The 71,577-nt window shown below is 41.4% G+C and overlaps 1 protein-coding gene and 2 long non-coding RNA genes across 4 annotated transcripts in view; 2 read left to right on the forward strand and 1 right to left on the reverse strand.

Moving 5' to 3' along the window:
- The first annotated feature begins 672 nt into the window (after positions 1-672).
- Positions 673-8,154, forward strand: LOC137467428 (uncharacterized protein FLJ37310-like). Its single transcript, XM_068178932.1, has 2 exons — positions 673-726; positions 7,690-8,154. Exons 1-2 carry the CDS (start codon positions 673-675, stop codon positions 8,152-8,154), a joined length of 519 nt encoding a protein of 172 aa, XP_068035033.1.
- Positions 8,155-8,346: 192 nt separating this feature from the next.
- LOC137468213 (uncharacterized) lies at positions 8,347-44,679 on the forward strand. 2 transcript variants are annotated; one of them, XR_010995802.1, is made up of 3 exons: positions 8,347-8,463; positions 9,955-10,060; positions 44,387-44,679. It is a non-coding gene; the product is annotated as an uncharacterized lncRNA (long non-coding RNA). The 2 variants fall into 2 exon arrangements; XR_010995801.1 differs by lacking the exon at positions 44,387-44,679 and adding an exon at positions 26,103-26,802.
- Positions 44,680-69,806: 25,127 nt separating this feature from the next.
- Positions 69,807-71,577, reverse strand: part of LOC137468212 (uncharacterized) — an 8,673-nt gene continuing 6,902 nt past the window's right edge. The window contains exon 4 of the long non-coding RNA XR_010995800.1: positions 69,807-70,171. This is a non-coding gene — a long non-coding RNA (uncharacterized lncRNA). The remainder of the gene's footprint in view (positions 70,172-71,577) is intronic.

The following is a 71,577-nucleotide window of genomic DNA, read 5'->3' on the forward strand; positions in this document are numbered from 1 at the left end:
AAATAGTAATTGATTTTTCACTTTCTGCTGGAGATTGTAAATAGCCATAGTGCCTTTTTTTTCCTGCAAGTTTTTTTTCATTAGTATGGCACTAATAAGCTACAACAGAACTACTTCTGATCAAATTTTAATTTCTTCATTTTATCGTTAAATGTAATAATTTATATTTGGCACATTCAATCAAATTTGTTCTCAGATAAGTTATTTTAATGAAATATAAAATAAATGACAAAGAAGATTGGAGGATTTCTTGAGTACTACTGAGTAGTAAAACCGAAGCAAATTGGTCAATGAGTATTCGATTCCTTTATTTAAATGCCTACAGAGAAACAGGTAAACAAAAATATATTTGACAGTGAGTATGTCCAGTGGAAGCATTTCCTTGTATTTTACTTTATAGTGGCTAAACATTAAGTCAAGCCTTTAAGTTGAATTTAATGTATTAAAGCAATAACAATCAAGGCACAAGGCATTTCCAGGGAATTAATGACTGACTGGGAGAGTTGATGGGCCAATGTGAAGCTGAGGGCCATTAACCTTGGCTAGTCATTAATTTCCCTGAAAATTCCCTGTGCTGAAGTTGCTAGTGCTTTTCATAATCTTCTTATCTGCTAAGTGTAAATAGAAACATTTTCTCTCATGTCCAAGAAATTTTTAAAAATAATCCATAGGATGGAGCTAAGCAGCAGTGTGGCTCCAGATGTCCCTTCCGAACCCAGCCACTCCGTGAGTCTGGGAAAACCAGAGAGTTTCGACAACAGAAAAGATTCTTTCAGGAAATTCTTATGAGGAAATGCTGAATTTCCAACATTTTCTAAAGGCCCTGCATGGCAGCAGGCTCATGACATCGGATCCTGAACTGTCTCATGGAGTATAAAACCAAAAAGGGCGGTTGTGATCCTTTATTCTGATTAAATTAAGTTCCTCTGTACATATCCCTTACCAGGTCATCTTTGTGCATTATTAGTTGTTATTAATAAAGTTCACTGCAGTAATAGCACAGGGGCTTTGGGGAATGGCTTCCTTTTGTGTCAAGGGAACAGAACAGACCCCCAGACATTCCCATGCCATCCACAATCTCACTTCTCCTTCACTGCTTGGGACAATAAATAGATGATCCACAGCAACTCTGAGGAACAGAAATGGTGATGGCATTCGTTGTCTGGCTTTTATTTTTTCCCTTGATGGTATTGATTTAACCTTTAAGAAAATTAATCTCAGGAGAGGGACAGAGCCTGAAGATTTTATTTTTAAGACTTGCAATTTGCAAGAGCAATTGCAAGTTCTTGCTCTTCCTGTTTTGGTTTTGTTTTGTTTCTTTTCAGTTTTTTTTTTTTTTTTTGTGCTTTGTTTGGGGTTTTTTTTTTTTTTTTTTTTTGTGGGAGCTTTTTTGAGTTTGTTTGTTTGGGGTTTTTTTTGCTGGCTTTTTTTTTTTTTTTTTTTTTTGTGGATTCATTTTCTTATGCAATGAAAAGGTTATTAGTTAGTGCCTCCTAACTTTGCCAGCCTGCTTTGAGGAATCATTCATTCATCTTATAATTGGCAATAAAATGTTCCATCTCACACTGTAGCATGCTTAAAAATCAGTCATTGCTAACAACAAATGAAAACTCAGCATGTGGAAGTGTTGAAAAAAGATGCTGAACCATGTGTAGGGAATTTTATTCATCCTGATATTTTTGTGCACCTGTGAAGTAAATTGGGGCATATGAGCCCATGATTAAATGTAGGTAGGAAAGTAACTCCAACCCTGTATTAGACCTAGGGAAGAAATTACTCACATGAAGAATAACCTCTGTTTTAGGAGATTTGCGATACACCCCTTCAGCATGGAGAAGTAAAGAAAAAAAATCCATGACTGGCAAAGGGCCACTCCTCTTAAATCTGAAGTCCAGCTTCTGTTTAGGTAGCATTGCTATACAATTTTCCATAGCTCTGTCAATTTTCTTCACGGATGCAGCTCTCAAAGTAATCAGGGAATTGGAATGCAACCCTGGCTCAACCTGATCAGAAGCATAACAGGAGATATCACTTCCCTCTGTGCCTTGTCCTGACTGTGAATAGGAGAAAGGAAGTCTAAAGAGGATCCTAAACCAAAGGTACTTAATTCAGCAGACTCTGGGGAAACTGTGACCCAAGTGACAATCTGAACTTCGTGGCTGACTCTTCCTTCTTGAATGGGCTACATTAAAACTTAAAACCCAGTAAATGAGGTTGAATTGACAGAGGGGAAAAGACAATTCAGATATATACTGTGTTGCCTCAAACAGTGGCAAATTACCCAGTAGGAAACTATAGAAAGCCGTATCAGTGCCTTTTATTTTTGGCAAAACTGTTTACACTACCTGAAACAATTGCCAGTGAGGAGACTGTATTTCATCATTTGAAATGCAGCCCCAGCTGCAAGAGTTCTATTAGATTGTCTAGCTCAATGTTTTATATTTATTCTTATAATTTAGGAGCATCAGATACTCATATATTGAAAGGTGTCTCTTCAGTAAGTGTTTAGTACTCACACAAGTGATAACACTGCATTGGAGTTAACTCAATTTCACAACCTGTGAGTTCGGAGTATTATCATGGAAAGGTCTTGGAGTTTATTTACATCAAATTGACCCATAATTAAGTTTGGCACTTGCATATATAAAATTTGTGATTTCTCTAGTGCTTTCTCCCAAGATGTTCTACAATTCTTCCTTAGGCAGTCAGTCATCTGATTATCTTATTCATTGCTGTTATAAACCCCTCACTTAAGAAATGTATATATTGCATGGGTAGTTAAGAGACAGAGCCCTTACAAATAAATATTAAGAATATATTCTGAAGAGATCCAAACTACTGGAAAAGGAACAGTCCACATGTTGCAGCGTTATGAGCTGAAATGACTGTAGAGAGCAGAAAAAGGGGCACTGGAACTTTTCCTCCTGTGCAGCTGTGTAGTGGTTGAAGAAGTGTAATCAGGCAGAAAGAGAAGTTTGCAGTGAATTGCAGTTACTCTGCTAGTTGAGGTGTTAAGGCTGGATTGGACTTGATGATCTTGAATGTCTCTCCCAACCCAGTGATTGTGTGTGATTCTCTGTGATTCTGTCTGACTCATTAGCGTGGCAGCTATTTGGTTAACCAGTTAAGAAATTATATTGATTTACACAGCAGTTCTTAGAAATGCATGTCAGTTTTATTGCAAATGCTTTTAATAACCAGTGGTGTCTCTAAATAGGTTTGGTCCAGGGAAATGGTTGCGTTAGAAAACAGATTAATGAATGGCTTCAATAGTTGATGTAGACAAAAAGGGATAAATTTCCCAGGGAGTTATGTGGTCATGGACATCTAATTTGTAGGCCCATATTAGCTACAATCCATTTAAAAGCAGATAAAAATTTGTAATGATTTCCCAGTCTGTTGGAACAGAGCTCTTCTATTTTAGAAAAATACAGGGGTTTTTTAAACCTGTATTGGAATCTAAATGTAAACTGTATTGCTTTTTGGCCTCTTCTTGAAGAGGGTTTCAGCAAACCAATGTATTCTTTAGGGGAAAGAAGAATAAAAAAGGGGGAAAAAGGGACAAGACCTACTGAAATCCATTTGGAGAAGAACATAGTAAGGGTTTGGGCAGACCTGTGGTGAAGACCATCCTAAGAAATAAGACAGATTCTACTAAATGTGTTTAGTTAACAAGCAGCACTGATCATGAACCTGTTACAGAGATGGCAAGGGAAATACTTTGAAGCACAGTAGATGAAGTAGGAGACTTTCATTAAATGATTGTGTTTCCATGGAATTGACACTCAAGCCTTACTTTGCTCGAGCTAGATGGTTGCTGGCATTATCATATTCATTGAGTAGAGACCAGAAATAGTTGGTAACGAATAAATTGATGTGAAGGAAAAATCTCATTTTCTTGTCCTGATGGTTGGAGATTTTGTAACTCCAAAACAAGGAGTTTGGAATGATTGTAATACCATCCAATTGAAACAGCCTATTACCTTAAAATGCTGTCCAGGTTTTGTTAACATTTTATCACTGAACATAACTCTCAGCTATTCTTTTCCAAAGAAGGAGAAAAAGGCTCTTGATAGTCCTATTATTAGAAGGATGATAATTTAACAGGGGAGGAAAGATGTAACATGAGGAAATTGGTTGTTGTTATAGGCAACTGTTATTCATTCCCAATGATTTCAGCTAAAGCAGATTCTTTGAGGGAGAACTTGTTCTAGGGGAGCTGATCAGCTGCCTCCTGGATTTTCTGGCTTGGCTGGAGAGAGAGCCTTTGTAGTTCTGTTTGCTTAGATGTAATGTGCAAGATTATAACATTTCCTTACCCTTGCAGAGGTCTGGCCACACATCTCCCACTACCACCATGAGCAATTCCTTCCCACTGCCAGCTCATTTCCTTTGCTCTTCTGAATCCCATGTCAGGGCATTTAATCTCCTCTCCAACTCTGAAGTTCTCTGGTGTAAATTTCAGTGCTCACTGGCTAATGAGTGTCTCTAAGCAGATGTTAAAATTAAATTAATAGTTTTAACTAGAACTGTTTTTTTACTCCATAGCTCTGCATGTTTTTGTCTCTGATGTCCATTGGGGAATGTTGCAGAGCTTTGACAGGAGTTGAAGATATTAAAATACCCTCATTGCTCCATGCTGATGTTCAGTGTACATAGCAAATTGAGGCAAGAGGACTCCCTGAAATTAGGATAACTTTCCAGCTGCTTGCACTACATTTTGCGCAGTTCATAAGGACTGTTTAACACACATTTCTCATTAGCACAATATTCTTGTATGCTAAATGTTTTATAGGGTATTTTTTTTTGCTGCTATTACAGGCAATGGATGGTTTTCCTATAAGAAAATTGGTTCTTGATAGATGGGCTTATGAAACGGTTTTAACTCCTTACTACTACTCAGAAACATCATGTGCTATCCTCTGTCTTTGATTGTTTGCGTTCATCTGTGAACATCAAAGAGCCCACACTCTTATTCTTCCTCAACCAGCTGTTGGCTTTATTATGCCAAATTCTGGTTTCCTTATAGTAGACTGAAGTCATTCTTTTGATTATAAATGGATCAAAATTTGCTTAATCACCTCACTGATTAATCAAATTTTGCTTAATCACCTCACTGACTCTTAGAAGGGATTGTGCATGTAGAGAACAATCTATATTTTCCCCAAAGTAGTTTCTATAAACTCCCTTGACACAAAGTGAAAGATCTCTGTGCCCAACTATTCAGATTTCCCTATACAATAAACAAGGGAGTAGTCCAGCCTGGAAAGCTTTAAGATTATGACCTGCATGTTCTTAGAGCTGTAAGCACACTTGGTAGCAACTGAAACAAGGAGCTAGACCAGAAAAATACTGGAGTAGAAGAGCTTTCCCCTGATCTGGTCTCAGATGGACAGGGCAGGACATGGTGTGGCAGATTAGACCTGCAGACACAGGAGGGTTCTTAGTAAGTTCTGGTGGAAGGAAAGGGAGAGATGATTTATCAGCACATAAAATAAATGGATGGTGCATTGAGATGTATCAGTAGGAGTACTGAGTCACGGCTCATCATCTGGAAAACTGGAAATTTTCAGTACTACAGCAACGCATTAGTTGATGTATATATTTTGGGAATGAGGGGACAGTGATAAGTAATGCTTTCTGGAGCATATTATAAGAGAACTGGGTGTTATCTTCTGGATGTTTCCATCCTATAAGTTCTCCTGTCAGATTTGGGAGAACAATATTTCACTTGGCTTTCAGTTTGTCTCTGAATCATTGTTACAATGGAATTTATTCTTCCAAGCCATAATTGCTGAAGAAAAAACAGCAGAGCTGTTTGGGAGGTGGGTGGTATAGAGGAGAGGAGGTGAAAGAAAGGGTCTGTGCATGACTGATCTAATTTTCTTCATCTCACACACTCAAGGCAAGTATGATAGTGTCTGATTAATAGTCATTATTAAGTGACCAAATGCTTATTTTCTTGGTTTGAAAATAAGAAAATAAGAATTGAGAGAGCGTTTCTCCTGTGATGGGCTAGATTTAGCAGCAGTGTTGTGTAAGACCTGAAAGGAACAATGACTTCTTTTGCAGAGGGAACAGTCTGCACTGGCCATGCTTCAGCGAAAAAGACAAGAACTTGCTACTAGCATTTAATACATTTGTAACAGTTATAGGAAAGACACCTGTTGACGAAACATTATGGAAAATGAATTCTGCACTGGAGGCATATCAATGTGGTTTCTATTGCTGAGGTAGTGTTTGAAGAGACACGGTCCTTGAAGACACGGGCATGCCTTACTGTAGATAAATATGGAATTTAATATGATATTAATCAGTTGGTAAATCTTAGTATATTGATAGTTGCATTTAATTGAAATTTAGGTGAGGAGGTAAACCTGAAAAACTTAACAATTTTGTCTCATGTACCATAAGCTCAAAAGAAAGAGGATAAACATACAGTCTAGAGATAAAATAAAATCTACAGTGTATTAGCTGTAAAAGCTTGTTCTGTATGTTTAACAAATGCCTTTTTAAGCAGAGCTATGGCACAACCATTTTAAATATTCACACTGTTTTCTAAATTATTGCACCAGTGTGCCACTAGGTTGTTAGGTTTTGAAGGGAAAGACCAGGAGTGTTTTCTTGGATGGGGTAGATTAAAAAAAACAATTTCTACATGCCTGTATCAATTCTTATCTTCATCTTTATTGGATTAATTTATACTTTTTTTTAGTGTAAGCTTTGTTTGATTTTGATATTTTCACATTTGGAGTGGCTGCAGATATGATTAGATAAAATTGCTGTTTATTAATCTAGTGGAATTAAATTGTACAAACTTTTCTCAGATGAGTACCTGTCTATGTTGCTATCAAAGTATGTGTGTTATATTAGCTACTTTTACAGATTTCTGGTTTACTACTCATTAACTATTCAGGTAGTCTGGCGTCTCATTTATGAGATGTAAGAAGAGGAACTGAAAATAGCCTTAATTCTGCAGAAGGCTAGATGAAGAAAAGTTATTTTATTTTTGTAGCTTACTTCTTAATATGTCTAGACTACAGGGTAATATCACAGTTTGTAACATGACTGTATGGATTTCTGGCTTACCTTGAAAAGGTTTGGTCCCCAAATATTAGGGTTAGAATAAAATACTTGGGAAAGGTAAAGGTTGTCTTAAACAAAGTGGAATCTATTGCTGTGGGAAGAATGAATGTAGTATATTTTTATTACACAAATTTGAAAATGGTATCAGTTGGTGTGACGCTGCATCAATGCACTCAACTCCTCCCAACGCTCCTCTACTGGGTTGTGTTCGGGCACACTTCTAATGCCAGCTTCACCCATTTGAACAAAAAGATACAAACTCAAGAATTTAAATACATCATATGTTTCCAAGATGCAAATACACCAGGCAAAGGACAGAGAATGAGAGAAGTGTTCATAAGGATGAGCTGTTCTTCCACCAGCGCGAGAGCTCAGACAGCATGTGCACAACCTCAAGTTGAGCTGCAGTTTTAGTTACAACCCAGACATTTTCCTAACACTTTTCTGTATTTACCTGCTGCTTTTCTCGAATTTTTAAAGCATCGCAACTCAAATTTTTAAGAGCCTACCACCTCCCTCTAGGTTATCTCTTAACGCCAGCTGTCAAAGACCCATCAACAACTGGGCTTCCAGCACGTTCCTGAACACGTATATTATTTGTAGCGGCCGAGACTCCTCGTTTGTTTGGGCGGCAGAGCGGGGAGGCACTCGGAGCTCCTCCAGCGCCTGGAAAACGCCTCCCCGCCGCGGGGGCGGCGAACATCCCGGAGCTCGGGGGCTGCGGGCACAGGTGGGACGCGGCCCCGCTGTAGCGGCGCGGCCACCGCGGGAGCGTCACCGCCACCTCCTCCCTTCCTCCGCAGAGCCCCAGCCCGAGCCCGAGCCCGCGGGCGGCTCCGGCGAGAGCCGCAGAGCCCCGCGCTGGCGGAGGCCGCTGCGGTGAGCGGGGCCGGAGCGGGGGCGGCTCCGGCGGGGCCGGGGCGCGCACAGGTGGGTGGCGGGCGGTGCGAGCGCGGCGGCGGGGGCGGGGGCGGACCGGCCGTGCGCAGGCGGCGGCGCGGATGCCGAGCCCCCCGCGCGGCGGCGGCGGCGGCGGCGGCGGCGGCGGGAGCCCCGGCCCCGCGATAAAAAGGGAAGGGGCCGGAGGTGCGCGCTGCGGGTCCGCCCGGGCGCCGTGCGGCGGAACGTGCCTGGAGGGGATAGAGGCAGGCTGAGCCGGCGGGGGAGCGGGAGGCTGTGCCCAGCGATGAGCCGCCTCCCTCGCTCACTCGCTCGCTCCCGCCCGCCCTCCCGCAGGAATCCCGGGCGGCGCGGCGGCACCCGGGACGCGCGGCTCCCCTGGGCTGCGCGGCGGCCGCGGCTCGGAGCGAGCGGGGGAGCCGCGCTGGCGAGGAGGAGCCGCCGCCTCATCCTGCGGCACCGGCCCGGCCAGCGCAGGTGGGTGGGCAGCGCCCGCTCCCCGCCGCGGCTGTGGCGGCGACCCCTTGTCCCGGCGGAGCCACCGGCGCCCGTGTGCGGCTGGGGCGGGGGGCGGCTCGGGGGGCGCGGGTGCGAGCGGTCCGTGGGGCTGGGGCATTCCCGGGGGTGCCGGGGAGGCGGCGGCGGGGACCGCGGGCAGCGGGGCGGTGCCCGGCGCACCTGAGCGGCCGCAGCCGGGCTGGGATGGTGGCCGGGTCCCGGGGGGCTCCCGCGGCCGGCGGAGCCTCTCCCGTCCGGGAGTGGCCGGCGCTGGTGGGAAGGCGAGACGGTTACCTGGACGTGTGCGTCGGGACGTGGCGCCTCGCCGGCGCTTGGGAATTTTATTTCTTTATTATATCATTCTCGTTTTTTTTTTTTTTTTTTTTTTTTTTTCCTAAGACCAACTTGTTCTTGGAAATCGCGCTTGATTTCGGTTTCTATTCTATTCAGTGTGAGGTTTCTGGTGGCGGCTGCGGGTGTCGCCGCCGTAGGGCAGCGCAGGGTGCGGGTGCCCGGAGCCTCCCGTGGTGCGGGGACACGAGTTTGTTTCTGCCCGCTCCTGACTCCGGAGCGTTTTCCCAGGGGGACGCGGAGTGGGAGCATTCGGGCGCCCGCTTCCAGGGATGGTGAGCAGTTCTTAGCTGGAAGAAAGGAGAAGGCATGTGCGTGCAAAAGCCAGGTTTCCCCCCGGAGCTTGTACTCCGAAACTTCGCTATTCGGTGAAACCCGTTTTCTGAACACCAGGAAGCTTTGGTTTTTCTAGGAAGGCATGAATTTTCTGTTTTTTTCACATTTTCAGGGAAGGATTAACGTGAGAGCTCCTGGTATACTGTGTTTAGGTCTTATTTTGTTGTAAATTGTTAATTTGGCAGGATCGGTGGCATATTGCTCAAAATGCAGTAAGCCTGGAATAAATGGAATGGTTTTCATTGCATAAAAAAGTTCAAGATCACTGCTAATTCTATGAGATAATCTTTCAATTACTGGCAATTTTTATTTGCATACATTTCCTTATAACCTATAAAAGGTAACTAAACAGAGCACGGATATTATGTTTCTGTAAAACTATGTTCATTTTTTCAGATGGAAGAACAAATCCAATTTTTTTTTTGTATTTACCAAGTAATTAGGCACACATGTTTTTAGAGCTGCCACTTCAGAAGTCATCTTGCTCTGTCAAGGTTATGATGTGTCCACCAAGCAACGAGGATAAAATAAAAATCTGCAAAGATTCTGGGAGTTTTAAATGTCCTCTTGGTTTAAAATGAATTGGGATTGTTTGGTGGTAATTCTTTTTTCTTCAAATGTATTAAAGAGAAAAATGTGAATAACTTGGTTTGAATATTGAAATGCACCTTTTACAAAAGGGGACGCTTCAGAGTGTTTGTCTAGAAAAACAAGTGAGCTGAAACATTGTGCTAATAGGATTTGCAGCATAAAATATTGCTAATTTCTCTTGTGTGACTACAGGTGGCAGTGTAGAAGCCAAGAACAAAAATTGGCAGAAATTGTGTTCTGTGTACAAGAATATGAAGAGTGTACTCATGACTAAGCACAGGAACCTGGAAAACCACAGGTATGTGAAGTGATTCATGCAGCTGCTATGGTGCTCCTGGTATTTACTGTATTCTGATATTCCTGGCTCAATAAGTATTTTTGGACCAATTATCACTTAATGTGTTCACAGTAAGAGCCTAATCAAAATGTCATGGAAAAATCTATATTCGACTACTAAAAGGAGCAAAAATACTTTGAAGTCACTGTGGAAGGAGAGGTGGGATTTTCCTACTTCTTATGGTTTATTGTAACTATTGAGAATTGGAACACTAAGTAGCCTGAAGTTGGGGATTTTTTATCCCTTTAAATAAATAGATTTTATATTGGTAAACCTAGCAGCAGTTACAGGCCTGGATATCCTTGAAAAGGAGAAAATTTAGCTGAAAGAGACAAGTTTGCATGTCTGGATGTTTTAGGTATCTTATCAGTAAAGTTTTTTAATGAGCACTGAAGGATTGAAAGTGTGAGGAAAATTGCAGAATTGAGAAGATGTAATTAAGAATTACATGTAATTTCAAATAAGTGTCCAGTGGACTTATATATACCTTGTTAAGGGTTAAATCTTATAAAATTCAAAAAAAGACAACACTGTTTTCAATTAAGAAATAAAAGTAAAAATAAGCAGTATGTAATAAGAGCTCAAGATTAGGTCTCCTGTTTCAAAGCACAGGGGAATACTCGATTATTTTAATAATTATTTGGTCATTAATTAGCAACATTAGAGTTAGGCAAAGCTTTTCCTGCATGTTTACCTTGGTGTGCACAGCCTGTGGAATTTAGTCCATGGACCTGCATTCCTGGATTCCTGGGAAGCCATGGAGGATGTGACAAGCTCAAAGCTGGGGCTTGAGGATTTTTTAGAACTGATGAGTGGGAAGTTATCCTGGTAAGAAGCGTCAAAGTGGAATTATCACTGTGATCATGGATATATTTATAGTCTTGCACTTCCTTTTCTGGTCTAGGAGAGCAGTTTGTCTAAACCTTTCAGCTGCTCCTGAGAGAATGTGGTTCTACTGCAAATTCCCATGGATGACCAAGTCACCATGTGTCAGCCCCTCTGCAGGAACTGGCCTTGGGCATGGCTTGAGCTATGCCCAGTTGCAAAGGAAGCTGCAGAGAGAACGGTTTATTTTGCTGTTAAAATGGGCTAAGACTGTGCACCCCATAGGTACAACCAACCAGCTGTCACCACTAAACTGTTAAACTATAGTCACTTGGCATCTTGAGATTATGGAATCCAAGTAGAAATGATTAATTATTTCCACCCAGTGCTTAAAGTACCTGCCAGGAAACCATAGTTCAGGTTTGGCTTTGTGGGCACTCAAGCCCTGAAATTGTAAGGTCTCTGTAGAAAAGCTGAGTCTCTGTTGAGGAATAGTAAGACCCTGGTCGCTGGCTTTGGGTACATCATAATGCTTTCAAAATGCTGTGTGCCTTGTGCAAAGCTTTCAGAGTTCTTCGATTACAAATGAAAAGGTGGCTAAATCTAGGTGTTCAGGCTGGTGTGCAGAAGAGAGCTCTTCTAAGCATCTGGCTGTCAAGTTTTTCTTGTCAGCTGTTACTTCTGAGTGAGCATCAGCACTAAGTTCCATATAGGCCAGTAGTTCTTTTATTATTATATGTTATTGAGCAACAGGGTTTAAATATCCATCGAAAACGCACATTACTATCCCTGATAAAGACAGATGAACTGTTTATGTAGTACAGGTCAGCATATGCTTATGGATTTGTTGAACATTGTTGAGTTCATTAGCTTGTGCTAACACATTTAGAAGAGAAAATGAAAATGTTATTTGTAATTGGCACAAAATTTTAATGGGGTCTTCCATTACATCAAGTGCTGAAAATATTTAAAAAAATGGCAACTAAGCAGTGTGATGCTCAAGAGTTCAATTTACAGACACTTCTCCATGCTAATTATGAAGTATTGACATAAATGAATGAAATCACTTGTTAAAGCGCCTTTTTCAGTGTATAGCAGTTATGTGTTCACAAGATGATTCATACATTCAGCAATTTGTGATGAATTTCCCTGCCATTACAGGAGATTACTAAGTATCTGATGTATTTGCACTACAGTGGGTTACTTTAAATTAGATTTGATGGTGGAAAGGGAACTAGAACCATTTTCTATCAACTGAAAAATCAGGCCTGTTTTTGTGAAACAGTATTGAATTTTTCTGTACAGTATGGCACAATTTACCCCTTACAATAAAATGCAAATGTTTGAGCATCTTGCCTATAAATACAGCAGTGACAGTGTGCGTGTGGAAGCTCTCAAGACTTCTTTTGTGTCGAAAGCTGTGTACATCAGAGCCAACAAAATGCAGCAGACTTGATGTAATTGAAAGTAGAATTCATAGTAAGAAATCTAAATTTGGAATCTAAATGCGTGAGGTCCTACTTTGAATCAGCAAGTCTTGGTTATGTAGAATAATCTTTGATTTGGTGAAGGGTGTGTTTGTTAGTACAGCTCCCCTCAACCATGCAGAAGAGGCTGCATCTTAAAAAACAGTTCTGTGCTTCTGTTTTGGACTAAAAGTTGTGGCTGGTTATGTGTTCTGTTGTCTTAGGGAAGCAGAGTTTAAGGGCTTGCACAATCAGTCCTTTCATGCTATCATAAAGTGGCTGTGATCTGTTAGATTATAAAGCATGATTGCCCAGCAGTTATGGGAAGTGTCTGTTAATGATACCAGAGTGTTACACACGAAAAATTAAACTTTCTTACTCCTCCTTACTTTCATAGGATTGTCTTGAAAATGATTTGTGGGAACCTGGAGAATGGCTTAAAGATGCTGAATGGAAGGTAGAGAAGTTATTAACATTTCACAAAATAAATAAATACTTTACACTTTCACAAGCACCAACCAGTCCAGTTTTAAAGATGGATTTTTAGGAAACCACTAGAATGGTTTTAGGTTTTTAGAAAACCAATGTCTTCCAGGAGGATGAGGACAGTCTGAACCAAAGTCTCTGGAGAGAAAGACACAAAATGAAAATTTCAATGGAATACAATGAGAATAAGCCTAAAACACAACAAGTGTGTCTGAGGCCATTTAGCCTAGACCCTTTGGCTTCTCAGGCTTTAGGTTGATATCAGATCTCCAGTTAGAAAAAAAAAATAAAAACAAGCCTTTACTTGCCCTCAACAGTATAAATGCAGCTGTTAAACCAAAGGGATAGTTATGATACTGCAAGATGCTCATTGCAGATTAATGCAACTGAACTCTTGTGACAGTCATAACATGCGAAGTGTAAGGAAAATACTCTCAATCAGCAAATGTGTAAAGCAAACCTCCAGGCAGGTATTCCCACCTCTCTCTCCAGGGAGGCTGCCACTGGGGTTCCATGAGAAGCTGTAATCCAGTGGGACATCAATCCTTCCAAGGAGAAATGACCCTGAAATTGCGTCCAAAAAATCTCATCCTGTAGATGAGACCTTGCTGTCAGGTGATGGCCAAGTATCCTTTTGCTCTAAGAATTCCATTGCATGGTGCTGGCTCCAGGTGATGGAGAGACATCTCCTGCTGTGGAGTGTAACCAGTGCTGGAAGGGAGCATTTGGAAGCCTTCCAAGCACGTGCCAAAGTGGCTTACAGCAAAAGGGGTCTAGGCTGTCTTCTCATGGTGGAGAAGTACTGGAGACATGAAGACTACCAAAAGAGTGCTGGAAGCAACACATGAGTTGCTGGATAAAAGGTGAAGAATAAAGAGCTGTGCAGCATCAGTCTGCAGTGTAATCCCAATGTTCTGCATGAGGGCAAGCAGGAAAGACACACAGGTCAAGGTGACACTGGCTGTGGCTGAAGTATGTGGGGCAGAAGTTGATGAAGGTCATCTAGAGAACAGTCAGGGACTGCTGGAAAAGTTAGGTCCTATTTAGACAAGGAGCACTGAAGGACAGACCAAAATGGAAGTGTTTCTCTGCAAATGTTGGAAGACTGGAATTTAAAATGGAGGGATTGATGGATTAGTTCTGCAGTGAGTTATTGACAGTCCTCATCTGCCATAGAGAAGGTATCAAGCAGGACACTGATTAGGGTTCCTGCTAAGAGGAACTGTCAGGAGAATAAAATGCTCGCAGCCACTGTGGAGAGACTCAGGAAAAAATGCCCATTTCCTAAAAACTGCTTCTCTGACTCTTTAAAAAGGTTTTGAGGGATATTTAGCATGGTTGAGCAAGATGTAGGGAACAGAAAGATACTCAGTAAAAACATGTTCAAAAATTTTAAAAGGGTGAAATTCATGCAAAATAAACATGAAATATACAGTAAAACAAGTTAAAGCCTGATATGTGATTTGTAGAAGGCAAAGAAACTTGTCATGAGTTCTTTCAAAACTATCAGAAATGGGATGGCCAGTGGTCCAATAGATAACTAAAATCTAAAAGAGCTCGAAGCATATTGCACCTGTAGCCAAAGGCATATGAGAGAGCAGTGCTCACAGTAGCAGGGAAGCTGAGGGCGCCAAAGGTGATGCCAGATTTTAAAAAGGCTTCCAGAAAGCCTGTGGGAAAGAACAGAACACATTTGACTGGCATTCATACCAGCCAGTTTTCTGGTAAATACCACGGAGAAGAAAGCTAAAGCATTCATGGACAGTTCGATGTACCAGGAAAGAGTCAGAACAGTCTCACAGGTCTGGTGGAGTTCTTTGAAGGCACTGTTGAGGTTGTGAGTAAGTGTGATTTAGCTGATGCAGTAAACTGGGGTTTCAGGGAGTCTTGTGAGAGCAACTCACCAAAGATGCTGAGCAAAATGAAACTGCTCTGACATAAGAGGATTTTTTTTTTATCCTAGACTGATGGCCAAAAGATGAATAAATGTCCTGTTTAACAGAAGGGATGGATAGACTTACTCATGGATCTGTGCTAAGATTAACACCAGTATGCATTGGTGACCTGGAAGGGAGAGTGCAGAATGATTCTAAGTTAATGAGAGTAGCATAAATGAAAACCAATTATGAAGAGCCCAAGAGGGATCTTGTGATGCTTAGTAACTGGGGTTGAAGCTTGCTGCTGGTGCTATGAAGTAATGCATGTGGAGGAGAACAATCCTGCCATTGTTGAGATTATTAGCATGGAAGGAAGCAATGTGGAGAGTTTATCATGACAAATCCAAGCATTGATCAAGTGTTTGGGATTGGTGGGAAAAATGGCTCACAGAGCAGAGTCGGCTATGCCAGTTTGTAAACTGCCTGTGCTTTTATCTTGACCTCAGGGTGCTGTTCTGAGACCTGGATTTAAAGGAAGAATGAGGGGGGAAAAAGGGGGAGATAACAGAACTAGAAATGGGTGGCAGTGATGATAAAGAGCAATTAAGCAGATTGAGAACCTTCAGCCTGGCAAAGAAGCAGCTAAAGATGAAAATTATAAAAATCTATATAGGAGTGTAATGGAAAAAAAAAAAAAGAACAGGGAATGTTAATGTTCATTAAGTGTCTCTTGTAGAACAAGACCCAGAGGGGATCAAATAAAATTATCAAGTGATAGATTCAGAACAAGTAAGAGGTGGTATTTTTTTCATAGTGTGTAGTTTAGCTGTGAGCCACTGCACATACTGCAGGATTATCTGGGTATGGACTGTCAGTGCAAAAGCATCAACTCTTGCTTAGAAGAACACAGAGCCCAGTCCCTGAAGGCTGCAGAGGGATCCCAAAGTCCATCTCTGCATAGGATTTTTCTTGTCCTGGTGCTCTTGCCAGACCTCTGCTCTCTAAAGACACAATATAAGGATGGGTCTATCTTTGGCCTGATTGAATGTGGTTATTAATATGTAAAATGAAGAAAAATTGCAATCCTGTACAGAAAATGCTGACCAAATGCCACTCCAAATACATAATAGAAATACTGGTGAGAAAAACATGTTGAGAAGGACAGATTTATTTTTTTTTCTTGGGCCTGGTAATTTCCCAAAGCAAAAAAAGTTCAATTTTCTTTGAGGAATGTCCCAGTCTTTACTATACCACATTTTAGTGCTGTGGTTTAGTTGATATGGTGATGACTGGCCAAAGGTTGGACTCTGATCTTGGAGGTCTTTTTCAGCCTTTATGATTGTGTGATATGTGGAGTTTAATGCCCATATGCAAGGGAGTTAAGATTCTTTGTTTTGAAGTATCAGCATTCAGCTGTACATCTGTCCTTGTTCAAAGTTGGACACTTGTTATCCCTTGCAGTTTATCTTCAGATGGACTGAATTTAAAACCTATATGTAAAAATAAACTGGAGAATTTTGGTTCAGGATAAAATGCTTATCGATACGATAAAATGAAAAATACAGGTCTTGAACACGGAAGATGAAATCTCTTTTCCTATAGAAATTGTGAGGTTACACCTAGGCTTGTTCCTTATCCAAATGTAGAAGGACTAAAGCTCTGTTAGACTTGAACTGAATAAGAGCTTGGAGAGAATAGCTTGTTCAGAATAAATAACAACTTGACCATTAGACATGAGAATGGCACTTAAATATTAAAAGTATTTAGAAGTTATGAAACCAGGATTGTGTGGCCTTCCAACCCAGTAATAAATGAAATCAAAGAAGAGTCTCCCAGTGGTAGATCTTGGTGTGAACACAACAGAATCAGCACAAACGCCGTGCTGCACCCTACAAGGAGTCACAGGAGTGGACGGTGCAGGGAAAACAAAGGTTAATCCTGCCCAGGAATGTTTGTCTCCTTGGGTTCCTGGGCTTGGAACAATAATTCAGCTTCCCCAGTGGGTGACGAGGAGCACCCCAAGCTGGTTTCTGCTCTGAATTATCTGCTGGAGGAGGTTTTGTCTGTCCACACTGGCTACAGACTGACAAGGGAAACAAAGCAGTCTGGGCTCCCTAAGTCAGAGCTGGCCTTTGAATGTACCCATTCTATATGTTACTGTCAGATCTGATTTTTCTAGAGCTTTTTGTAGGTCACTTTTTTTCCCCAGTGGTACTAAGATAAAAATACATGAAAAGACAGTACCAGCTAAACCCATTTTTAAGAGTTTCATGGGGAAGTGTCTGTTTCCTACTAAAGTTCAGATTGTCCCACAAAGTTTTCCATAGTTGCCTATTAAGCTGAGAGCCATATTAAAACATGAGACTAAAATATTCTTCTTGTTTAATGAAAAAAAAGTAAAATCAGAGATTTTACTGAAATAAAATGAAGAATCGTACAAAAAGATTATATGGAGTTTTTGTGAATTACAAAATTAAGGCAGTAGAGCTTATTTGAAAGAAAAGGTTAATTATTTACCACCTAAGACACTCATCTCTCTCAAGAATGGGAGAAGAATCAGTCCTGTCATTAGCTCAGTTATTTTGATGATTCCTTTGAATGGTCTTCAGTTTCCCCATTTGTTCAACAATAGCAAAACAGGCTTCTTAGAGTAATTGCTTGATTTTATTTTTCTATCCTGAAATGTTATACTAAAGGAAAGAAAAAGTATAGGAAAAAATCTTGGTTTTCTCTTTATCCACTAATTAATATAGTGAGGTAATGAAGCTGAACCACTGGCAGTCAGACACTAAAGGAGATTTGGGTCAGCACAGGACAACAGCAAGGTTTGATTGTTCCCTAAAAAGAATTTCTTACCAGGCACTGTGGAACTGAACTTTACTAGTAACATAGAGGGTTAGGCTTTCATATCTATTTAAAATCATGCTTTAAACTGTAGTGTGTGGTCTTAAGTGGTTAAGAGGGTGCACCAGCCATAGCATATTTCCCAAGCAATTATTTATTCCAGTGTTATCTTAGAAAGTGGACACTGCTGTATGTTTTTTTCTTTTTAATTGAGTGGAATCAGTTATTTGGAAACTATTTAAGTTATATTTTTCTAATACAAGATCCTCTGAGAAAACAGGTTGTTTATTTCAGTATTATAAAGCTTGTGCCTGCATACCTTTTTTTTAAATTTTCCTTTTTATCATCAACTACACTTGTATTTTTCTTTTTCTGGGGGGAGGATGTCAAGCACTATAATTATTCTCTGATGCCTTACAAATAGTTGATTGTACTTGTTAGTTTTTATCTGGATGGTTCTTAGTGTTCCTGATAATTGAGGAGGTTGTGCACTATATAATGAAAATAATAATAATTCCAAAGTCAAAATGAAAGTCACATGCTGCCTTTGATTCAGATTTTGGTTGTATGAAGTCTCTGTTGCTCACAAAGAAAGTTGTAAACTTTTATGAAACCTTTGATACAATGGAAGCCAGGGCCCAAAGCAAACCAGAAATCTGCTTATCAGGTCTCTCCTGAGCCCAGTGGCGAGGCACAGACGCACTTCTAACATCACCTCCCACAGCCTTGCATCCTGCTGGCTCCTGAGAATGCACAGAAATTCCAGGTCCTCTAATTTCAGACCCTGAAACCATTGCCAATTTGCTTTTTCAACTTTTAGATATGCCTTCTTTTCTTGTTTTGTTTTTTCTGTTTGTTTTTTCTTTGCTTCACAGCAGTTTTGCCTTTAATCATCAAATTTATAGGTGTTTTTTAAATTTTGATCCATCTTGGTGCTTCCTGACACATGTAAACATAATCTCTGTGGTTGCTTTACCCCATGCACAAATAATTTCTAATTGGAATGAATATTTAACAGCATATCAAACACATAGACATAACACTGCTATCTCCATTGACCCAGATTGGGTTATTTTATGAAGTTTAAAGAAGTATTTGTTTTGTTTGTTCAGTCAGAGCAAGCTGGCCTACCCTAAGGGATGGTGTGCTCTGTGGCAAATGCCTTGAGAGGGTTATTCAATTTAATATATTTTTCCTTGCCAGATAAACATTCAAATGATCATTTACAGAGACCAGCCAAGAACTGACAACATTTTAAACTCTGTTTTGTCAAATGATTTCCCATGCAAGCATTTGCCTGTTAAATTTTTCAGTCTGTAAAGGTGAAAGGTTTTGTTGACCGTGGTAAAGATGCTTTTGAGCAGGGGGGTCCTGTTGGATGGTTTGTGGCATTTCAAGGAACTGCAGCATCCAGATACAACAGCTGCTCTGGGGCAATGTCTCCTCATCCTTCTTCATCAACCCTAATTTTCTTAATTTTAACTCCCAAAGAAAAGGAAGGCCAGGGGGACCTTAATGCTTTCTGAAAGGGAGGTTGTAGCCAGGTGGGGTTGGTCTCTTCTCCCAGGTAGCAGTGACAAGAGGGAATGGCCTCAAGTTGCACAGGGGAGGTTTAGAATGGATATTAGAAAAAAAATGTCATGCAAGAGTGGTCAGACACTGGAACAGGCTGCCCAGGGAAGAGATGGAGTTACTGTCCCTGCAGATATTTAAGACACAGGGGACATCTTTGAGTGGTGGATTGGCAGTGCTGGTTTAATGATTGTACTTGATAGCCTTAAAGGTTTTTCCAGCCTAAACAATTCTATGATTCTATTAATTTCTTGCAAAAATATCTTGTGAATCTTTTATTTAACAAAGTCTGTGAAAAGAAACATTTTCCCCCACCTTGCTCCTCTGTAAACAGACCTAGAAATCTCAGCCTGAAATAGAATTGCTTTGTATTTCTGAGGCTGGGGAATGGAGGAGAGTGGAAGTAGCACTTGTAATGACTTTTGAGACCTTTAGGAGATAGCAGTCCTTCCAAGAAGTCTGCTGTAGCTCCTTTGATTCAGCAAAACCTAGAAAACTCATAAGAATTTGAAGCCAGGTGGATTACTTAATTAAATAGATTGCTGATTTACGACTGGCTCAACAATTACTTTAGGTTTTATTTCATTTTAATGATTCAAGATAGAGAAAAGTTTTGTCCCACAGAAATTTTCTTGTGTTTTATGTCTCATTAATTAATATATCTTGGAACACAGTGAGGAGGTGATCAAACCTATGGATTATATAAACCTGGGGAGATAGAAAATTCTTAGGTAGTTAGAATTAAATAAAACTTATCTGTGGGGTTTCAGGGGAGTAGTCTGTTGTAAAAAATGAAGTTTTAGAAAAATATGTAGCTGTTCTAAAAAGCACAGACATTAAGTAACTTAGTGAGCAGTGGTACTCAGGCAAGAATTTTGTAATTAGCAGCAAGAGTTGAAGTTGTTCAGTGGAAAAGAGGAATGTGTGCCTAGATTTCATGTCCATCAGGCTCTTTACATTTAATGCAGTCAGAGGTTAGGACAAAAATGTATCAAAAGGTTTAGGGAATAAAGAACCAAACAACAAGGCCAGGCAAACGATGCAATGGCTGAATAACTAAACAGGTCTTATTTAAAAAGTGCATTTAAAAATAATTTTGGCAAATGTCTTGTTACACGATTCTGGTTTTACATCTGAATTTTGACTGCTACTTGCTTGCTGAAGACTATTTTCCTATTATTCCTCAGTGCTCATGTGTTCAAAATAAGTTCATCTAATTTCCACATTTGAACTGGGGAATATTTTATTCTGAAAATGTTATAGATCTTCAACCCTTACATTTGGTATTTTATGCAGAAGTGTGTCTGAAGATAAAAAGTTTCATCTCTTGGACCAAATGTTTCTGAAATAGCACAGGACTTTCCTTGAGTGGCAGCTGTGTGTTTTCTTGGTTATACGGGGAAAGAAATACTTCTGCCTTCTTGTTAAAGTTCGTAGATGGTTTTGTTGCCTGCTCTAATTGTCTCGTATGTCTCCATGCTGTTTTAGTCTAAGACCCTTATGAAGAAGCTTCTCTCATTTTACAAGCTGATTGCAGTTACCTTTTAGTCACTTGGGTTTTCCACCAGCTCTGCTGGTAAAGACATGTGGCCAGCATGGCACCTTGAAGATCTAGCACATTTTTCTCTCCCAAGGCAGTCACTTTACTGTGATTTTTTCCTCTAATTTTTTTTTTTTTTTTACACTGAATGTTAATCTCTCTCAAGCTGGTTTCACTGAAATGTTCTTCATTATCACCCTTTTCCTCCCACTCTGATAAATCCATTTTATGCTCCTGCTTTGTCAGGCAAGGCTTTCCCTCCCTCTGCCCCTCTTTTAGGCAGCATTTTCTCCTGCTGGAGTGTTAGCTTAAGGACATTTGCTTTGATGACTTTGGTGGGGCATTCACAAAGGCTGTCCTTAGTCTAGAGGGAGCACTGACTGTGTTTCCTCCCTGGCTAGTGGAAAATGATTGGGGTTTCCAGGGCCATTCTGAGTTTCCAAGTTGGGTTTTTTTTCCTGATTTGCCCTCCAGAGAAGGCCACTGACCCCTCCAGCTGCAGCAGGGCTACATTTGATGGTCAGTGGTGAGGAGCTGGATCTCCCTGCCCAAGGGAGCTCAGTGTATCTGGAAAGGAAAAATAAGATGACTGATTGGGAATTACACCTTTTTGTTATGTTATAGGGTCTGGGTTGGCTTAAACTGTGCACACTTGATACAAAATGTACCCTACAAGTGTTTCAGTGCTTGTGTTTCCACTTTTAGTGGCTGTTGCAAAGTGCAGAATCCAAACAGCTTAGCTGGAATTTTCTCAGGGTGCCTCTCATTTAGTTGAGCTGTGAATATTTGGTGGCTGGTATTATTTGCTTCATAAGATGGTCATTCATTTTCATCACAATTCTGTAGAACTTGTCCTGTTCTGCCATGAATAAAACTGTGCTTTTTATCTCATCCGTGTTTAAGAGATTTTTGAGGCTGACACATGGTTAAAATATGATGTGGTGCTTTTACAAAGTTGTCACTAATGAACGAATTAGAACTCAAGAATTTCAGTTCTTGTAGTATGTCCCTCTGTTCTTGTTCTGGAAAAAAAAAAAAATGAGACTTCTCTGGAGACAGAGCTGGCTTTGAGACCTTGGAGGCCTTATTCCTCATCCCTTTGGGTGGTTCCAGACTGTGTTAAATCCAAAGTTAATGTTTACTACTGAGGATGTCCATGATGCTTCACAATGCATGGATTTTGGGACCTTTAGAAGTAAAGGGCCACTCTGGTCTTGGGCAGCTTTTTGTAGAATAAGAAAGTCACTAGACAACAGACAAAGTCTTTGCTGTGTATTCTTTTGCTTTCTCTTAATTAATTATTTTCTCTTTCCCATCCTATTCACTGTCGAATCTCACTCAGAAAGTTTGCCTCAAAGGCATAACTGTATTTTAAAGCTAAATTCCAAACTCAAATTTGTAATATTTACTTGTACCTCAGGTAATTCAAATTGAAACCCATTGATGAAATGTGAATGATTGATTAACTTAATTGCATTTCTCAGTTTTTAATGTAATGGGTTTAATATTTGCACTTCTTGACCTTGCACTTCCTTTACATATTTTTTTTTGCTACAGTCCTAAATGTATTTTCATTTTCTTTTTCTTTATATTTTCATTTTCTACAACTACTGGGAGGGGATTGAGGGTGACAAAAGGATGTGAAGATGTGCAAAGAGCCATGGCCTTGTGAGATATAGACTGAAATTGTTTATTTGATGTTAATAAATTACTTAATGCTATACCTAAAATCTACATTTGGAAGGAGAATATGGGGAATTCCTTTAAAAAGTGGCACAAAAGCAGGAAAGAAAGTTAGCAGTCAGTGATTAATTGCTTTATTGCAAAAGGGGAGCTTTTTGTATCTCCTCTTGGTTTGAAATGAGTTGCTGTATGTCGAGAAGACTGGCAGAAGGCTTTCCTGTCTTACTAAGTTGTGACATCAGGAAATAACTAAATTTACCACGGGGAGTTTACCTAACTAACCACAGCCTTTTACTGATATGTTAACTTTGTCCGTACATACAAATTTTGAAATAAAAATGCCAGTATTTGGTGTGTCACTGATGGGAAGTAAAAGGCAATATTTTGGTCATAATTAGTAGGAGGCAAGACTGACATTCGCATGAATTTTCCTCAATTAGAGAATGAGCAGAAAATATTTCATAGAAATTAAATTATTTCTTAAAATTTCTGTCAAGCTGACTTGGCATTTTTAAATGCTTGTGCTTTCCCCACTCGTAATGCTTAGTGTCTGAAAGTGGTTTTATTTAAATAAGAAACACATTATTTGTTTAAAGCATTAAATATTTTCTTTAGATTTCAGTCTTCAGCTGTAGCACAGCCCTCAGAATTTTGTTTTCAAGGCCAGAAAGATCCTCATGCTGTCTTTTAAAACATCCTGCATGCCAAAGGAGACAGAAATACATTCTGCAATGATTCTGCCGTGTTCAGTGTCTTGCAAAAACTTAAGGGGATGACAGAGAATCCATCACTTAGCCTGGTACTCTGTTCAAACATTTTATCCTTGCTGATAATTCATATAGACTTAAATCCTTAAGTCTCACTTGAAGACACTTTGGTTTTATCCCTTAAATCACCTGGGGCTTCTTCTATTTCTTCTCCACTTTTGTTTAGCACCTTCTGCATACAGTTCCAATGTCTGTGCATTCTAGTATTGATCTCGCCATGCAGAGAAAGAACAAGATTGGTGAGCTTGCATCTGTTGGGTGTCTGAGGATGGCCCTAATCCTTTTCCACAGCACTGCCTGCCAGGCACGTGTTGAGTGATATGTTCAGTGATCCTGCACCTCCAGGATCAGTCCAGGCTGTGGTCCCAGGTTTCAGACATGCACCAACTTTGTGTGCTCTCCGAGGAGTATGGCCTTGCATTAGCCTTAGAATTTGCCTTCCCTATGTGTAATTGTTGTCTGCAGATGGGATTTTGGGGAAATACCAGGCCTAACTGGAGATAAATCTGCTTATATAGGCTGTCTGAGTCTTGTAACACTACTGTAGACCTGATTCTATTGTTTCAGTCTTAAGAGTAAGAAAACAGTCCTAAATTGTGTCTTCTGTATCTCCTTGCATTTTGTAATTATTTGAAAATGAGTCATGTACATATATGCTGGCTTATCATTATGCTTTGCAATTCAGTCAAACTGTACTTTCCTCTTACATAGGGAAAAACTAGAAAAATTTTACTTTTTTTTTTCAACAAACTCTAAGACCTCTTGGGAACTCCCCTGTTTCCAGCTTGCCCTTCTGCAATCTGTTTCTGCCTTTCTGACAAGTTAGGTTTTACTTTCTTGGCATATCTTTCTGAAACCTGTGTCTGGTAGTTTGTAGCTAAAGACAGGCAGACTAAACCAGGCTTTCCAAAGCTGCTCCTTTTATATAAATAGTCTAGTGTGACCCTCTGACTCAGTGTCATGGATGGTGGCAGTGGCAGGTAAATAGGTCCTGGGGACTCTTAACTGTGCAATGTCCCTAAACTTGTAGCAGAGCTGCCTGAGAAATTTGGGAGGGGAGAAGCAAGCAGCATTTCTTTCCTGACAATGAAGTGAAATGTTGGCTTTTCCATGAATAAAGTTGGAACTATTGGTCTGTTTTGGGCAATTGACAAGTGAAGATCATCACAGAGCTGTTTGGCTGCCTTCACATGAGCTTTTTTGTCCATTTATGTGTTTCAATAATGGTCATCTTTTCCAGCCACCAAGAATTCCTGGTATGTGGTGGTTCCCTGTTACAAGGTGAGCTACCAGGAAAAGCACTGTAAAGCTTCAGCCTGAATACTTGTTTCAAAACATACTCTCTATTCCTGTCCCATATAAACTAGACTTGGGCTGCTCAGCTGCTGAAATCCATATGTGGTCTTACCCAAAAGCTTCTTCAGTGCAGACCCTGGACATGGAATTATCACCCTGTTAACTGCTGCTGTTTTCCCTGCAGCCCCTCTGCTGTCACTCTCTGTATTTCTCCTCTGGAAACACTGTGGCTGCACATGGGTTGTCACCACCAGCATAATTCAGTTTGTGTGGGTCCCTTCCTTATCTAACTTGTTGCTGGGGGATAACTGAGGCTGCTTATGAGTGGAGTGAATTATCCAGGCAGTAATTACCCATTCCTGAACATTGAATTCCCATCCCAGAGGGCAGGTGAGGGTTCAGACTGTGTAAGTTCAGAAAGTCTAAAGCTTTGAGAAAGCATCCAGGATTTGCACTGGCTGTGTTTTGCTTGTGGGAATTTGTGCTCCTGGGGTGTGCAGAGCCCTCAGTGCAAATGAAGGGTGCTGCACATCTCACAAGATCTACATGAGGCTGAAAAAGGAGCTACAACCTTGTGGTGTTTGGCATCTTTTTGGGCGTGCAGATTTGAGGGGCTGGAGTTTTTGCTCCTCAGCTGGTCCAGTTTGTGAGGTCACCATGAATGCTGGTTCTTGGCAACTGGAGAATTGAGTTATAGTGAGAAAACCCTGACTCCCTTCTCTGCCCCCTGTGACATCAAGTTGCCTACCCCTGTAAACCATTTTTTGGGTGGGTGGGGGAATTCAGAACCCCCACACCAGCATTTGTGCTTTGTTTTCACCCTTTGGAGAAAGGCAGCAGAGTGGCCAAGCAAGGAATTGGTCTTTTCATTGGGAGCTGGAGAGGCACAAGGACCAATGGCCAGCAGAGCATCGTGCAGGGATGTTCAGGTGAGACAGCCCAGAGTGACACTAAAGGTAACTTGATGTAGCTGGGGACCACAGCAGTTCTGTCATGGTGTGCTGGGTGTCGTGGGCAAAAGAAAAGGAGAAATTACCTTTCCCAGCAGCTGAAGGATGTGTAGGTTACCCAGCTGAAGAAAAATTGAATTTCTAGAGGAGAGGGTAATGGAAAAAGATAAGACACAGCAGAGTGAGTGTACATGAACAACTCCTACAGTGTGAAATTGACTTTGAAATAAAATATATGTCCTTTGAGTTAAGTTACTTTGAGTTTCTGGGACTTAAGTCCCAAAACTTTTAGAACTCAAAACTAAAAATGGAGTGGGAGTTGAAAGGTCCAACGTGGTTGTGACTAATGTGAGGTCCATGTAGAGAAAATTAAGGTCTCTGAAGGCAGAAAAACAGCTGCAGAGAGTTGAATGTGTTGCTTCAGGTATCATTCACTAGAATAGACTTTAAATAATGAGCATGTTGATGTTTTTTTGGCAAAATGAAGAGCTTGTTTTGGAGCTGTTTAAATTCGTGGCGGGTGGGAGGGAATAATACCATTGTAAACGTCATGAAAGCAGGGGAACAATGTAGATCTGAACTCTTATTCCCAATGGGTTTTTTCTTTTTTGTGTTCCCTGGTACATGCTAAAAATATTTTCAATATCTCAACATCTGCATTGTTATGAAATATGGCACATCTTTGTTTTGTTTTCAGCTGTGTCATTCTTCCATTACATTTTGTTCCATATGCTCTCTTCAGTTGGGATGTGAAGTCATTTTCTTTAGACAGCTTTAGGCCTAATTGCCTTGACTCCAGAGCTGTACTGTGCACCACTTGGAAGAAGTTATTTCTTTTGTTCTGCCTCAAAACAAACCCCAGGCTGTATGTTGGGGGATATGGATTGTGAAAATGTCTTCTGATGGCAGAGGGGGCAGAAAGTAGGGTAAAAAGAAGGCAGTTATGCCTCTTTAGAGGTAGAAAAACATGAGGCTGAAGAAGGACTGGGTGTACCCATGTATTTGGGATACTTCTGTGTATTAGCACATCTTACCTCAAGTGCAGCCTCACGTCCCATTCATTTGATTCAGTTGGAGGATGGGATAGAGGGATAAGGCAGACCAAGCCTCCAAAGCTCCAAGCAGCAGAGGAAGATGGTGAATGAAGGTGGGAAGCAGTTCTGATTCATGTGCAATAGAAGCTGCAAAACAGGCAAGAAACAGGGCCAGACTTGCTGCGAGCACAGGAAAAAGAAATATTAAGTGAGACTGCTAATGAGAGCAAGGTGGCAGAAGATGAGGGGCAGCCATGGGAAGCTTGGATGCTGCTGCTCCCCAGAACACTGCCTGAAACACAAGATTTCTGGGTTCTGCTTCCTCTCCTAGCCTGGGGCACTGCAAAATAAGATAGACCCTGGTTTTGGCTTCTTGGTTGACTCAAGCAACAGCACTGGGTGTTAATGCTGTCACCCTGTCTCTCAGGTGTGCAACTGTCAACAAACTGACCCAAAAGAAAAAAAAAAAAAAAGGAGTTTGCCTGGTTTGATTACTTTTTTCTCTCCCCTAAGTTTGAGGAAACTTTGCATGCACACCATGCTCTTTTAAAAACTTGCTAAGGTGACAAAACCTGGCCACCAGAACTGGGAAATGCTGAAATCAAAGTTGCACGTGTTACTTTAATTCTGTTTTCATGGATGTTTGTGCTGTAGCAAAATCTAAATAAATGGTAAGTACTGGAGGTTTGGTTGTTGGGGTTTTTTGTTTGTTTTGTGGGGCTTTTTGTTTGGGGTTTTTGTTTGCTTGTTGTTTTTTGTTTGTTTGTTTTCTGGGAGAAACACGCCTGTAATAAAACTATGGTGTTTATGGGATGAATCAGGGATAGGTGGGTAATGAGATGTTCACAGATGTTTCTGAGATGAATATTTCTGCACAAAGTTGTAACAGGCATTTGCCCTTGGCACTCTTCTCTTCCCAGGGGTTCCTGCCACCTGCCTCTGTGTGCAACTCCCCTCTTACTCGTGGCAGCAGCAGCCTCTGGGACTTGCTGCACACCCCTGGAGGGAGGGGGTTCCCTGCTTTGAACCCTTGCCCAGAGGAGGTGCTGGGCTCTGCAGGCAGCCTTCATTTACGGTTTTGAAGTAGCCAACATCCCACTAATGGTGCGTGCGCCGTACTCGGAGAACATCTCATTTCTGAATCTCTCCTTGTCACAAGAGTGGGAAAGTGTGACTGGCAAGGCACAAGGACAGAGAAGGGTCTCCAGGCTGAGGCATCAGGTGGTGTGAGAGGGAGCTGGATTCTGGCATTGCTGCCTGTACCACAGAGTTCCAGCCTGAGGCTGTCATTTTGTGGCCAGCTGCTCAAATACTGGTACGTGTCTTGTTTTCTGGATTTCCAAATCAACTCCAGGAGCCACGTGGTCATTCAAAGGCAGTTTTAGATGATTTGCTCTGAGGAATTCAATAAAAGGCACAACCACTATTAAGAGGTAATAGGGAGTGAGGCTTAACTATTGAATAGATTATGTGAGACTGGAAGAATCAGACAGCCTGAGGTCTGGAATGGTCTGGTGTTTGAATTTTCAATTCCAGGTCAAACATAACTTGCTGGGGTTCCCCTCCTCCCCCCTGCCAAGTTTTTATGTTCCCCAGAGTGCAGTGCACTTAAACAGAAGTGATTGGAACAGAAAAGGCAATAGATGTGTCAGTTAATCTATAGCTCTTTTCTATATTAAGTTAGTTTTAAATAGCATTAAAGGCTCAGTTTAGTGAAGCACTTAGTAAGGCATCTAACGGCATATTTGAACTGAGGCCAGCATTGATAAACTTGGATACTGTGTGATAATATATTCTAACAGGAGCACTGCACCCACAGTGGTTAATGTGTATGTCCCAAACAGGGCTGTGTTCTTCCTTCTGCTCAGATTCAGGGTTGCAATTTAAAGCTGCTTTATTTGTGGGTTTGGTTCACACTTTTCCAGTAAGAATTGGCTAAAAATGATTTTTTTTTTCTTTTGAAGTGATGGATTTATAAGCAAAGGATATTCCTTAACTTCCCTAAATACCTGCTCTCTGTCACAGACCTCACTCCTGCTTTGATTCCTTTAACACTTCTTTACTTTTCTGGTGGTATTGGATAATTTGATGTCCCTGTATGAGATCCAGTTACAGAAGGTTTTCTAAAAGAGGGTTCTGAGACTTCAGGAAACTGGAAGGGAAGAAAACCAAACATTCTTTAAGTAGACCAGCATTAAAACAATGCTTATTCTTAATTTATGGAGAAACATGTAAATTGTGTCTGGAAGGACACTGTAATGAAACCTTTACAATTTAAAAAAAGACACTATTTGCTAGGTAAAAAAACCCAAACACAAAACCGAATAAAACCACAAAAACATTAAGGCTAAGACTTTCACAACTTCCAGAAGGTAGAATTTTGGACAGTTACCTTCTTAAGAGAAGGGATAAATATTAAAAGTCTCCAAAACACATGAAGTAAGAACAAGAAAAGTAAACTTCTTGCAAGGAATAAGGAATGCAATCAAGGACCTGTCTATGTAAGAGGCACAAGATGTACCTAAAACATTAAGCAGATTTTTGAAGTCTTGTTAAAGTGATGTCAATCTGAACCATTATAAACAGAAATTAAACTAAAAGACACATTGTTTTAACCTGACAATAAATGAAAAAATATTGACTTAATTTTGTATTTAATTTCTGAAAAGGTTTTCAAAATTATTTCCTGTGACTTGGGGCAAGAGCCCCTCGGCAAAATGTTATTTAAAATGTTGTGAATCCTTCATTAGTGTATAGGAAATAATAATAGATTTTTTTAAAGTACATTTTCTTTAGCATTGTGGATTAAGTTATAATTTCAAATTTAAAATAATTCTCAGTGATTCCATTGCCTTTAGGTCTCTCTGCAAATCAAATCAAGAGTCAGAAAATGCCACAGTTTTCTAAATGAGGATGCTGACTTCTAGAAAATAGCATCTTTTAGATAATAGAAAATTTAACCAAAGTGTTTACATCCAAAACAAAATAGCTGTTATGTGCAAGGAAGTGAATATTTGATTATTTTACAGTAAAATGTAATTGCATTTGTTGTTAAGAGACCAGTGAAGTGGATACATTCAGAAAAGCTGTGATTGGAGAGAATGGCATTTCACATTGTACCCTCATAAAACTAAATGAAGCAAATAATGTTTGGTTTTCATGATGCATTTGATCAACATGTTAAAATGACATGATTTGAATTAGAATTTAATAAAAATATTACCACCTTCATTTAGGGAAAAAGAAAACGTTGTCTTTTTTGTTGTTGTTATTTGTGATCATCAGTTGAAAGATTGTCTGGAAATTCTCCTACAAATTGAGCATAACAGCTGATAAAATACAAAATACTGTTTTAGTGTACAATGATAGGGCACTTTGCTAGTTTTAAGTCTTAATTTTGAAGTGATTTGGTGACAAAATTATTCCTCTTTTCTGTGTTTATGCTACTTTTTCAGGGAACACAGCTAAATCACAGGAACCCCTAATTTCAAATTTCCACCTTTTTCTTTAAAAAGAAAACCTTAGTCAATTTAATATAAGTTACTCACAAATATGTATTTCTTCTAGGCAAAATAGCAAAATATAATTTTTTGTCTAGATCTTATTGGAAAGTTATGGCATACCTTTGTTTCCTTTCTATTTCCACATCTGGGCTCTTGTTCTCCTTCTGCATGCACAAAGGTCTAACTCCAATTTACAAAAAGACAAAAACACCCAAACAAAAAATCCACAGGCAACAGTGATGTAAAGATTTAATTTTTTTTCATCAGGAATGTGTTTCTATATTCCTATTTTGGCCCATCTGTGTAGTGTATATTTCGCTGGTGTGTAGCCCCAACTGGGTCATGGCTGTAGAGGAATTTTGTGTGTATGAGTATCTGATGCATCCATAAATTAGAATATAAACAAGACTGTGCTTTAACCCAGCACATTTAAAACAGTAGGGTAATCTGTAGTCTTTCCTCTCCCTACTGGAATAATTGTTCTATAATTTTTTTTTTACCATATTTTTTTTCTGTAGAGTTTTAGATTCTTAAAAAAAAAAACCCAAACCAACCTAGCTAGCTGATATGGCCTTAGTGAGTTTCTTTTTTTTTTATTTCTATTTTTTGTTAGCTCTCACAAATATTTGAATGTTTGAAATATATCCCTTCTGTTTTATTTGTGTGTGTATATATATATACATAAAAATATGGGAGGGGTTTGAATATATATAAAAAATACAGGCTGTACATATACATAAATAAAAATAAATGGGGTTGTGTGCATATATATATAGACACACATATATTTAATACCTATCCAACTTCCTTTGGTTGTTTCTATCATTGTGACTGAGACAAATGGGGGTTTTTTTCTTCAAAAGGAAGAAAATCACCTCTCAGTAGGTGATTTGTAAATGAAGCTGTCCTGCACATCTAGTTCTACTTCTGGAACTCCCCCTCCAGAGAGCATATGAAGGGAAGATCCCTGGGTGATTCATAGGAAAAAATTATGAGTGGGGGTAAGATTTTGACAGAGAAGTTAATGACAAAAGCCCTGTTGACTCCAGTGGGATGAGAGGATTCACAGTAAATCACCAATGGTTTAAATTACTGTTGTTCCCAAACATAGTTTGTGCTGCTTCACCGCAGTTCACTGATCTACCTTACTATGCAGCTTATGAAAACTAACTCAACTAGTAGCAAAATTCAGCTAAATCTCAAAATTTACTCGTGCTTTTGTTGTCCTTTTTAGGCAGCAACCTAAAATACTGTTAAAAAGGTGTTGAACAAATTCAAGCTTGGTTAGTTTAAAGTGGGTTTTTTTAGCGCTTTTTTCTCTCATGTGCTTTTACTTCAGTAGAGGAAAAAAATAATTTCTCTTCAGTTCAAATCCACAGTGGAGATCCAGAAGTACATTGATAGTGTGCTAAGACTTGAGAACCTTAATGGCATCGCATGATGAGTAGTGAAATAATATAAAGAATTTGCTAAGCATTTATGCACGTGGCCAAGATCTGCCCTCTGTTCTGTGACTTCTGAGTGCTTAGATGTTGGATTCAAAGTATTTGTGTCCCAAGCCTTGCAGAAGTGGTGCTGCCTCTGTGGACCTGAAGCCAGCTGGTGAGGTGTAGGTGGCACACCTGGTGTTCCCCTACGTGAATTCAGTGAAAAATGGGGCAGGTTTGAAGCAGGACCCTGAAGTTTTGTTGCAAGTTTGGTGAATTACAGTGAGATGTCACAACCTTGCCTAAGGAGGGATTGCTGCGTTGCTCTGCAGAAAGTGATAGAACTAGAAGACAGCATCTAGAATATCAAAATCAGACATTTGTGGCACTAGAAATACCATACAAAGTGGAGTTAGGATTTTAAGGATTCAGTTGATTTAGAAGATAGGTGCTGATCTTGTTTTGAAAACATAAAGCTGCATATTTGGTAGTTTAGAGATCTGCCAGTTTTCCTAAGAGTTGCCAAGAAGAAGTTGACAGCTTGGACCAAGGATTGCTGTGGTTGCTATGTGCAAAAAGCCTAGAACAAACCAGTGGGAAATAATACCAGGGTGGGAAAGTATTGCTATGGTTACAGAGTATTTTCTTTAAAGGAGAGGTGGATAACGCAGCAAGAATCAGTGAAACTTAGGTAATAATGTATTATACAAAAGGAAAACGACTGAAAGATAATAACTGTCTTCTGCTCTTAATGGCATTTTGTTAGTTTCCAGCAAAGAGGGATTTAATTAAACGGGAATAATTTGTGAAAGCTTTGTTAGAAAAGTATCCTTAGCTTTTATTTTTTAAAAGTGGAATGCCAGCACAATACCTTGCATATTTTGGCTCAGTCTCTTTGTTTTTTAAAACAAAAAAGATTTTTTTTGTCAAAGAGATTAAGACTTCTTTAAAAAATAATAAAAGTGTAATTATACACAAATAATTTGGTTCATATAAACTTTTAAGACAGGCCTTCAGAACATTAAAAATATGAAAGAACTGAGTTTTGCAAAAGATGTGATATAAAGCGACTGCAAAATACAGTAAAAATTCTAATAAGTTACAAAAGCCTGCTTTAAGTGGTGCTGTGAATCTGAACTAAAAAAATCATCTGGGAAGCATCCTGATTTCATTTGTAGGTGTCCTGCAGGATTTCACTGTAATCACCTCTGTGGGTTTGAGCCTAAAAATCAGGAAGCAGAGGAGCACTGTGCAGCTCAGGGTTGTGCCTGATGGTGTGGGCTGGGCCATGCCCACCTCATGCTGCCCACGAGTGTTCTGCTGGCAAAGGTGGGGTGACCTGGTCTGGATCCCAGGTGGCCACCAGAGCCAATCTCTCACTCCCCTCCTCAACTGGATGGGAGAGAAATTTTAAAGAAAGGCTCATGAGTTAAAGACAGGGGGGAATCACTCAGCAGTGGCTTCATGAGCAGCCTGGTGGGAGGGACAGGACAGATCTGTGCTCCAGGACCAAGAAAAGGGAAAATGTAAGTGGGCTTTTTTGTTGTTGTTTCCTGTGGCTACTGTGCTGTGCTTATCCTTCACTCTGACATCCATGCCTTGCAATGCTGCCTTGTTCAGCTGCTCTTTGAGGCCACCACTGCAGTGCACTGGGGTGTGGTTGACGGAACCAGATGCAGCTCCTGAGCTGTGTAACTGTGCTGAAGGTCTGCACCCGACCATGGCTAATGTGTCAGCCTAATTCCTTGTCCAGGGACATGGAGGAGAATTTATCATGGTGGGGAATAAAGGATGGAAAGAGAATAAATGGACAATTTCTCTGTGCTCAAGAGCCTGCTGTCCTTCAGAGCATGACTCCACCACACCACATCAATTGTTCCTCACATCTCTGCCTTGGGCACCATTTGTTGAAGTTGAGGAGGAGGAATTAAATTGTCAGCTGAAATATGTTCAGCTGTTTGTGACTGTTTTCTGTTGTTTCAGTGCCGTTTTGCCTGTACTGTGGATAGGGATTTGAGACTTGGGGGTGAGGCAACATCCTTTTACTTTGCTCTTGACAAGTGTAAACATGGAAATAACCTGCTGTACATAGCAGTGCAGACCCTGGCTATTAAAACTGAGATCAAGGACCCTCTTCAAGCTAATTTTGTAGCTTTTCCACCAAATTCCTGGCTTTTTTGCAGTGGACACATAAGACAGACCGTGGAGTACAGAGTGGGGAAGGAATGGTCCTAATGGGGACTGATTATACCAGGACTGGACTTCTTCTGTATAAAAACACTGAGACAAGGGTCCTGACAAGTCCAGAACAAAGGTCTGAGATGGGGGAGAAGCAAGGGAAGTTAGGTCAGCTGGGGAGATGAGGAATGGCCATTTTGTCAGGAAAATAGGGAATTTAAGAAAGAAGTCCTAAGAGAGAAAGGAGAACTAGACTGAATGCTGGAACAAAATGAGGGGCTGGAGGCAGTGGGAAAGCAGGGTAGTGATGAGGGCCAGTGCTTGGAAGATTTAGAGTGGATGAAGAGCAAGTCCTGGAAGGAAAAAAAAATCAAGAGTATGGAGGCAGAAAATGTCAAGGCCAAGGAAATGGGTCAAAAGTTGTGTGCAACTCAGGTGCACTGCTCCTTGCAGCGTAGAGCCAAAGATTTCTTAGCAGAGCTTCCTTTCTTTTGCTAGATGTCTTGTGTAGCTGACCCACTGTCAAAAAGATGGCTTGCATGGATGAGAGCATCTCAGTGCTGCAATTATTCCCTCCATTAGTACAAATGACAGAGACAAATGTAGTGTGGATTCAGCTGCTCCACATTGGGCCATTTCCCTATGAGCGTTTGTTCTACATTTTTTCCCCGGGGGTTTAAAAAAAATATACTGAATAAAAACACATTGCATAATAAGGTAGTAAAATAATAAGGTAGGTGCTAAAGATTATCCAAAGTTGGAATTAATTTTTCCTATGCTGTCTTAGCTCACTGTAGGTCTGATTATTTAGCCATGTTAGAGGATCTAATTATGTGTTCACATAGTATTTATTCCACAGGACTTCCTTCTTGCACTCACTAGCTCAGGTGAATTTGCATGGGGGTACATCAAAATTTGACAGCTATGGATTCTGAAAGATGTGTTGTGAAGGAGAGAAGTTTGCAAAGCAAGAACAGCTTCCCCAAGGACAGCTGAGGGCTGCCCAGGGACTCTCCCAGAGGTCTGTGAGACAGTCCAGTCCCTCACCACTGCTGGAAAGCTGTTCTCCCTACTCCTTTATCCCATTTTCAGAGAATCTGACTGCTTGATTGTTGGCATTGCTGAACAGCCTCCTGTCCTTCAGTGAGGTCAGTGACAGCTGCATTCTGGAGGTCTCTGGCTCCTGGTTGGAGACACCTTACTCAGACATGGTTGTCCCCAGCCCAGATCTCTGGGAGGGTCTTGCTGTGGGCATGGCTGGGGTGGTTTGGAAGCAGCTGAACCATTTCAGTACAGCTCAGCCTGTGGTGGTCACCTGGCACCATTTCTCATTTTATTTGCTATAGCTTAAGCTGGATGACCACAGTCATCCAAGCCTTGCTCTCTTTACACCTGAATTCCCCAAGTGTGAAATTAAAATAGCTCTTCTCTCTTTTTTCATAGGTAGGTGGTACTTGCAAATATTATGGAATTCATTTTCCCAATATCCATATGGTGGTGATAAACCAATGAAGAAATTTGAAGTCTCAAAGCTGGAGTTAAATAGGAGATAGCAGGAAAGCCTGTGGCCATCTGCTAAATGGCAGAGTAAACTGCAATATCCCTTTGCATGTTGAGCAAACAGCCAATGATCTTGTGCACTGACTGGGATGGACCAGTTCAAGAAAAAAAAAAAAAAAAAGAAATCTAGGTTTTGAATAATGACTGAGGATTTTTATTGTGATGTGTAGACACACAAAGCAAGATGGATTTACAGATGTTCAAGGGTCCTTCAGTCTGGCCCCATCTGCCTTTTGCTCAGCTTCACACTGTTTAAGATACCTTTTTGTGCATCATACATTTTTAGAAGCACTAATGCTTTACGGACCTGTGTGCCTTTTTACCTCCTTAATGTTTCTGTAAAAGCATTAAGGAGCTGGGAATACTAATTCAGCAATAACGTTTTCCCAAGATAAGTAGTTAAGAAGAGTTCTAAAAAGCTGGTCACTTGGCAAGCCCACATGTGCCTCCATCTGGCTCACAACCTGAAAGACAGATTCAGAAAGTCATTGAGATAATTTCTTTCAAAATCATGGCTTTCAGTCCTATTGTTTAGGTGCAATGGACATTCTATTTAAGTTCTTGCAAAAGCAAATTTAACATTCCTTAGGACTTGAAAACTCCTTTCTCACTGTCCTGTTCTTGCTCTCCACTCTTCCTTGAAATCTGACAATCATTCAGTTTGCCAAGGTCCCCTCCTTTCTTCTGTTTTCCCATGGTTCTCAAATTAAATACGACTTGATTTAAATGATGACATGCTGTAGAAAAGAATTAGGCTTCTAGCCATAAAAACTGGGAATAAACTATTTGAATTTTAATTTGTACAGGATAAATTTCACATTTGTACAGGATAAATTTTTGAAATAAGCTGTTGAAACTTTTTAAACTGGGAGAAAATAATGACAGTTTCTCAGAGACCAGAGAACTTCAACTCTCATTCCTTTTGTATTTAAATATTTTTAAAAACCTAACCAAACTTAACCTTTTTTGATATTACATAGCATACTTAAATTTTTTGATACATCATCAGTGAAAGCAAGTGCAGTTCTTGTTGATGAATATCACTGCTTATTAATTATAGCACTATTTGTCTATAAAACAGCTTGGTAGAACAAAACAGAGACCAGGGTGCTGATCACTGATCATCAGTATTGTTTATGCTGATAAGTTTTTGATGTCCTGAATAGTCCCAGTGAGATAGAACTGGAAAATAACAATGAATGGGAGGCCTTTCTACTAAAAATCACTGCAGGACTCTTCATTTTGAGTGTAATCATTGCTTGAGATGATGTAACAAGACACTGTATGTTACTGAAGTATGCTGAAAAATACTAAGCAGATGTTTCTATAGACACATGCAAAAAATATTCTTCCTGGTTTTGTGTACATGGGACAAAAAGTCACTTGTACAGGAACAGTCCAGGTATGAGAGAGCTGTTACAGTCCTCCTGTTTGTGTGCCTACATCCAGCACAGTGAGATCATTCACAGCATGTCACATCATAGCCATTGAGCCCCAAAAGGAGGCTTTAAGGGTGTCAATTCACAGCAAAATCCCCAAATTAATACTGTGTATCAAACAAAAGATGTCAGCACCAAAGCCTGAAAGTGCAGCACCTGAAAATACTGCAGCAGAAATGCGAGTAAGTATTGGTGCTTTATTGGCCTCTCTAAGGAAGCTGAATAAATGTCAATATACTTAAACTGGTGCTGGTCCCTGAGGAGCCACTTCAGAGCTACAATGTCCCTGCACCTTTCTGAGCCAAGCGATTGAGTTCATATTTTCTTAGAAATGTTGTTCTGGAGTAGCTTTTAATTGTTTTCGGAAGTGTATTAATAGCAAAGAAGAAATATTTGAAGATACTTTTCTGTTTTTTTCCTTTCCTTAATTAGAAAGATCATGGGTCTGTAAATATTTCGGAGTATAAAATAGGATTTGAGAATATGGAAGTCACCAGAAAAGATGTGAGGAAAGTCCAAGCCCTGGCAATGTAATTATTTTTGTGGGACAGAATGCATGAAATTTCATTGGGAATATGAGGCACATGAGCAGTGCTCTGTTCTGTTTTGGCTGATTTTTTTTTTTTTTTTTTTTTTTTTTTTTTGGTGCTGCCAGTGTCTGAGGGGTTCTCAGTGAACTTTGTGCTGTAAGAAAAATCACTTGCTCTCCTATTTTGGAAACAAACCGGTTTGTTTCCCTTTTTATGCTGTGGTAAGGTGGCCTAGATTTGCCTCTGTGTCTTGTTGAATTATAAGTAGTTTCTGGTTTATGTCTGAGCATAATTGCTCTTACTTTGGGACAGGTAATGTATACATTTATGTAATAAAGAGATTTAGGGTCTTGGACACACATCTTGCTCAAAGGATTCAAATATGAGCATGAAGAGGAGTCACATTGTAATTTGGGGTGCTTAGGGTGGCTTTGGTGCCTACACATCATTGCTCAGTGCTCTTGGAGGTGCTGCAGTGTGTCCCAGGCCTTTGCGCGGCGTGTGCAGCCCTGGGGCAGATCCTGAGCCCTCTGGAGTTTGGAGAACTGGCCGCAGGAGGTCACGGGAGAGATGGCACCAGAAAACTGGACTGGAAGAGCTGAATTGCACCTGTAAAATCCGAAGAGAATTTGTGGTTAGTGTGTTTGTGTCAGACAAGCTGTTTGGTTGGTAGCTACCCCTTTGGCAGTAGATTGTCTGATAAGAAGACCCAAAAGAAAACATTTTCTGCTCTCCTTCCTATGACAGTTTGACATTTCAGAGACTGCAGTGGGACTCTACCAGTTCATCAAACTCAGAGAGCTTTTGCTGCTTTAGTTCTGTTGGAATACACCATGAGAAAATCCTGCAAACAAATACCTCAGCAACTTTACTACTTTTAATTATGGAAATGTTTTACATATGTTTTCTTTCTAAGTTCTATGTTCTAAGCCCACTCTCTCAAAATGCTGGAGGACTGTGGAAGAGGCAGAAAATGTCAAGGTAACAGAAATGAACTGTCACTAAAATCTTACCTTTTTTTTTCTCCGGGGAATACCTGGTATTTGAGAGAGAGAGAGGAAAAGAATAATGAGGCTGAGGGATTCCTTGTCAGGGAGGGAAGGGAAGGAGAACAAAACCTGTTTCAGGAAGCCCAGCCTGTATCTGAGAGTACAGAAATAATGGTGTCAACGAAAGCAGCGTGCACCTTAGTCCAAGTATGCAGCTTTTCCTTTCCTCAAAGACCTGTACACCTGGAGGACCTGCAGAGGCAAGCACAAATCCTGCCCCCGGGGAGGAACAGTCCCGTGCACCATCCAGGGATGACCAGCTGGAAAGCAGCTCTCCAGAAAAGGCCCAGGGGGGCTGGTGGACACCAAGCTGAGCAGAAGCCAGCAGTGTGCCCTTGCCTTGAAAAGGGCTGATTGCATCCTGGGCTGTTAGGAGGAGTGCTGCCCAGCAGGTGAAGGAAGAGGATCCCTGGGTGATCCTGAGGTGATCCCCTCTGCTCAGCCCTGATGATCTGCAATGTTGGGTCCTGTTTTGGACTCCCCAGTAAGAGAGAGATGGAGCTACTAGGGACTTCCCTTCACTTGAAGGGACACAGGAATGATGAAAGGTCTGGAGCATCTCACCTGTGAGCAAAGGCTGAGAGAGCTGGGGCTGTTGTGCCTGGAGAAAAGAAGGCTTTGAGGGAGGAGCATAAACGTGTCCAAATACCTGAAGGGGTGTTGTTTTGCAAAGCAGACAGAGCCAGGCTCTTCTCAGTGTTGCACAGTGACAGGAACAGAGACACTGGCCCCAAGCTGAGGCACAGGAGGCTCCATCTGAACATTAGGAATCACTTTTTCACTGTGAGGGTGCCAGAGTGCTGGCACAGGTTGCCCAGAGAGGTTGTAGAGTCTCTGTCCTTGGAGGTGTTCAAAAGGTCTCTGAAGGTGGCCCTGGGCAATGGTCTGCAGGTGCCCCTGTCTGAGCACAGAGGTTGGACCAGATGACCTCCAGAGGATTTTTCCAACCTAAACTATTTTGTGAACTTGTAGATGTGCTGACATGCCTCTTTTGAGGTATTTATTTACCATAAAGAAGGTGGAAATTACCTTCGCTAGTCTTCCATCTGCATCTGTTTATTTAGCCTTCAAAATGTCCTCTAAAAGTTTTTTGATTTATAAAATTTATTTATATTAATGTCTAAAAACTGGTTTTTATTTTAGAAGGCTTAGGTAATAAGTTCTGCTCCTCTGTAGCACTGGAAGGACTGTGAATAGTTCACTGCACAGTCTACACAACTCTGCTGATACAAGTAAACAACAGAGTGGTAAACACCACTGCTCTGTGGAACATAAATTCACTCACTGGAGGTAAAACAAATATCAAAACTCTCTAAACATATCTAAGCTCCTAGATATAAATTTGTATACATTATCTGACCATACTTTTGGCATACTGAGATCAGATGGATTATTCTTAGATAGCTGAACACTTCATTCACCTTTGATTTCTTCTTATTTTTTTCTTTTGTGCTTGATTGTCACCTTATTATTATGCTGATATATGTAATTCCATTCATTCTTGCTTGCAGCCATAATGTAGTTTTGAGACAGTTGTGCATACTGAACAACGTACCAATCTGATTGTTACTACTCTACAAGTCTCTCCTGTCTCTTCCCATTCCCTCTCCCTCCTGTCCAAGTAGCAAGATGCTGATTAAGTTCCTTTCACCTGGAAATTTTGCTCTGATTACAGACATGATGACTTTTTGTTTTCTTTTCCTTTTTTTTTCTTTTTTTCTTCACCTACTTCCAAGTAGAAGTAGTGGTGATCTTTCTCATTGTTTTCTCCGAAGTAATTTATTTGATGCTATTTGTTCTCTGGAACACTTGTGTTTAGGTAGTGACTCAGTAGTCTGGATGCCCTGGTGGAGGTTGCTGGTTTGGTGGACACACTCATACTGGTTTATGTCAACACAGAATTTCTCCTGTAATGTTGACTCAAGATAAATATTTTGAAGGAGATAAACTTGAAGTGTTCATAGCATTTCTTTCTTTAATTGGTTTCTTGGGGGTTTTTGGTGCAATTTTTAAAAAGACAACTTCTTCCATCTTTGGAAGAGTTATCATAAACATTTCGTGGGTTTTACTCCTCTTTCTTCCTGCCACAAGTTATCAAACCTTTAATGGTCATTTGTACTGAAATAGTCTATCAGTTACAATAAACCTGCTTGCTGTGAGCTGGGCTATATTAATTATATCTAACAACAAATTATGGGAGTTTTTAATATTTGTTTTGCAGTTCAGTTCTACTCACAGTTCCTTGGGGACTGAAGACTAAAAATATGTTTAACTGTACAGATTGTTCTAGCTGTTAAAGAGCATTTCCTTATTCCTGTAAGGACTTGCTGTGGGAGCAGCTCTGAGTTGACTGAAGGGCAATTTTTTTTGGCAGAATGAAAGTCATCCATCTAATACCAGATCAAAAGAGCATCTCTCAAATAGATGCTATTGAAATTTTTTAAAAAGTGAAAAAACACCCCTAGAAATTGGAAAGTCACAATCAAAAAAGTGCTTACCAATGCTCTGCAAAGAAGCCAACTGGTTTAAAAATAAAAAGCCCAGGAGCATTAGTGTTGGCCAGTGACAGTGTCTGATTTTGCAGTGTAACACCTCATGTTTTCATTCCATCCGCGATGCCTTGGGGAGATGTTTTTGTATCTCAGTATTAATGGGCTTGCTGCCACATAATTGGTGAACTTGTTGCAATGAGAGCCGTGGAATAAAAATTGTGTTTGAGTTCTTCCCAATAGTGTAGGAGAGTAGGACAGCTAAAAAGTGACCCATGTAAGTAAAGATATTTAGGATGGCTTTTGCTCGGCATTATGGAATGCTGTCCCATTGGCAAAATGTCTTAGAGATGCAATTTCTTCCATTTTGAGAACCGGATGTTGGTTCAAATTAAATCTGAGATGTTTATTAATGTTAGTGCACCAATTTTGAATATCTTGGAAGGTTTGAAAGTGTATGTTAGGAATAAATCTCTTTCCAAGCACTGTACTTGGGTTTTGTGCAGCAGATAAAAGAAACATGAGCAGATGCCACTCTAGGCCAAATTCCTTTAAATATGTTATTCAAAACTTAAGTTTGCACATAATTCTGGTGTAATGCAGGGTTAATGGTTCGGAATTTTCCTCTATCCCTGCAGCAAATGCCTGTGCACCACTGTTCATTTTATTAGGTTAAAACCTGTAGGATTGTTGAACTTTTTGATGCTTGTTAGCATAAAGCAAGGAAGTTGCTCTTTTTGGTGGGCACAGGAGTGGTAACCAGGAGATGAAGCTCTCTTCTTGCCTCATTCTCCAAGCCTTCCTGTGTGATCTGGAGAAAATAATTTAGTCTTCTTGAGGCCTTATAAACAGGAGGAAAGTTCTGAAAGTCCTCAGTAATGGATGGGGCTTTTTAATACCTGAGCATTTCCATGATGCCTTGGGATCCTGAAAAAGAAGGTTCCAGATAAAGACAAAGAACTGATTGCCTTTATTTTTGCAAAGAATATTTGTCAATGTTCTTCCTTTTCAAGATTCAAAAGCACAATTTGGAAAAGCCTTCAAGTTTGAAGTCTCATTTCCTTAATATATCCATCATCAGACATAAACACTTTTTTCCCCCTCCCTCTCTCTGGCTCGTTTTTTAGCTTTTATTTCTTACTCCTCGGGAAAGTCTCCTACAAGTGATCCGTGTGTTTGTGCTGATTACTACTTGATGCCATTTTAGAAAAATGTAGCATAATTAAGTAGTAAGAGGAACTGGGCAGTAAAAGGGGTAGCTTTTGGACAATTCATTAAATACTTGGTGCCTTTTAATGGTAGGGCACTTCCTTTGCTCATGAATTATTCATTTTAATGCTTTTGTTATAATGGCGACAGTGTTCAGTCTCTGAGGCAGTTCTGGACAACCTTCCTCTGCTGAAATACTGCACAGCAGCAGCTACCATTTATTTTATAAACTAATGCATCTAAGTCAATAACACAGTGAGTAAATGTATTTTCAAAATCGAGAACATGAGAAAAGAGGACAGATAACGATATTGTAACTAAGGGGATCTGTTTTGCTGAAGGGTTCAGTTTGTTTACTTTTCTGGGAACTATTTAGGGATGTAACTTAAAATAAATATTTTTACAGATTATTGTGTTTAGTATTAGATTCAAATTATGTCTATAATGAAAACAGACATTAGTGTCTCTGCTTTATACAGCATTATGCAATAAAAGGCAGTTTAAAAACCCTCACTGTACATAAACACATCGAGTTTTTCTTAAAACTAATGTTTAAAGGTCTCTTTGAAACAGTTTTTTAAGATGAAACATAACACAACCACACAACCCACATAGAAAATGCATCTGAGTCATGTGCGTAGAGAAATAAAAGTTTCTTTGTGGTATCTAGTATCAGTCTTTCATTAAAGCATGGACTTTCCTGAAGAGAAATTCCAGTGCAGGCGCTTGAGGGCTCTCCCCATCTTCCCCCCGCCTCCCTACACTTCCCTGACTCTGGGTTAAGCCCCTGGGTCTTGGCAGGGTGTGTTAGGGACAGTCCCGTGAGGAGCGGGGAATTTGGGGCTGGGAGCCGGGAATTTGGGGCTGGGAGCGGGGAATTTGGGGCTGGGAGCCGGGAGTTTGGAGCTGGGAGCGGGGAATTTGGGGCTGGGAGCCGGGAATTTGGAGCTGGGAGCCGGGACTTAGGGGCTGGGAGCGGAGAATTTGGAGCTGGGAGCCGGGAATTTGAGGCTGGGAACCGGGAATTTGGAGCTGGGAGCCGGGAATTTGGGGCTGGAAGCAGGGAATTTGAGGCTGGGAACCGGGAATTTGGGGCTGGAAGCGGGGAATTTGAGGCTGGGAGCGGAGAATTTGGGGCTGGGAGCCGGGAATTTGGGGCTGGGAGCCGGGAATTTGGGGCTGGGAGCCGGGAATTTGGGGCTGGGAGCCGGGAATTTGGAGCTGGGAGCCGGGAATTTGGGGCTGGAAGCAGAGAAGTTGCGGCTGGAAGCCGGGAATTTGGGGCTGGGGGCTCCGTGGCGCTGTTCCCAGTGGACACAAACGCGTGCTCCTCGCAGCGCTGTCCCTCTCTGATGTGATTTTAGAAGCGCTGTTTTCTCCCAAGCCGTGTCCTCACTCCTAAAATGCCTTTAAGCGAGAGATAAGTGCGTGTGGGGGACGGAAGCAGTGAGCAGATAGATGAGTGATTAGGTCATTGGGATGAGAACGGAGGGTTGTTATTTTTTTTTTTTTACGCCGGGCTCTCTTCTAGTTTCTTGCTGATCCCTGCGAACACGGAGGGCTGAAACTGCGTAAGTAGAGGAAACAAAAGTCCATAGATGGCTAAAGCTGCAGAGCTGTTAAGGAGCAGCGAAGAAGAGAGAAGTCTGAACTGAGAGTGTGTGTGGTTTCGGGGAATCTGAATCATGCAGTATTACTTTCACTTTTTCTAGGCTTGCATTTCCTATGAACAAACCATCGGGGAGATAGAAGTTCTGATTTAGATAATGTCGTGCAGTCTTTGGGATAACACATCCTGCTGGAGGGGGAGTCCTTTCGGCAAGGGTCGGGCTCCGTGAGCGGAGAGCTTTCCCCGCTGCCCACGTCCACATTGTTCCTGCTGGGAATGTCAACTTTGGGCCTTTTCCTGCGGATTTTTCATAGGTTTAGGTGACCACCCCATGTAAAATGGAAGCACCAATAGGAACCCCTCCTTTCCTTTTTCCTGTAGCTCTGCTCAGACCATTCTCTGTCAGCATGGTAGTGGTACAAAGTGTGTGGTCTTTCAGCTCTGACTAATGCATTTTGTGCTGTGTGACTGAAAATGTCTCGTAGCCTGCCAGGGCTGACTGAGGGTTGTGGAATGTGGTGCCTTTTCTCTGTTTTTCTCTGATTTATTTTTTTTCTTCCCTTTTTTTTATTTATTTTCTTTTTTTTTCCTTTTTTTTTTTTTTCCCCTCCAGTACTAACGTGTAGGCAGCTTGTTGAGAAACCTCGGGATGCAGGGGAAATGCTTGTGCGTTGTGGAATGCGGCTTCCCCTGGGAGACCCCAGCCAGGCGGGCAGTGAATGAGCAAAGTGGAAGAATGAGAAAGGGAGGAGGTCGGAGGCAGGGACAGATAGGAAAGAGTGAGCGAGGAGGAAGGAAGGAGGTGGAAACAGAGGGGCCCATTTCCCTTTTTTCTGAAGCAATGACAGCTGGTTCTGTCCTGCCTCACATGACAAAGTGCTGTGGAGAGGAGTATTTGAGCTGGAAGCCAGTGAGCAAGGGTGGTCAGCTGATTATATTTTAATTTCTTTCCAGGCTTTAGTCAGGTGATCCCTGATGAGTAGCCAGCCCACCAAGAAGGGACTTGAGCACACAGGTAAGAGAGAAGCTGTGTACTCTTACATGCAACTGGGGGGTCCGGGGAAGGCGGTAAACAGCTCTAAAATTGTTTGAATAGTTAAAAAAATCCTCACTTGCTTGGATGTGTAACACTGTGATTGTCTCTTTCAATGCTGCTACTTCTGCTATTCAGCCTTGTTCTCGATTTTTTTTAAAATCTGTCTTTAATTAGAAGCTTTATTGCAAAAAAAACCCAAAAAACCCAAAAATCCAGTTGTGTGGTGTTAAATATAGACCTGGGTAGTGCATGAATATTGCATTTTGTTACTTTTTGAATAAAATAACTTTCCATAATGCAAGTGTGTCAAACTCATATTTAGAGGGGAATTCCCAAATACTTGAGCTATGAGTCATAAAAAGTTAAAGGACCAGTACAACAGTTCAGGATAAAAACTCCGTTCTGCCTTGGGTGGCTGCTTTTGTACACACTGGTAGTAAAATATATCTTTAAAAAAACCCCAAAGATTCACAAAGCTGAAGCTCTTTAAACTCTGCTGACCATAACCTGAAAGATAGGTGGGAGAGATGAAACAGATGACTGGGGAGGAGGATTGTGCTCTTGGTTTCATGCATCTGTTCTTCCACTGGGTCTAACAACCTGGTGAATGAGTCTTCTTGTGTGCTGAGGATGCTTCAAAGAGCTCTGGCTCCTTAATTCCTGTTACATAATGTCTTAGCAAGAAAACAGACTGAAAACCAGTAATAAGTGCACTTACTGTAAATGAAAGAGTACAGAATAAAAATGCCTGGTGGGTGTGATAGATAAAAGTGGGGTTTAACTGGTTTTATGTCTGGCTACTGTGCCACACTCTCTTCTCTTTAAACATAACTGCACAAAATTTTCTTCCTTACTGTTGTTTTTCCTTACTAGAAGAGCTCAGGTACTCTCTGAAATTCTGAATTACTCCTGTTTAAAGATGTGTTCAGAGTTTTTTAAGATGAAAAAGGCAGGCAAGTGTTCCGAGCTCCCACTTGCAGCTCTGAAAAACTTGAGGTCTAGTGTTGAAAACTTCATTGTGAAAACGTGTCATACACATTTCCATGTTTTACTGGTGGCATTGCTCCTGCTCTCTAATTTGCAGTATTTAAATAAAATCTATTTGAGCCATACCTTTTTCTAAGAGGCTGGTGCTATACACAAGAATAATAAAGATGGGTGACTTTCCAATTTTTTGTTTAATTTCATGATGTTTCTCTTTTTCTCATTGTTAAAAAGTCTCTGCTTGTGACAAGCTGACTGTGGTAGGTTGGTATTGGCTTGTAACAACAACTGGTTCTTAGATGCTCAGATATCCTGAGGTTTGATCTGGAAGAGACCCTGGAATGGGGTTGTGGGATAGTTAGAGGAGCGTTTCTGTTGGCTTCATGGACCTTTATCATGTGCAAGCCTGAGGAAAAGCCCAGGTTTGAGTGGAAATCTGAGAGGGTAATTGCAAAAGCATGGGAAGCATCAGAGAGGTTGAGGGTAACAGTGGATTTACAGTACAGGATAAGAGATGTGAAGTTGGATTTTGCACTTATCATGGCACAGAGAGCGCTCTTCAGTTTCAAATAATCCTTGGCAATAGTTCTCCACTGAAGGTTTTCCAGTCGTGCTTTTCCCTTTCTGTGGGATGGGAGGAGGAGAGGTTTCATGAGGTGAGGAAAGCTTGGTGGAGTGAAACAATGTCAGGCAATAATGGTTCTGGATAGCAGGGACTGCTCTGAAGTGGCTCCTCTGCTTGCCATGAGGGCCAGCAATGAGGCACTTGGTGTTCAGTGCCCCCCTTCCCCATAAGGACTGGGAATTGCATGGGCTTGGGGGTCCGGAAAATTTGGCAATAGCCCTGAAAGCACCCCAAGTTCCTGCAAGCATTCCACATTGGCTTCATCTTAAGCAAAGTGATCTTTTATGAATGGATGCAAATCTTCTTAAGCTCCTTGCAGTTGTCCTTAGGGGAATTCCTGGCAGGTGGGCTTGTCCGGGCTGCAGCTGCAGAAATGCTGCCAGGGCACACCAGGGGTTCATGTCCTCACTCAGGGCTGTTGCTGCGGAGTGAAAGAGGGTCAGACACCTGGAACTGGAATGGGTAAAACTTTCAGAGAGTATAAGATTATTAATTTCTTTTATTCTTCTTTTTTTTTTTTTTTTGTTTGCTTGGTTGGTTGTTTTTTTTTTGTTTTGTTTTGTTTTGGGTTTTTTTTTCCGTTTTGGTTTTTGGGTTTTGCCTCCTTTATTTTATGAAGTTTAACCTATTGATTATCTGTGACCACTAGCATCTTTAATAATGTAGACTGTCTAGTTCAAATATATCTCAGAGACAGGAAATGTTTTAGTTTCAGGTCTATTTCTGCCTTTTCACTTGTGTTCTTAATATGTTTTCATCTGAAGAGAGGGATTTGTTTGAAATATTTCAAGTGCAGTTCCTAGATTTCCACTTATTGACATGAGAATCTCTCTTTCACATAACTTCTCACTTGTGATCACTTTAGGTCATGTTTATTTAACCCTGGCAATGCCTAATGATCATGATTGCCTGGAAGATCAGTAGGAAAAAGTAAATTACTTGCCCTGCAAATGAGGAACTGATTCTGTGTATATGGCATTATAAAGGATAACATCTGCAGCATTTAATTTTTCTTAGAGCAGTGGAAGAAGAATGAAGAATTCAACAGCTGTACTGAGTAAACTTGCAAGAACATGAACTCTTAACACCTTTAAACACAGAGATGCTTACTTTCATAAATAAAATTGGTCTAAGAATGTCCAAAAAAACCTCAAGAAAGTTGAATCACAATTATTTTAATGGAATATTTATTATAATGAACCATTTTACTATACATTTTATCATAGATTGTTATTATTAACTTTAGAAAATGATTTTTTGTTTTGTTTTGCTTTTTTTTCTGCTAGATATGGGGCAGACCCCAATGTTACTAATTTATTAAGAGCTCTGTACATTTTAGGACTTAACTTGACACCGAAACAGTCATTACTTAAGTGCTACATCCCACTTGTCTTGCAGTTGGACAGCGCTTTGGCTGCTTAAAACCAAAACCCTTCATTCCCCTCTTTCCTAGTTATGAGCACAAACGTCTGAAATGGGATTTTCCACTCCTGCAGCGCTAAGAGGCTTAGACCTTTTTGGTATTATTCACACGAATCTCTGAAGGCTCCACTTGTACACTAACGCTTGGACAACCCCGCGAGGTTTCACTGTGGCCTGGCGGAATGCTCCTGGTGCCTTTGGGGCGCTCTCAGAGGGGTTTTTGGTGGTTTTTGGGGCCGTTTCGGCTCCGGAGTTGAACAGAGGGTTGGCGCTCACAGCCTGGGAATGGGCGGGGCAGCGCGGCTGTCGTCCTCCCGCGGCAGGACGCGGTACTGCACCGTGCGGCTGGCTTGGGGGAGTCGCGGCTGGAGAAACAAGCGATGAACTCCGTCACTTCCCTGCCTTTTTTATCTTTTCACCCTCAGAAAATGAAAAAAAAAGGGACTGCTGGAGGCAGCTCCAGCAAGTTCAATGTTTCTCGCTTTTCCCTGATATGACGGAGAGGGACTTTTTACAAGGGCGTGTAGAGACAGGGGAAGGGGGAATGGGTTCCAACGGAAAGAGAGTTTGGTTTAGGTATTAGGAAGAAATTCATTACTGTGAGGGTGGTGAGGCACCGGCACAGGCTGCCCAGGGAAGTTGTGGCTGCCACATCCCCAGAGGTGTTCAAGGCATGGTTGACTGATGCTCTGAGCAACCTGGTCTAGTGGAAGGTGTCCCTGTTCGTGGCAGGGTGTTGGAATTACATGGTCGTTAAGGCCCCTTCCAGCCAAGGCCATTCTATGATTCTATGGTTTTATGCATTTTTCCTGCATTGGTACAGGTTGTGTGATAGAATACATTGTGAATGGTGATTAATACTCTGGAGAGATATACTAAAACACTCACCTCAATGAAAATTGATATTATGCTGAAACAATAAAAAAAAAAAAGAAGTCTCTGTTTACTGAAATGTGACTTTAAAGTTAGCAAAACAGATTTAGCCTTGCTGCAAAAGCAGAATGACTTTTTACATGTCTGGATCATTTGGAAAGTCTGTCTGTGAACTTTGTAGCAAAAGTAACAAAGACTGTGACATAATGTTGGAAATACCCAAAACTACTTCCCAAATCAATTTTGCTTTCCCTCTTAGGAGTTGAGAAGAAAAAAAAAAACCAAAAAAAACCCAACATTCCTTCACTGCTATATTCACTGATAGTAGTAATAAGCTTCTAAAAGAGTCATGAGCTCTGACACTTAATCACTCTTTGTGATGAATGATTATTCAGAAGCGAAAGTCCTACCACAACACACATTTCATTTGAGAGCTGTCACTGCACCATGTACTCTAAACCTCAGTTCCACAAGCTCAGTATCCAGTCAGTTCCCTGAGGAAAAGGCACAGGCAAGGAACTGTCCTTGATCTGAAAATGTCTCTGTACTTTTGGAGCATCTTAAGAATAAAGGGGATGCTCAGAGAGATGGAAGGACCAGGCATGTGGAGCAGCTTGCACAGGATTTGTCCCTGGCAGCTTTTGCCATCTTTTCTCTCCCCTGCCACCACATGCACTGTTGGACCAGCAACAGCAGATTGCACTCTGTGGAAGCTGCTGAGAAGGATTTTTGTGAGCCTGAACACAGAAGGTGCCATAGCAAGCATCATAAGTGTCCCATACTATAAAAATGGCAAAAGGCGAGGAAGTATGAAAAGAGTTAGTCAGTGATGCTAATGATGTCCAAAATTCTTCAGCAAAATCAGGACTCAGCACCTGCTCACAGAAAGCAGAATATGACTGAAATGAAGAAGAAGAAGAAGAAAAAAAGGCTGCAATTTAAATGCAGCAAATGGCATCTTAATAAGTTTTGGAGGTTTTAGGGATTTTTTTCCCCATTCATTCAGATTATAGCTGGCTTTATGTTGAATCACCTTTTCTGAGGAATTTATTTGTGAGTGTGCACTTTTAAAAACAGTGGCATGATTTGTCATTTGTAAGACAAGAATATGGGTAAACCCCAAAACAGTGACCTGCAACTGATGCTAGCAATCAATTACATCTTAACAAGAGGGATCAGAAAATCCACCTTAGGGGTGCTCCCCAAGGGTTGCATTCCAAGCACTTCAGCAATACTGTGTATTCTGAAGCTCATATTTATTTTGTTATTCAATCGAGAGTCATGCCAACAGAAGCAACATATTATGACAAGTTAATGTAGTTTCTACTGCACAGTGCCACTGCTCAAGGTGTTGTTCTCATTAGAATTTTTTCCCCCTTAAAAATAGAGACCTATTTTAATGGCATATCTTGTCTGTCATAACAATAGAAGTTCAAGACCTGCTTTTCCTACTGTTTTCTCCTCATTTATGTAATTATTCAATACCCAAGTGTGCACTACATGATAGAAAATTTTAATCCTTTAATCTCTACATTTAATCTGTGATACAAATTCATTGCTTTTTTCCAAGACTGCCCACTGCTTCCTACTGGGTGGGAATTGCTGCTTTTTGGAGCAAGGTATAACATTCTCAGGAAGTTTGCTCCTGAGGAGTGGCCAGATCTGAAGTGTTGCAATAAATCTTGCAAAGAGGCAACTGTGGTTTTAATTGTATTTTAATCTGTGCATGCTCAAATTGTACCAGTGGTTCTGAGCAATGGCTATGTGGGATCTCTTATTAACCACTCTATCTGAAAAATGTATAGGACAGTGTATGTTTAAAAAATAATATTGAAGAAAATAATTCCTGGGGTTCACTCAAATTAAAAAGTCTCACTGTTGTGAGATTAGAAATCTTAACTGTTGTGAGAATGCTGAAGATGTAATGAGCCTTTCCCATAGCCCAACCTGTTCATCACCACACCAAATTCCTCTGAAGAAAAACAAGCCATAGAGTTAAAGCTTTTTCACTGAACATTTTGTTCTGTGGTCACTTGTGCAAAGCGTTGGCTGATATGGGACATACATTGCGAGCTAAAGCTGAATGTTCTTCGTAATTGAAGACAAAGCCCTTTTTAGAACTTCTCATCAGTCTCTGAAGAATGCTTTGTAGACACTGATCTAAATGTTTCCTGAGAACGGGGGGGAATCCCCCTCAAAAAAACCTCTCTGTCTGGAGGGAGAGTTCAGCCCAGCAAGTCAAGATGGGGATTTACTGACTGGGGGCGGCATTGGCTGCTGTGTGCTTTTAGGGGTTATTTGGTTTATGTCTTTAACTGGAAGAGGTTTTAACGCAAGCCCTGCCTGTGCACCAAACCCACGGGAAGGACCTCGAGTACCGAGCGGGGTCGCGCCGGGAGGGAGCGGGGGCGGCGGCGGGGGAGCGACGGGACGGGATGGGATGGGATGGAACGGGACGAGACGGGATGGGATGGGATGGAACGGGACGGAACGGGACGGGATGGGATGGAATGGAACGGGATGGGATGGAATGGAACGGGACGGGATGGAACGGGACGGGATGGGATGGAACGGGACGGGATGAGATGGGATGGGATGAGATGGGATGGGATGGGATGGGATGAGATGGGATGGGGCGGGTCGGCGGGGGCGGCTCCCGGGGCAGCCGCAGCCGCGCTCCGGGGCCGGGTGGGGATTGCGGGGTCCCGGCCGCGCTTCCTCCGACACCTTTTAAAGCCACAGCCCGGGACACGGCGTGCAGAGCCCGCCGAGCTCCAGGAGCAGGAATAATTCTGGGCAGCGCCTAGAGGTTCTGCGCATTAACCCGACATCGCCCAGCTCCCGTGCAGGAGTGGTTTCCAATTAACTTCAAGCAAACTTACATTATATTTGCTGCAAGCAAAGCCCTTGTAAGCAACATTTTGGGGTAAGGTTTACTCTTTTTAATTTCAGTCAAGGTGGTGAAAGATGTGCTTCTTCCACCTTTAGGTTTCCTGAGCCTGACTTGTTGCAGCTCTGGATGTGTTCAGTATTCTTGTGAGCATTTGGCACAAAAGTGCTGAACAGCTTGTTGCTACTGGTGCCTGTTTCCCCCTGAAGCACACAGCATCTTTTTTAATATAAAGGAGTAGCAATTAGTTGACTAGTTAACTAGTTAACCCCTAACTAGTAGAAAATATTTGCCTACTTAGTTTTCATCTCAGTTATGAAAGTGCAAAATAATATTAATTATGTAGTCTTCACTCTTCTTGTTCTGTGAGAAGCTTAGAAGCTGTTACAGATTAAACACTTGTTCATTTATTCAGTATTAGTAATGCTTGTGTTAGAGAAAATACAGGCATAGAGTGGGTTATTCTGTGTACCCAGGTTATTTTGTTTTCCCTTTTTGTGAGATTTATTTTTCAAGTAATAACATCCAGTTAGTCAGCTATTGGGTGGACAGGCTGAATAGATTCCAACTTTATAAATGTTAATGCATGTTATGAGTGGCCTTGAGTAATACTGGATGACAGTACAGCATTCAGTCAGAGAGGACGCCTGAACCACTCCAGTGCGACTCTGCTACGTGCTTTGGGGAGGGCATGTGTGTTTCTCAGTAATAGGAGAGAATCTGGCAAATGCAAAAAGCTCCTGGGGAAATGCAGCTTTGTTTTTCCAAAGAACACAGCAGGCAAAGGCTTAGAATCACAGAACCACAGAAAGGGTTTGATTGGAAGGGACCTTAAAGATCATCTAGTTCTAACATCCCCTGCTATGGGCAGGGACATCTTCCACTAGACCAGGTTGCTCAGAGCCCTGTCCAGCCTGGCTTTGAATACCTCCAGGGCATCCACAACTTTTCTGGGTGACCTGTGTGAAGGTCTCACCACCCTCACAGTCAAGAATTTCTTCCTACTATCGGATCTAACCCCCTCTCTTTCAGTCTGAATCCATTCCACCTTCTCCTGTCACTCCAGGTCCTTGTTAATGGTCCCTTTCCATCTTTCTTGTAGCTCCTCTCAGGTACTGGAAAGCCAAAACTGGGTCACCTCAAAGTCTTCTCTTTTCCAGGCTGAGCAATCCCAATTTTCTCCACTATCCTTTATAGGAGAGGTGCTCCACCCTCATAATCGTCTTTGTGCCCTCCTCTGGACTTGCTGCAACAGGTCCAAGTTCTTCCTGGAGATGACTTCTCCTCCTAATTAAGTTCCTTGACGTGTGGTGCCATACCTTCATTTATGAATTTTGTGGCTTTCCACTTCTGAGGAGTCCAACCCTTAGTCCACAGACAGTTTGTAGCCATTATTCAGAAATGAGCTCTACTATGGATCTGAAACTAGAAAAAGTGAAGCAGCTGTGGATTGATACTCAAAAACTGAATGAGACAGCAGCAATCCTCTAATCTGGTAGTGTTGAGTTAGCATGAATGATACTTGTCAGATGTCCCTGTAAGTATGAGCTGACACTTGTTTATTCCTTGCTAATTTAGGCACAAGCATTGTCTCATAAAGTTGTGCAATCCTTATTGGAAATATACAGGCACTTTTTCAACCAATGATGAGAATGAGAATTCATCTGCTCTTCATTTTTTTGGTGTAATTATTTAACATGTTCATCTGACATTTGGAAACTTTAACTGAAATTAGTCTCTCTTAAATGTGTTTGTCACTAAGATTTAAATGGGTTCCAGTATATTTGTTTCGTGTAGTGGAGGAGGAGGAGGGGAAGTAACATTTGAAAGTTATCACTGCTTGCCTAAAAGCATACAAATGCTACCATATGTCCGGAGGTTTTACATCATTTAATAAGAGGCGAAAATAACCTAACCATTCATACTTTGAACAAGATATCTAAAAGTGAAACAGTATTTCCCTGAGAATGATACTGTGCAGTCTATTCAGTGCCGGAGAGGTCAGAGTGGTTGATTATCTCTAGACACAATGTTGCCAAAGGGCAATAAATCAGATATTTTTAAGCTACCCTGTGAACAGGAATACTTTAATGTTCCAGCACCACTTGCCTTTCAGGCTCTACTAAGCAGACATATTTTAAGATGTTTGTTACAGTGTATTTTAATCTAACCTGCTTCCCAGAACAGTTAATTGTGGAGGCGTCTAAGTGGTTAGCTGGCCTGGACTTAAGTGCAGGACACTCAGAGCCTGCAGGAAATCAAAAGATTCCTGGGCATGGGGTATAATAATCCTGCCAAACTTTGCTGCCTCTGAGTCACAGGAGAGCTGCTGTGGGGCAGGAAGGTGCAAGCAGAAATCCAGGAATACATAAATGTGCCACCTTCCCTTATGTGTAGATTTTTCATGTGCAGCCAGAGTGCCCTGGGAGTGCTGATACTCCATGTGCAGGGACACTTTGGCTTTGGGAAGGGTTTAACCAAAGGATTCTCCTTGTGAAATTGAGCAATTTGGGTGTTGGAGCAAGGGACATTCAATAACAGAGCTGATGATGTCTGTGACATGAAGGAAGGAAGATGTGCTGACCACCTTTTTTCTGCTCTTGGAGGGTTTTAGTAGCTGCTCACATGTGTTTTACCAGCAGAGATCTAAGAATGGGATCTTTAGGCTGTTGAGCAAACAGGAAGCTTAAAGAGCTTTGGTGAGGAGTTACCAAGGTGCCACCTTTGGGAGTATTGGCCAGACAAACACTGAAAAGATTGTGCAGAGCTCCCAGTCTGCCCATTTAATTGTAGTAATGGCTGTGATGCGACTCCCTTTACAAAGCAGGTGGGTGCATAAGAGAAAGGAAATGTTAGGGGTATAGAAGGAGGGAAATCATCCTTGCGAACCTGTCAACTGCTCCTGGAGCTTTCTTTTTTTGGGTGGGTTTGCTTTTGTTGGTTTAGTTTTGGTTTGTTTGTTTTTGGGTTTGTGTTTTTTGTTTTTGTTTTTGATTTTTTTTTTCCCTTTAGCTGCTGCTCTGCTGTTGATGATCCCTCCTACACACACACATACATACACACACCCCATGCTGGTCTTTCCTCTCCAGCTACAGGTTGATAGGATTTCCACAGGAGTGTTTCACAACTGTCCCTAAGTGTGTGGGGGTGATAATCAGACAAGGGATATTATCTCAGTGCCATGTTTGTCAAGGCTCTTCCTGAGAAACCCTGTAAGCAAAGACTCAGCCAACACAGCCTCTCATACAGTGGTGATTTCAGGGTGGATAACACGAGGGTAAGGCAATCTCTGCTCTTTCTCCAAGTCCTGCCTAGCCAGATCACCAGAAGATTTTCCTTAGGACAAGATAGCCAGCTTAGAGTAGAAGATTAAGTATTGCTGGAGTGCTTTTTGTTTGGAAGAGAATGTTGCTGTTGGTCTTCTCCACATGTGTGCAGAGTAGTTCTTCAAGATGTCATTTGTGGTCATTTTTTGCTAGACAAAAGGTTCTGCCCAAGCAGACTTGGCCCCAGCCATGTCATAGCAGCCAAGGTAAATGCAAAACTCATTTACCATAAAATGGGGTGATGTACCCAGACCTGGCCATTCAGGCAGGTAACAGGAGGTCAGCATTGTCCCTGCTTAAGCGCCCAATTGCTGAGCAGGTCTGGTTCACCTGTCAACCCTGGTTTTGAATCTTGCTTGGCAGCATCTGCAGAGGGGTCTGGGGCTGCCTGTGGAAGCTCAGAACCATGGGTTAGGAAGTGAAGTGTCTCAGCTCTGTGCTCAGAACCATGGGTTAGGAAGTGAAGTGTCAGCTCAGTGCTCAGAACCATGGGTTAGGAAGTGAAGTGTCTCAGCTCTGTGCTCAGAACCATGGGTTAGGAAGTGAAGTGTCAGCTCAGTGCTCAGAACCATGGGTTAGGAAGTGAAGTGTCTCCTCCTCTGTGGGAGGAGCTGACTCTTGCTTTGTTCTACATCTCAATTCTAGGTGAAGTCTTACTGGGACTTCTCCAAGCCAGGCTCCCCATGTTTTGTAGGGCAGCTCCTTGCAGGGTTGATTGTGCTGGCTCTTTTGATCACTAATGTCACACACAGGGGTTGGAAAGAGTGGTATGACAGACCAGACTCTGCTTTTTAAGGTACCTATTGGCAGTTTTGCTCAACAACTTTCAGGGACAGTCATGCTCAGGTGTTCAGGCTGCCTCTGGTGCACCCTGTGGGGAGGACCCAACTGGATCCTAGGTTTTCCTTCTGTCTTTTATCTTTTAGCAAGAAGTCTAACCTCAGCCTCTCTTTTTATTTTTTTTTAAGTATACAATACATTTCTTATCCATTCTTATACATTTCTTATGTGCACTCCATACAGAAGTACAGGTGCGTTGTCAAAGTTTTATGTAGACTATTCAGCACAGTGAAGTAACTGCATCACACTTTCACATGATTCCAGAGATGGAGGAATTTCATGCTGGCTGAGCAATACAGCATTTCTCAACCTTAGGGGCAAGGGAATTTTGGTAAGGTGTTTTGGGGGTTTTTTGTATGTTTGTTTGTTTGTTTTGTTTTGTTTTGTTTTGTTTTTTTCCCCTCAGTAATAGGGCTTGATTTGTTTGAACTTTAATAGTTAGGGTAGAAAAAGACAACTGGCTACATCCCATTTTTCAGCTCAGAGAACTTACACAGAATTACTGCTTGTAAATTTTAAGTGATGTTTAGATTGTTAAAGAACAAAGTGATTAAATTATATTATTTGGATCCTCTGAAGTCTTTCTAAAGATCTGAGTGTTTGGTTTCGGTATGCTTGCTTTAGTGTTTGGTTAGGGCTCTTCATAAACAAAATACAAACATTATCTTTATTACTCACAGTGCTGCTGCATACTTGCGGTTTAGGTTTTGCCAACTATTTGCATTGTATAGCCACAGACTCTGTCTGGGTGGCATAAACAAAAACAAAGCCTTTCTGTTCCTATCAAGACTTGTTTTTTCAATTAGGCGCATTAGTGTATCATTAGGTAGAAAGGTAAGATTATGTCTCTGTGTGTGTGTGACTCTCCTCAAGTCTGAAGTGGCAAAAAACCACATCAGAATAGATTTATGTGCGTCGTATTAGCCGTGAGCACCCACAGCATGATTAATGCTCTGCAAGAGAGACAGGCAAGGCTGTCTCTGCCCCTAGAAGCTCACAGTCTAGCACTGATAAGACTTGCCTTGTAATTTAGGAGGTGTGAAATTAATTTTGCGTTTATTAGTATTGCGACCCTCCTCTGGATGCAGTTCTGGGGTGCAGAAGCTGTTGTAGGCACATGAATCAGCCTGCACTGGCTTCACTAATCCATGCAAATCAAAGGCCTCCTGTTAGCTCTGTAAAAGGTGCCAGATCAGGACTGTCTGTGCTAAGACTTCTCTCTCCCGAAGCCTGCCTTGAATCAAATTTCAAATACTGGGTTTCAGGAATCACAGGCTAATTTAAAAGCTCACATGTGCATCCATTATGAAGTCACCAAAACTCATAATCCTGGACTGCCTTTTAAACTTAACAGGGCAGGAATAAAAAATGCACTGAAGGGCAAGCAATAGTTTGTACCCATGGCCACCCTGTGCCTATGAGTTTTGAAATAAAAAAGTTCTATATTTTATTATGAGCGGTGTGTTATGTTCCTGACTACAATTGCGATTTCCTCACATCCCCACACGCTCCCCCTTCCTATAGCTTTTCTTCATAGCATTGGAGAAACAAAATGTGTAATTGTGGAGAAATATTTGTTCTTTGTTCTTGATCATGTTCCCATCTCATGCTTCAAACTGTATTTGCAAGTGTTGGCATTTTCAAATGGAATTTCCCATCGTCTTTTTCTTGCTGTTCCAGCAATTCTGAAAATGTGAAGGATGTGTGGACTTTTTTGAAACCAAAACAGAATTTCAGTTTTTAAAGGCTGCTTTTAGAAATATTTCTTAAGCCATTAAAGTAAATAAATAGTAAGAGTATGTGTACTAATTTAAAGTCATTGCATTTGCAGGAGGTTTTCTACAAAAATCTGTAGTGTTTAGATAAATCCCTAATGATTTTGCTAAGTGCATAAGTATATTATTTTCTATACTTGGATAAAAATTGCTCTCTACCCTTAATATGGTTTTGTAGCCAAGTTCCTAGATAGAAGGCTGTCTTTGTCACTGAGATGGTTGAGAAGAGCTGATAGAAAAGATATGTTCTAGCAGCTACTTAAAAACCTCATAGCTAAAACATACAAAATTATATTGTATATAGTAATAATATTTAAAACATTATTAATATCTGGAACTGAAGTGTAAGAGATTTTCTGTTTAGTGGCTGAGAATGTTACTTCTCTGATCAATATTGGTATGCAGTAATTTTTTGCCAAAGAAAAATGTTCTTTTCCTTTCTGTACCTTCCTAACACCTGTGAGAAATGGCAGCTATTTGCCATGGGAAGCTGTGAATTAACTTTACCAAGTGGTGTATATCATCTCTAGGACAGTCAAAAGTCCCTTCTAAGCTCTGCCATTGTATGCCAAAATAACGAGGATGGACATTTGAGAAGTTTGGTTTCTACACAGTAGTTGAGAAATAATTTAACCAGAAATGCAAAAAAGCCCAACAACCCACAGCCTGTGCTAATCTATTGTGTAATAAATAAAGATGACCACAGCTATGGTAAAAATGCTGATTTATTCTTCAGGAAGAGATATTAAGCATCTTCTCTGGTTAACTTCTGGCAACTTGCATTTTATTTCTACTTGGAGCTTATTCTTCATTGCAAGTAAAATTAGGGAACATCAGTGATTTTTGTCTTGAGGCAAGTGAGTGGAAATTGGCCTTCTTTGAGGTTGTGAATATAAAGAAAAAAATGTGTATATTCTTACTATACCACCACAATACTGGTTGCCACTGTGACACTGATCTCCTTGCAGGAGAATCTCTATTGCTGTGTTTTGAGGGATTTTTAAGGATTGTTGGAGAGTTTCAGTTGCTGTGTTTTAGAGAGTGATTCCAGCCTGTGCTGTGCAGTAATCCTTCAGTCCTGGGTGGTTATGTCAAAGATGTCTTCTGAGTTATTTTGTTCTCCCTCACACGTCCTGCATGTGAGATGAGACTGTGAGATGCTTTAAGGCTGGGATAATCCACATGGGTTGTTTCGAATCTGCCTCTCACCAAGCACTGCAAAGTTGTCTGGGCTTTTGTCCGACCTGGCAGAGGCTTGGGTGAACCTGGGTACTGAGTGATGCTGACAAAAAAGGAGGAAGGGCTTCCACGAGGTAGCAAGGAGGTTGTTGGGCCAGCAACTTCGTGTTTGAGATGGTCAAAGGGGGTTTTCCAGAATGGCTGAGGGAATTAGCTTCCATTTTCTTCCTTCCCCCACACGCAGCACTGGAAAGTCACAGCAGCTGCAGTGGGCTCGACAGAAGTTTTCTGTCTGTCTGGGAATCGCATCCTTAAGGCTCGTGGTTCAGCTGAATTCCTGAACATGCTGTACACCCGTCCTTTATACAGAGAGTTTTACTGGGCACGTGCAAGGGAATTACTATGGGAAAGATCTGGAGTTGTTTAGGGGGAGGAATTGATTCCAAATGATGCCTTGCTGAGACTTTATTGTGTTTTTCAGACAGGGAATTAAATAACATTTTCTCCATACTAGAAGCTTGGAGGCAGACTTCTTAGTTATCAAAATCCTACTAGCAGGATTTTCCTTACTAGTACAAAAATACATATATCATTAGTTATCTATGTAACTAGTAATTAATAATGCATGGGTTTGTAGTATTTGTGTTGCCCTCTTTAAAAGAGGTTTTATGGTCTAAGCCCTTTATGCTTTCCCCATTGTTTCATAGTTAAATGGCTATTCCAAAGTGTAAAAAACCCAGTGTTCAACACTCATTTTTCCATGACCTTATCTCACTCTTCTAGGAAAAGACAAAGGGATATTGAGTGTTTTTCTGTTTGGCTTATTCACTAAATAAGTTGTCTTTATTAGGATGCCTAATAAAGCATCTGTGCTAAGGTGGTAAATCATGTATTCCCTGGACTTGCATCCTTGAGCTAGTCCTGACTGAAAAGACTATATGTGGTCTAATATCTAATTTTCATCATTAGCAGCAGTCTTTTCACCACTGGAGCAAAAGGGCATCTAACAGACCAAGATTTTTTTCAAAGATGCTCATCTTTTCCTTGTTATAATAAGGAAAAAAAAATAATAAAAATAAGAGGAAAGTAATTGAAAGGTTTTAATTCCTGTGAATTTTTAAATTGATTTTATTGATTAACAAAATTGCTGCATCTTACAGCAGAAACTTTTTACAAGAAGGCAGTAATTGTAATTAAATTTTAGTCTGTGCCACATATTTGATGATAGCTCTGATTCATACTATTATATTCTCTCTTCCTTCACCCACAGCAAAACAAATTTAATTTGATTCATACCCTTACAAAAAAAAAAAAAAAACAACACCAAAATTACTCACATGGTTATGATTCAGCTCTTGGCATAAAACCCTGTCGTCCTCCATCCTCCCCTTCTCCCACCCAAACCTCCCCCACCCTCACCCACTGTATATTTATGTCACCGTAGTCTGAAAAAGTCGATTTAGAAGTGGAGCAAATGAAATCCTTCTTCAAGCTGCTGTTTTGCTTATGTTGATAAAAGTCTAACAAGACTTCCTTTGCACAAGTGCCATAGAGGCAGCAGCAGTACTCTGGTTTTTTTGTTACTTTAGCAGACAGCAGCACTGCATTGGTCTTGAGTCGTGTTTGCTTTTAGCAGTTCAGCAGAGCTGCAGCAAGTGATGCTAAAATTGGTCAATTTCTTGTATTTGTGCGTCTATCTTTGAAAAAAATATTATTTGAGAAGACCGTGTATAGGGATTTTTATGCTGAAGTGGAACACCAGGAGACCTTACTTTAATATTATTTGTTCCTTAATTAGTCTTAATTTTGTGTCCTTAACAAGCTTTTCCCCTAGAAGAGATAAAAGCCGCAGTTCTTTCATTACACAAATGTGTAGCAGCGTGCCGTGTTTCCTACAAGCCTGTGCCAGATTCCGCTGTGGATGGGTGGTGGAAAGCTCCTGTCTTCACTCACCGCTGGAAACACAAATGTTACAGTTCTGCCCATCATTGTATCTGACAAGCCCTGTTCCCTTAGAGCTGAATGCTGAGCACAGCTCAGGTTCTGTGATCAGACACTGCGAGCATTTAAAGGAGATGTTTTATACATGAAAAAGAGATGTTTACAGAGAGCTGGAATGTAGAGGTGATGCAGTCCAACAATCCCAGTGGAAATTAGGAGCAGCTCAGTGCCTCTGGAAACTGACGTGTGTTATGTATATAACACTGAGCACGGAGGGACTTCCTGCACGCTGATGCTGTGAATCAGTCACAGCAGGTACCATAACTTGCATGAGCTGGTGGGAAAAAGTGCATTTTCAGCCAAGCATGCTAATACAGCCCTTCCACTTTCACTAAAACAGAAAAATAGGGGATACCTTAAGAGTAAATATCAAAGAGGATTAGGTTTTAAGGGTTTTGTTTGTTTGTTTCTTTGTTTTGTTTGGCTTTTTTTAATAGAATGGTTCTCAGAGCCTAGATCACTTGTTTACCCAAAAGAAAAAATAAACAAACATGGACTTGCTCACTTTCTAGTTAAATGATGCATGTTTATTTATATCTGTGCTTACAAGCCTTAGTTTTTCCATAATATTGACAGGGAAGGAGATCTTTAGAGGAGAAAAGAGAAAATTCATTTCTTCCTCCTCTTCCTAACATCCTCTGCTTCTGCATCGTGCTATAAGGAAATGATACGTACATTCACACGTGTCCATGGTCTGTGACTTTTCCTGGTTCACACGTCCCAGTGGTGATGGGAGCTTCTCCGTGGGCTGGGCTCTTCCCCTCCGGCAGAGGAGGGCCTTCAGTGCAATTAGCATCGAGGGTGGTGTCTCTTTACTGGGGAGCTCACTCCCTTCCTCAGGGAAACACGAGAGTCTGCTTTTTTCCCCCAGTCCTGAGATCTTCAGATCTTCCACATCTTCAGTCCTGGTCACAAAGTACTGCTGTAAATGAACCTGACCAAGTGGTCTTGCACATGTGGTCTCTGTGCTGCCTTTTCCTCTCCCTCTCCTGCCTCATGGCTTTATGTGAGATGGGAACTGTCTAGCTTGGGCTGTCTAACTCCCCTGGGGAACAGGAGTCCCTGAGGTGTGGTGGGTGGTGGCCTTTGGCAGCATTGTGGAGTGCTGAAATCTTGACAGGATCAGTCCTTTTCACCCATGTTGTCAGCTGGATGGCCCCCGTGTCCAATACCAGAGACCAGTGTCCAGTACCAGTGACCAATGTCCAGTGCCAGTGTTATCCTGCCCCTGTGTCCAATACCAGAGACCAGTGTCCAGTGCCAGTGACCAGTGTCCAATACCAGTGACCAGTGTCCAGTGCCAGTGTTATCCTGCCCCTGTGTCCAATACCAGTGACCAATGTCCAGTGCCAGTGACCAGTGTCCAATACCAGTGACCAGTGTCCAGTACCAGTGACCAATGTCCAGTGCCACTGTTGTCCTGTCCCTGTGTCCAATACCAGTGACCAATGTCCAATACCAGTGACCAATGTCCAGTGCCAGTGTTATCCTGCCCCTGTGTCCAGTACCAGTGACCAGTGTCCAGTGCCAGTGTTGTCCTGTCCCTGTGTCCAATACCAGTGACCAATGTCCAGTGCCAGTGTTATCCTGCCCCTGTGTCCAATACCAGTGACCAGTGTCCAGTACCAGTGTTATCCTGTCCCTGTCCAATACCAGTGACCAATGTCCAGTGCCAGTGCTGTCCTGTCCCTGTGTCCAACACCAAGTGTCTCAAAAGCAATCAGGCAATTTATCTGTGTTTGGACCAAGATACAAAGGTGAGAAAGTCAGAAGAGGAAAATATTTGGGAGAGGATAATTGCTAACTACAGTAGGAAACAGTCACTGCACAAACAAGAAAGAGAAACAGGTCTCCTGAGGAAATGGTCAGGAGAGGGAGAATAGCTGGGACATTTTGTCTGTGAGGGTGCACGGAGCAGGGTGAAGAAAACAGTGCCTTACCTCGCATTCCTTATTCTCTGCCTTCCTGCTCTAGCTGGGTTTCTGTGTTAAAGCACCCAGAGAACACCACAGAGGGAATCCAGATGAACTTCAGTCATGTCTGAATGGCCAAGCTGCTGAAATTAGACCATCACTGCCAGCAATTCAGTGATGCACCTTTCTGCATTCTCATTCTGCAGTAGGATAAAAGTCTCAGCCTCTGGCCTCTGACCCTCAAAAAAAAAACAAACCAAAACAAAACAAAAACCAAAAAAAATGCTACCACCACCAACTATACTAACTTTACCAAAAAGAATATTTCTCAACAATGAGGACAACGATGAAAGCACTTCTTACCCCATTAGAAACCAGCTGCTATAATTTTTCAGTATTCTGGTTTTGCCACATAGAAGGTGACTGTAGGTGATTCAGCTCAGCACTAGGTTGGAATGAGATGCACAGTGTGCTCCAGGAGATGTGGCATGGCACAGGGAGCCAAGAGCTCCTTAGGTGCAGCTCACTTCCTGATGGAAACTTCTGTGATGTTGGTCAAGACATTTTAAGTTTTCCTGGCCTCTCATTTTCTAAAGGAGACTAAAGACTACCATTTCACAGGGATATTATGAGGATTTACCTTAAAATGTACTTCTGAAGTATTTATAATGGTTAATCAGCTTTTCCATTATGGAGTACTTATGTTATTTGGCTGGCTTCAGCCACACGAATTCACACAAATGCTATACATAGAATACTTTGGTGGAATATTCTGTGTTTGGCTCATCTGAGTCATGGTTTCCATTCAAAAAGAACTGATTGTTTCAATCTAAATTATTTTCATGAAGAACCTCATAATAAATGCTTTGGGGAGAACTCAGAGATGGAGCATGATAAAATTGTTAGCATAAAATATCTCATCAGAGTCAAAGGCAGATATGACTGCTGCCTACCAGCAAGCTGCAGAATGGAAGAATGGGGGCATTTGTGGTACAGCACAGGAAAAGGAAAAGCACTGTTCTAGCAAAGAGAGGACAATGCAGATCACTTCATGTTGTGCCAGCAGCTGTCCCTGAACAAGTTTAAGATGGAAATTTTGAAAAAAAAAAAAAAAAAAAAAAAGAAAGAAGGTTCAAACCATCAGAAGCTACTTCTGGAACAACCTTTCAATTGCAGGAGCTGTGAGGAAGCTGGAACTTTTTTCAAGATGGGGGTAGAGTCACATTTATAGAGAACTCAGGGAGGTGTTGGCTGATTTGCCCTCCAGTTCCTAATTTCTGCAGCTCCACCTGTTATCTCAGGTCTCATATTCAATGCTGCGATCTATCACTAAAGTTCCAGTGAAGGTGGACAGTGCTTCTCCCATTTTTTATGTTAATAGAAAACCCATGGATATTTTAAGAGAGATTTATTCACTATCTGCTAAGATGGAACATGTTATTCTCCGTAAACTAATATGACCGTTATTTAAAATCACTTAGTGGCGTAATGTTCATAGACAAGATTTATAAAGTATTCTGATCTCTTTATTCTAATCAAATAACTTTAAATTGAAGATAAAAAGTACCCTCAAAAGCCTAAAACATGTGATCACTTCCTTAAAAAAAATTACAGTAGATGAAAAATTTATACTGAGTTTTGTATGTACACAGTGTGAAATTTTTATTAAGTCATCTGCCTTTAATTAAACATAACATTTTTTGTTATCCTCATGCTATTCTAGGATAGGATGTTTTTGTCATTTTATGGTTTTATTGGTCTATGGAATAGTCCAAAAATTTGAAAATGCGGTTAGATTAATTTTCCCTTGGGTTTGACCTCAGTAAACTTATCTTGTGGTCCAGCTAGATTTCTCTTTAGTGTATTTGTTACCTCAAGACAGTTGTTGTGGGTTTAATTAATACAATGTGAAAAAGAGGAGGGGGTGGGGAGGGAATTGGGTGTTTTCTGTTCTGTGGGGGTTTTTCCCCTACCCCTGAGAGCAACTTTGAGTCATTCCTCTAAGAGATCCTACTCCCCGCTGCTAAAGAGGGCTGTTGTTCTGTGGAACAGGAGGGTGGGGGAGAGGCGACTTGAGTCATCTCGGCTGGTTTGTCCTGGCATACGTTTCCTGCCCATAAATTGGGATTGGCAGGGCTTGTCAGTGGCAGGCAGCCTGGCCGTGGTTCCGGCTGTGCCTCGGAACGCGTTTGCTGCGCCGTGTGCGGTGTTCGCGGCCACACGTGTTTCTTCAGGGCAGGAAAACCAGGATGCAGCGTGGCTCGGGGGCATCTCAGGCAGGCGCTAGGAGGTGTTGGCCTGTGCTCCGTACGGGTTTGTGGGCAGGTGAGGTTTTCAGCATGGCTTTTGGGCGAGCCTGGTTTTTCACACTGTTCGTCCTTTCTCGCAGCGATTCCTCGCAATTAAAACGTAAAGCATTAATTAGCACAGGCACGTTTTTTCTTGCGGGAGCCTTTTGAGGCACGGGGGGCTGTTAATTGCTAATGGCTCAATAATGCCTTTCAACAATTCCGGTTTTTTATTGACTCGTGTCATCCGCCGCGCGCAGAAGTTTTTTTCAGGGCAGTGCCGGCGCATCGCTCACCACCAGCGTTAGCTTTGCAAGCCGCTTCCAGCTTTTACTTGAAAATATATCTGTATATGCGTGTATATATATATATAGGTAACAGACAGGGCTTCTTTGGCGGCGAGGCGGGAGGTGCCGCTTTGCGCCTCTGCCCTCGGCGAGGGGGAAGCAGGCGAGGCGATGGCCGCGGTGGCTGTGTAAACCCCAGCTCGGGGGCGAGGATTAGCGTAATGTGCGCCAGACATTCCTCCCGCGGAGATGCTGGCCGGTGCTGAATGCGGCCGTGTCTGTGTGAGGCGAGGGAGTTTCCTGCTTTAAATCACCGAGCAGGCTCCGGCTGGGCGTTCCCGCTCCCGCTCGCTGCCCTTTTTTCCTTCCCCCTCAATGAGTGTCCTTTGTGTAACCCCGCTAATTCAGAAAATTCTCCGCCGTAATTGGAACTGCCCCGTCACGTGGCCGCCGCCCGCCGATTGGCCGCCCTTAATTGGCGGGTCGCTATAAGAGCGGAGCGCGGCGGCGGCGGGCGCTGCTCCGCGCCGCTCCCGCGGCCTCGCCGCCCGCCGGGCCCCGCGCAGGGGCCGCCCGGCCTCACCGCCCCCCGGCCCGGAGCCGCCGGGAGCCGCCTGTCAGCGGGGAGCGCCGCCGGGCTCGGGTGAGTGCGGAGCGCAGCCCGCGGGAGCGCCCGGCCCGCGGAGCCGCGCCGTGCCCCGTGCGCGGCGCTGGGCGAGGACGGGGCGCACCTGTGGGGCGCGGGGGGAGCGCCGCGGGTGCTGCCGGCTCCCCCCTCCTCCTGTGGCCGAGGGGGAAGTTCCTCGGAGGTTTCTCGGAACCCCGTCTGGATAAAAGTGCCCCTAGCACGTGTGTCTGCGACTTCCTCGTCGCGGGGAAACTCCTTTCTCCTGCGCCGGGGGTGGGAGCTGCCCCGCGGCGTTCAGGTGCGGGTGGCGGTGGGCGAAGGGAGGGTGCCCGGTGAGCGCGGGTCCTGCCGGACGGGGAGGCTGGGGCTGCAGGCGCTCGGAGTTTGCTTTGCCATTGTTTTTCGTGTGTGGAAGCTGAGGTGACTTTAAATCACGAGCTAAGCGTGATCGCTTTGCGTTCTGCGTGTTAAAACTAGATATAACTTCCCACGTGCCTGTTACTTAATATCCTCTCGGTGTTAAGGAAAAAAAAAAAGAGTAATGTTCTTCAGAGACACAATTCTGTTCAAAGCAGAAATAGCGTGGAATATAAATATATAGAGATATGCAGAATGTTGGTTTTTACAAGACTTCCGAATATAGTGTGATCCTTGAAACCACATTATCGCGTGAGTGCGTATAAAAAAAACCTTTTTTTTCAATTATTTTTAAATACTGTGCTTTATTTGCTACGTTGAAAACTGCCTGCAAGTCAGATGGGAAATAGTAGTGCCCGTAGTACATTGTAGACCTTGCTTTTGGTCAATAAGTAAAGAATGGATATATTACGTGGAAATTGTAACCTGTGTTTCAAATTTGCTGTTCAACTTTGTAAGCTTTATTTTTACTTTCTTTTTGAGCTGTGAGTTATTCAACATGCACTTGGAAAGATCTTTGGTTACAGGTTAAAAGGTGTCATGCAGAGTATGCTCTTCTCTGTTGGTTCTGATGCATAAAACGCTGCTTCTTATTTTTAAATCTCTTGCTTTCATCTGTCTGAGATTCCTATGTGGAGATTTTTCCAAAAAGGGAAAAAAAGAAACTAGCTCATGTTGAGATTACATTTCTGTTATGAAGCTTTTCTTGGTTGTTCAAAGGCCTTTCTCTCTTTCCTAATACAATTTTCGGAAGCTCTTTGAACAATGCTGTGTATAAAAATAGAGCTCAAGGTTGTTGTGTAGCTAAATTTATTGCAAAAACGAGTAGGAAATGTCTAATAAGAGCAGCAATAAAAAGAATAGATGGTGAGATAAGCGTATCTTCCAGAGGCACTCTGGCTTCACCATATTCAGGAAGAGCATAATCCAACTTGTGCTGTGGGAGCCTCCTCCTTAGCTCAGGTGTGGCTGGGCACCATCTGAGGGAAATATTCTGTTTTCAGGCTTGAGCACACGGCTCTGAGGTTCTGTGATTGTGGTGGGGCTGGGGAGCAGCTCCCTGCAGCTGGGTGCATTTTTACTTATAGATTTACCAATTAAAATTCCAGAGGAAGAATTCATAAGGTTAGCATTCTTCCCAGAGGTCCCCCCGCTCCCTTCCCCCCACTCTCCCAAAAATAAAAAGCACATACTACTCTGTTTAAGTAGTCAGTGCTTGAAAAAAATTTAACTGTAGCCAATTTGTTGCCCATTATTAAAATGATCAGTCCCCTCCCACGGGGTTTTGCTCACCTATTTTGAAATACTTGTATGAGGTGAGGGCTGACTGATTTAAGCATAAGCTGAAATTTTGAGAATTAAATAAACATGTTCCAGTCAAATTCTGTTTAGATCATGTCTGTTACTTGTACTTTGGTTTGTGTCATACTGTTGACTGTTCCAGTTTATTCATTAAAAAAACCCCTTACGTTTTGTCCTATATGATCTCATGCAAAACCACATTTTACTCTCATTCTGTTAGTAAGTTTTTGCTGTCTGATTTCTGTGAGCATATGTAATGAAAATATTTGTTTTAAAAAAGAAAATGCCTGGAATTACAGAATGCTTTGGGGGAATCTGAAATTTTAACTGCAACAAGTAAATTTTGTTATGTGTCATAATAACAGTTCTTACTGATTATTGCTAGTGGTGTTGCCTGACTGATGTAGAGAAGGGCAAATATGGGAAACATGAGGAATGCATAAAATTAGCTTTTTTCAGAGGGAGGGATTGTTGTAATTCTGTGTCAGCTTAGATGCTGAAAGGGTTACATGGCTGGTTCACCCCTGTTCCTGATTTATTCAGTTGTTTGGTAGCACTGGGTTTGGCAGTTGTTTGGCACTGTGTGGATTCTGTAAAATATTTTGATTGTGTGGACAGCAAGACAACGTGGCGATACCTACACATGTGTGATAGAGCAGCACTGCATGGTGACACCCAGAATTGTCAGCTAGCAGCAAGTTCCAGACTCATTAATTTGGATGTTCTTAGACCATGTGCTGGTGCACATCACATTCCTCTCCTCTTTCACACATAACACACCCCGACCTCCTGGATATTGATAACATTTTGCGACTAAATGGGTTTTTTGAGTGAGAGATCAGAAATTGTTATAATAGCTACACTGAGCCATGGAAACTTCAAATGTGTGGTGTGTACCACCCTCACCCTGTAGCATCTTGAATGGGTTGTGTTCCATAGGTCATTTCAGTGCCTGAATAACACACATGCCTGCTCCCAAGTGTGGCAGTGAGGGATTGCTTCTGGCAGCACCATGGTTCCCTGGCTCTTAGACATTACTCTTTCCCCTGCCCAGGAATTGAGGGCTGGGTTAGCTGCTGCACTTCTAGTTAGTTCTAACTTAGGGAAAGATTTTAATAGGCAAGGATGCTTGTTTCCAGTTCCTGAAGATATGTTACATTTATTACGTGGCAAAGGAAGAAGGAGTTGCCCTTTAAATCACTTTTCTCCACTGCAGTTCTTTGAGCTAAATTTTTCCCCTTTATATTCTGGTTGTATTGAGGTTTGAAAACTAGTTTCTTTATGTGGAATCTGTTCTCTACAAATGCAGATACACTTTGTTCATCTATCTGAGATATTAATACTGCAGATAGTTCTTCTGCCCCTATACTTGTTAGAAATGCAGTGTAACATGATTGAAGTAGTTTTCTTTGGGGGTTATCATGTTTGATTTGTTCTTACAAATTACTTGACACAGCTGAAAAGTTGAACTGGTATTACTTATTTGCTTGGGATTTGTGAGAAAGAGGAGACATCTTTAAAAATACATGTATAAGAGATGTAGCAATTTTATAGGCTTGTGATAGGCTGTTAATATTTCTTTAAATGTCTTGTTGAAAATCCTCAACACCAATAAAAATAACTCAACCCTAAGCTCCTGCTTGGACAGACAGAGGTGGAGTGCATATCTAAATTCTCCTGTCTCCTACATATGATAAATATGATTTATCATTGGTTTCAGTTCATAATGCCAGAGCATCATCATCAACTCATTTCTGTGAAGATCTAGTGTTGCTCATAAAGGCTGATGAGCAATAGAGATTTAAATAAGTGATTTACTGGTACAAATAGCAATATCTTAAAAGTTCAACAGTCCCAGGACAGAAAATCTGCTTTTGTAGTTCAGCTAGGTGATGTAAAGTTCAAGAATGAATTGACTCAAGCAGCCATACGGAGTGTCTGGCTTTGAAGTTGATGATGGAGTGATGACCTACAAATTGTTCTTTCACTTTCACACCTTCTGTCTGGCACATAGGAGATTCTCTGGACCATCATCCTGCCCAGATGATTAGGCTGACAGTTTTTAAGCAGATCCTGATGCCTGTGTTTCTGACTTGTTCTCAGAGATAACTGACACGGCCCTGGGAGTTGTGCAACTCCCAGCAAAGCTTTGCCTTGTCTAGGCTTGCCTAACAATACAGATGCTGCTGAATCTGACTATTCCTGGTGATAAATTTGAACTGAAACTATTTGTCCCAGAAGAACAGTTTAAACCTCCTTTTCAAGTTTGTGTACTATTATATCCCCACAATGTCTCAAAAGTCACATCTTTGTGTTGCCTAAACAGATTTGAAAAGGTGGGACTGGGTGTGGCACACAGGAGAATACGCTCTCCTAGAAATTTTTTTTTTTGAGTCTGATTTCTTTATAAAGGTGAAAACTTCTGTCTTTGACTATAATATACAACAGTCAAATATGTTGTTGTAAGCATCCAAGTTTAGGGAAGAAGCTGTAGCTGTTCTTGTAAAAAAAATATACTATATTGGCACAGCTCATACTATGTATTATAAGATGAAGTATTGAGCCAGGGAAACAAATGATCTGACAGAATTATTGCCTAGAAACACTGTGCAAGCAACGTCTTTCTCAAATGGAAATACTCACTGACTTTTTGTATAACCCTGTTCAGATTCTTCCCTACTTCTAAAATGTGCTTTATTTCTCTGTGAGAGCACAAGTGAACTCTAGAACATCTCAGCCATCAAGAAGTAAGTTTTCTGGGCCAATCTCTTACTTGTGGCTGTGTCCATGTTGAAAATTTCTGGTTGTCCCCAAAGATTTTTGTAGAGGGAGAACAAACCCCCCTTCATTTTGAATATGTCAGCTCTTACTTGTGTTACAACAGTGCACACTTGCTTTTAGTACTAGGCACTGATGCAACCCTCCTAGTGAATCTGCAGACTGGAGTTATTCCCTGCGTAATGAGATATCGAAGTCAACATCCTGAAAAAATTATGTTTTACTTCTAATGGTCACTCTGCACTCCATCTTTACAAAAACTCTGCCTACTTCGTGTGCAAGTACCTTTCAGCAGAATGTTGGGCTCCTTTTTGCACATCAGTCTGTGCTCTTGAAAAGTTATGCTCTGTAGTTATTATGTGATGAGATTTGTCTGTTTCATAATCATCTTGAACCAGATGTTTTACTTTTCTTCACCATCAGGAATATCTCCTATAAATAGATGCATAATGCTGTACAGTTTTGTAGCTGTCTTGGTCATGGTGAAACTGCATGTTTATAAATCAGTGCTCATTTTAAGAGCAACATCTGGTCTACATTTTGTAGCCAACTGTTCACACCTTAAGGAAAACATCACAGGTCTGGATGACTTGTGAATAATTAAATATTTGTATTTTACTAGTCTTTTGGTGCCCTTGTCTAACAAGTGTGGGGTTGAGCAATACACCTGAAATTATTTCTGTTGGCAACAGTTTCTGTTCTCTACCTTCATTGCAAATACTTGGGGTACTTGTTCATTTGAGAGGCCCATTTTGCTTTGTCCTTTCAAGTTATATTTTGGCGGGAGAGAGCAGATATTACAACCCTGAATAACAATATTTAAAAGAACAGACTTTCATAATGCTTATGCCCAATACTACTTTAAATTTCAAGCTTAGTTAAAAACGATGATATTGTGATAAGGAATGCTCTTATTGTGGTAAGGAGGGTGCAAGCAGGCTCATTTGGAGGTGTGCTTTACTGGCTGGGATTTGAATGCTTTGAATGGGAGATGGTAATGTGAATGTGATCGCGTGATATCATTCTTGCTTTTGTGTAGAACTGGAGGTGTTTGCCAGTATCTACCTGCAGATACAAAGGGGAAGCTTGTGTGCTAGCAAGTTAGGAAAAAAAAGGTGAAAAAATTTGGAATATGAGGGAGATGAGAGTTGACCACTCTGAATGTTTCAGGAGGAATCTGTGGAAATTAAAAGAATTGAAAATTTGATGGGTTTTGAACTATTTCCTTGATTCATTTAACATGTGGGAAGAGCCTGTTGTTTCAGGCAAATCTTGCAAGTTGTATCCAAATTCACTGATTAGTAAGAGGACAGCCTTTGAATGGAGGAGATCCTCATGTAGCATCAGCAAATATTTAAGTCCTCAGACCTATGGCTTTGGTTAAGCTTCTGGATGAATTAATGAATATGTAAATATTCCTCATTAATGGCTATGTTTGTAGCATCTCTAATCACTTGTCAGTGAACAAGTCTTCTTAATCAGTTTAGCATGTCTCTTGTAAAGCTTGAGCATGTTTAGGTGCCTGATAAAGCACTGACTTCTCAGTAAGTAAGTGAGGGTAAAAGTGTTCTGTTGGATGTG

The sequence above is a fragment of the Anomalospiza imberbis genome, chromosome 2 (assembly GCF_031753505.1).
Source record: "Anomalospiza imberbis isolate Cuckoo-Finch-1a 21T00152 chromosome 2, ASM3175350v1, whole genome shotgun sequence".
In the NCBI taxonomy this organism is placed as follows: Eukaryota; Metazoa; Chordata; class Aves; order Passeriformes; family Viduidae; genus Anomalospiza; species Anomalospiza imberbis.

Coding starts and splice junctions, on each gene's coding strand:
- LOC137467428 (XM_068178932.1), top strand. CDS start 673: ATGGAGCTAAGCAGCAGTGTGGCTCCAGATGTCCCTTCCGAACCCAGC. Junction 727..7,689: donor CTTCCGAACCCAGCCACTCC/GTGAGTCTGGGA, acceptor TATTATTTGTAG/CGGCCGAGACTCCTCGTTTG.